General features: G+C 38.5%; 1 protein-coding gene across 4 annotated transcripts; it reads right to left on the bottom strand.

Moving 5' to 3' along the window:
* Positions 1-32,423: 32,423 nt before the first annotated feature.
* P2RY10 (P2Y receptor family member 10) lies at positions 32,424-70,197 on the bottom strand. 4 transcript variants are annotated; one of them, XM_070291886.1, is made up of 4 exons: positions 69,629-70,197; positions 62,238-62,345; positions 53,018-53,116; positions 32,424-33,806 (listed from the first exon to the last, which is right to left on the bottom strand). In XM_070291886.1, exon 4 carries the CDS (start codon positions 33,755-33,757, stop codon positions 32,771-32,773), a length of 987 nt encoding a protein of 328 aa, XP_070147987.1. In that variant the 5' UTR covers positions 33,758-33,806; positions 53,018-53,116; positions 62,238-62,345; positions 69,629-70,197; the 3' UTR covers positions 32,424-32,770. The 4 variants fall into 4 exon arrangements, with proteins under 4 accessions (XP_070147987.1, XP_070147986.1, XP_070147985.1 ...); XM_070291885.1 differs by lacking the exons at positions 62,238-62,345; positions 69,629-70,197 and adding exons at positions 49,897-49,976; positions 51,355-51,437 and having other exon boundaries at positions 53,018-53,082; XM_070291884.1 differs by lacking the exons at positions 62,238-62,345; positions 69,629-70,197 and adding an exon at positions 51,355-51,437.
* Between the last annotated feature and the right edge of the window lie 1,892 nt (positions 70,198-72,089).

Here is a 72,089-nt window from a genome sequence, read left to right as displayed (position 1 = left end):
AGAAAACTAGTCAATCTAATCACACTAGGACCAAAGCCTTGTCTAACTCAGTGAAACCAAGCCATGCCTGTGGGGCAACCCAAGACGGGCTGGTCATGGTGGAGAGATCTGACAGAATGTGGTCCACTGGAGAAGGGAATGTCAAGCCACTTCAATATTCTTGCCTTGAGAACCCCATGAACAGCATGAAAAGGCAAAATGATAGGATACCAAAAGAGGAACTCCCCAGGTGAGTAGGTGCCCAATATGCTACTGGAGATCAGTGGAGAAATAACTCCAGAAAGAATGAAGGGATGGAGCAAAAGCAAAAACAATACCCAGTTGTGGATGTGACTGTTGATAGAAGCAAGATCCGATGCTGTAAAGAGCAATATTGCATAGGAACCTGGAATGTCATGTCCATGAATCAGGGCAAAATTGGCAGTGGTCAAACAAGAGATAGCAAGGGTGAACGTCGACATTCTAGGTATCAGTGAACTAAAATGGACTGGAATGGGTGAATTTAACTCAGATGACCATTATATCGACTACTGTGGGCAGGAATCCCTCAGAAGAAATGGAGTAGCCATCATGGTCAACAAAAGAGTCCAAAATGCAGTACTTGGAAGCAATCTCAAAAATGACAGAATGATCTCTGTTCATCTCCAAGGCAAACCATTCAATATCACAGTTATCCAAATCTATGCCCCAACCAGTAACGCTGAAGAAACTGAATTTGAATGGTTTTATGAAGACCTACAAGACCTTTTAGAACTAACATCCAAAAAAGATGTCCTTTTCATTATAGGGAACTGGAATGCAAAAGTAGGAAGTCAAGAAACACCTGGAGTAACAGGCAAATTTGGCCTTGGAATGCAGAATGAAGCAGGGCAAAGACTAATAAAGTTTTGCCAAGAAAATGCACTGGACATAGCAAACACCCTCTCCCAACAACAGAAGAGAAGACTCTACACATGGACATAACCAGATGGTCAACACTGAAATCAGATTGATTGTATTCTTTGCATCCAAAGATGGAGAAGGTCTATACAGTCAACAAAAACAAGACCAGGAGCTGACTGTGGCTCAGATCATGAACTCCTTATTACCAAATTCAGCCTCAAATTGAGGAAAATAGGGAAAACCGCTAGACCATTCAGGTATGACCTAAATCAAATCCTTATGATTATACAGTGGAAGTGAGAAATAGATTTAAGGGCCTAGATCTGATAGTTAGAGTGCCTGATGAACTATGGAATGAGGTTCGTGACATTGTACAAGAGACAGGGATCAAGAGCACCCCCATGGAAAAGAAATGCAAAAAAGCAAAATGGCTGTCTGAGGAGGCTTTACAAATAGCTGTGAAAAGAAGAGAGGTGAAAAGCAAATGAGAAAAGGAAAGATATAAGCATCTGAATGCAGAGTTCCAAAGAATAGCAAGAAGAGATAAGAAAGCCTTCTTCAGCGATCAATGCAAAGAAATAGAGGAAAAGAACAGAATGGGAAAGACTAGAGATCTCTTCAAGAAAATCAGAGATACCAAGGGAACATTTCATGCAAAGATGGGCTGAATAAAGGACAGAAATGGTATGGACCTAATAGAAGCAGAAGATATTAAGAAGAGGTGGCAAGAATACATGGAAGAACTGTACAAAAAAGATCTTGACGACCCAGATAATCATGATGATGTGATCACTAATCTAGAGCCAGACATCTTGGAATGTGAAGTCAAGTGGGCCTTAAGAAGCATCACTATGAACAAAGCTAGTGGAGGTGATGGAATTCCAGTTGAGCTGTTTCAAATCCTGAAAGATGATGCTGTGATAGTGCTGCACTCAATATGCCAGCAAATTTGGAAAAGTCAGCAGTGGCCATAGGACTGGGAAATGTCGCCTTTCATCCCAATTCCAAAGAACGGCAATGCCAAAGAATGTTCAAACTACTGCACAATTGCACTCATCTCTAAAGTAGTGCTCAAAATTCTCCAAACCAGGCTTCAGCCATACGTAAACCATAAAGTCCCTGATGTTCAAGCTGGTTTTAGAAAAGGCAGAGGGACCAGATATCAAATTGCCAACATCTGCTGGATCATGGAAAAAGCAAGAGAGTTACAGAAAAACATCTATTTCTGCTTTATTGACTATGCCAAAGCCTTTGACTGTGTGGATCACAATAAACTGTGGAAATTTCTGAAAGAGATGGGAATACCAGACCACCTAACCTGCCTCTTGAGAAATCTGTATGCAGGTCAGGTAGTAACCGTTAGAACTGGACATGGAACAACAGACTGGTTCCAAATAGGAAAAGGAGTACGTCAAGGCTGTATATTGTCACCCTGCTTATTTAACTTATATGCAGAGTACATCATGAGAAACGGTGGACTGGAAGAAACACAAGCTGGAATCAAGATTGCCGGGAGGAATATCAGTAACCTCAGATATGCAGATGACACCACCCTTATGTCAGAAAGTGAAGAGGAGCTAAAAAGCCTCTTGATGAAAGTCAAAGAGGAGAGTGGAAAAGTTGGCTTAAAGCTCAACATTCAGAAAATGAAGATCATGGCATCCGGTCCCATCACTTCATGGGAAATAGATGGGGAAACAGTGGAAACAGTGTCAGACTTTATTTTTGGGGGCTCCAAAATCACTGCAGATGGTGACTGCAGCCATGAAATTAAAAGACACTTACTCCTTGGAAGAAAAGTTATGACCAACCTAGATAATATATTCAAAAGCAGAGACATTACTTTGCTGACTAAGGTCCGTCCGTCTAGTCAAGGCTATGTTTTTTCCTGTGGTCATGTATGGATGTGAGAGTTGGACTGTGAAGAAGGCTGAGTGCCAAAGAATTGATGCTTTTGAACTATGGTGTTGGAAAAGACTCTTGCAAGTCCCTTGGACTGCAAGGAGATCCAACCAATCCATTCTTAAAGAGATCAACCCTGGGATTTCTTTGGAAGGAATGATTCTAAAGCTGAAGCTCCAGTACATTGGCCACCTCATGCGAAGAGTTGACTCATTGGAAAAGACCCTGATGCTTTAAGGGATTGGGGGCAGGAGGAGACGGGGATGACGGAGGATGAGATGGCTGGATGGCATCACTGACTCGATGGACGTGAGTCTGAGTGAACTCCGGGAGTTGGTGATGGACATGGAGGCCTGGCATGCTGCAATTCATGGGGTCGCAAAGAGTCGGACATGACTGAGCGACTGAACTGAACTGAATGAGATTTATGGTATCTGGTCTTACATTTATTTAGGTCTTTAATTCATTTTCTGTGTATATTAGTATATGGCATTAAAAGTTATCTAATTTCAATTTTTACATGTAGCTATCCAGTTTTCCCAGCATCATTTGTTGTAGAGACTATCTTTCCAACATTGTGTAGTCTTGCATCCTTTGTCATAGATTAATTAGCCATAGGTGCATGGGTTTATTTCTGGGTTTTCTGTCCTGTTCTATTAATCTATATTTTTAATTTTGTGTTAGTAAAATAGTTTTGATAATTGCAGCTTTGTAGTAATCTGAAGTCAGGGAGCCTGATTCCTCCAGCTCCTTTTTTCTTTGTATTTCTGTGGTATCAGTTGTAACTCTTCCTTCTTCATTTCTTATACTGATTTGAGTCTTCTCCCCCCTTTTTTTTCTTGAATATGGATGAAGGTTTATTGATTTTTTTATCTTTTCAAAGAACAGATTTTTGATTTTACTTGATCTTTGCGTTTGTTTTAGTTCTATTTCATTTATTTCTGCTCTGCTCTTTATGATTTCTTTCCTCCTACTAACTTTAGGTTTTGCTTGTTCTTCTTTCTCTAGTTGTTTTAGGTATTAAGTTGTTTACTTGAGATTTTTCTTGTTTTTGAAAGTAAGATGGTATTACTATAAACTTCCTGTTACAACTGCTTTTGCTCATCGTATAGGTTTTGATCATTGTGCTTTCATTTTCATTTGTTTATAGGTATTTTTTAATTTTTCTGTTTAATTTCTTCAGTGATCCATTGTTTAGTACCATACTGTTAAACTTCCACATATCTGAATTTTTATAGCTTTTCTCTTGTAGTTTACTTCTCATCTCATAATACTATGATAAGAAAAGATGTTTGATGTGATTTCTGTTTTATTGAATTTGCCAAGGCTCACCTTGTGACCCAGCATGTGGTCAATTCTGAAGAATGTTCCATGTGCCCTTGAGAAGAATGTGTATGTAGTCTGCTTCTTTTGGATGGAATGCTCTATAAATATCAATCAAGTTCATCTAGGCTAAAATGTCACTTAAAGCTAGTGTTTCCTCATTAATTTTCTGTCTCAATGACTTGTCCACTGATTAAATTGGGATGTTAACGTCCTCCACTTTTATTATACTACTGTCAGTTTCTACCTTTATGGTTGCTGGTATTTGCCTTACATTTTGAGGTGCTCCTATGTTAGATGCATGTAGATTTATAATTCATATATCTTCTTAGAATGAAACCTTGATCACTGCATAGTGTCCTTTTTCTGTCTTTATAAAAAGACTTTATATAAGAGTCTTTGTTTTAAAGTCTGTTTTGTTTTATATGAGTATTGCTACTCAAGCTTTATTTGATTTTTACTTTCATGGAACAACTTCTCCCATCCCCTTATTTACATTCTGTAAGTGTCCCTAGGTCAGAGGTTGGTTTCTTATAAACAACATATATACAAGTCTTAATTTTGTAACCTCCCAGGAAGTCTATGTCTTTTGGTTGGTGCATTTAATTCATTTACATTAAAGTAATCTTCAATATGTATGATCCAATTGACATCGGTGATGCCATTAAGTTGGCAGTGCCATGGATGGCATCACCATCTCTATGGACATGAGTTTGAGCAAGCTCCTGAAGTTGGTGATGGACAGGGAAGCCTGGTGTGCTACAGCCCATGGGATCACAAAGAGTCAGACATGACTGAACGACTGAACTGAACTGAATTGATGATCTCATTACATTTTATTAATTGTTTTGAGTTTATCTTTCATAAATCGTTTCCTTCTTTTGTGTCTCCTACCTAGAGTAGTTTCTTTAGCATTTGTTGTAGAGCTGGTTTGGTGGTGCTGAATTCTCATAACTTTTGCTTGTTTGTAAAGCTTTTGATTTATCCATCAAATCTGAACAAGAATCTTGATAGTATTCATGGTTACAGATTCTGCCCTTTCATAATGTTAAATATATCATGCCATTCCCTTCTGGCTTGCAGAGTTTCTGTTAAGAAACTAGCTGATATACTTAGGGGAGTTCCCTTGTATGCTATCTCTTGTTTTTAACTTGTTGCTTTTGTTTATCTAATTTTTAACATTTGTCTGTTTGATTTCTATGTGTCTTAGTCTGTTCTTTTTTTGTTTTATCCTGTCTGAGACTCTCTGCACTTCCTAGCCTTGGTTGATTATTTTGTTTCCCATGTTAGGGAAGTTTTCAGCTATTATCTCTTCAAATATTTTCTCTCTCTTCTCCTTCTGGGATCCTTATAATCTAAATATTGGTATATTTAATGCTGTCCCAGAGGGCTCTGAATCAAGGTAAACTGGTCCGTGAACCAAGGTAAATTTGAAGTGGTCAAACAGGAGATGGCAAGAGTGAATATTAACAATTTAGGAATCAGTGAACTAAAATGGACAGAAAAGGGTGAATTTCATTAGGTGACCATTATATCTACTAGCATGGGCAAGAATATGGGCAAGCATTGCTTAGAAGAAATGGAGTAACCCTCATAGCCAAAAAAAAAAAAAAGAATGGGAAATGCAGTATTTGGGTACAATCTCAAAAACGACAGAAAGATTCTGGTTCATTTTCAAGGCAAATCATTCAATATCAGAGTAATCTAAGTTTATTCCCCAACCATTAATATCGAAGAAGCTCAAGTTGAAAATGGTTCTATGAAGGTTTACAAGACCTTCTAGACCTAATATCAAAAAAAAAATGTCCTTTCCATCATAGGGGACTAGAATGAAAAGTAGGAAGTCAAGAGATACCTGGAGTAACAGGAAAATTTGTTCTTAGAGAATAAAATTAAGCAGGACAAAAGCTGACAGAGCTTTGCCAATACACACTGGTCATTGCGAACACCCTCTTCCAAAAACACAACAGACAACTCTACACATGGACATCACCAGATGGTCAATAATGAAATCAGATTGATAGTCTTTGCAGCCAAAGATGGAAAAGTTCTATACAGCCAACAAAAACAAGACAGGGAGTTGACAGTGGCTCAGATCATGAACCCCTTATTGCAAACTTCAGACTTAAATTGAATAAAATAGGAAAACCACTAGGCCATCAAGGTATGACCTAAATCAAATCCCTTACAATTATACAGTGGAAGTAACAAATAGATTCAAGGGATTACATCTGATAGAGTGCTTGAAGAAATATGGACAGCAGTTCTTAACATAGTACAGGAGGTGGTGATCAAAACCATCCCAAGAAAAAGAAATGGAAAAAGCCAAGATGATTGTCTGAGGAGACCTTACAAATAGCTGAGAAAAGAAGAGAAGTGAAAGGCAAAGGAGGAAAGGAAAGGTTTAGCCATCTGAATGCAGTTCCAAAGAATAACAAGGAGAGAATACAAAGCCTTTTGAAGTGAACAATGCAAAGAAATAGAGGAAAACCATAGAATGGGAAAGACTAGAGATCTCTTCAAGAAAATTAGAGATACCAAGGAAAAATTTCATGCAAAGATGGGCACAAAAAAGGACAAAAATCGTATGGACCTAACAGAAGCAGAATATATTAAGAAGAGATGGCAAGAATAAAAAGAACTATACAAAAAAAAAAATCTTAATGGCCCAGACAACCACGATGATGTGATCACTCACCTAGAGTCAGACATCCTTTAGTACAAACACAAGATGACCTTAGGAAGTATCAATATGAACAAAGCTAGTGGAGGTGATGGAATTCCATATCCATCACCTGAGCTATTTCATATCCTAAAAGATGATGCTGTTAAATTTCTTCACTCAATATGCCAGCAAATTTGGAAACCTCAGCAGTGGCCACCAGACTGGAAAATGTCAGTTTTCATTCCAATCCAAAGAAGGGCGGTGGCAAAGAATGCTCAAACTGCTGCACAACTGCACTCATTTCACATGCTACCAAAATAATGCTCCAAATCCTCTAAGCTAGGCTTCCACAGTATGTGAACTGAGATCTTCCAGATGTACAAGCTGGATGTACAAAAGGCAAAGGAAACATCAAATAGCCAACATCCATTGGGTCATAGCAAAAGCTAAAGAATTCTGCTTCATTGACTATGTTAAAGCCTTTGTATGAATCACAACAAACTGTGGAAAAATTCTTAAAGTGATGGGAATACAAGAAGACCTTACCTCCTGAGAAATCTGTATGCAGATCAAGCAGCAACAGTTAGGACTGGACGTGGAACAATGGACTGTTTCAAAACTGGGAAAGGAGTCCTTCAAGGCTGTGTACTATCACCCTACTTATTTAACTTATATGCAGTGTATATCATGTGAAATGCCAGGCTGAATGAAACACAGTCTGGAATCAAGATTGCAGGGAGAAGTAAAGATAACCTCAGATATGCAGATGACACCACCTTTATGGCAAAAAGTAAAGAAGAATTAAAGAGCCTTTTGATGCAAATGAAAGAGTAAAGTGAAAAAGCTGGCTTAAAACTTAACATTCAAAAAGCAAAGATCATGGCGTCTGGACCCATCACTCCATGGCAAATAGATGGAGAAACAATAAAAACAGTGAAAAACTATTTTCTTCGGCTCCAATATCATGGGAGAGTGACTACAGCCATGAAATTAAAAGACATATGCTCATTGGAAGAAAAGCAATGACAAAACTAGACAGTGTATTAAAAAGCAGAGATATTACTTTGCCTACACATGTCTGTATAGTCAAAGCTATGGTTTTTCCATTAGTCATGTATGTATGTGAGAGTTGGACAATAAAAAAGGCTGAGCGCTAAAGAATTGATGATTTCAAACTGTGGTGCTGGAGAAGACTTGAGAGTCCCTTGGACAGCAAGGAGATCAAACCAGTCAATCGCAAAGGAAATCAGCCCTAAATATTCATTGGAAGGACTGATGCTGAAGCTGAAGCTTCAATACTTATGCAGGGAAAGATTGAAGACAGGAGGAGAAGGGGGCAACAGAAGACTAGATGGCTGGATGGCATCACTGACTTAGTGGATATGAGTTTGAGCAAACTCTGGGAGATGGTCAAGGACAGGGAAACCTGTTGTGCTGCAGTCCACGGGGTTGCCAATAGTCTGACACGACTGATTGACTGAACAACAGAGATCTTTTAGGCTGTCCTCTTTTTTTTTTTTTTTAATTCGTTTTTTTCTATATTCTGTTTTGTGCAGTGATTCCTATCATTCTGTCTTCTAGGTCACTTATCCATTCTTCTTCCTCTGTTATTCTGCTATTGATTCCTTCTAGCATATTGTTTATATCCATTTGTTTGTTTTCTAGTTCTTAAAGTGACTTAGCAGTAGCAGTAGCAGTAGCAGTAGCAGCATCAGTAGGTCTTTGGTAAACATTTGTTGTCCGTTCTCCACTCTGTTTCCAAGATTCTGGATCATCTTCATTGTAATTATTCTGAATTCTTTTTCTGAAAGCTTGCCTATCCCTACTTATTTGTTTGTTTTGGCAGGTTTTATCTTGTCCCTTCATCTGGGACAAAACCCTCTGCTTTTTCATCCTGGTTAACTTTCTGCGATGTGGTTTTGTTGCTACCCACTGCAAGATTGTGGTTCTACTTGTTTCTTCTGTCTGCTCTCTGGTGGATGAGGCTAAGAGATTTGTACAAGCTTCCTGATGGGAGAAACTGGCAGTGGGGAAAACTGGATCTTGCTCTGGTGTCCAGGGACATGCTCAGTAAAAAATTTGATCCAATTGTCTTCTGTATCAGGCTGTACTCCCTCCCTGCTGGTTGATTGACCTGTGGCAACCCAGCCCTGGAATCTACAGGTTATATGGTAGGTCTAATACTGGTGGCCTCCAAGAGAGCTTACACCAAGGAGCACCTGCAGGACTGCTGCTGCCAGTGTCCCTGTACCTGTGGTGAAACTTTGATAACCAATTCCTCCACAGGAGACCTTTCAATATTAGCAGATAAGTCTAGTTCAGTCTTCTGTGGGGTCACTGCTCTTTCCCCTGGGTCCTGGTGCACACAAAATTTTGTTTGTACCCTCCAAGAATGGAGTCTCTGTTTTCCCCAGTCCTGTGGAAGTCATGTAATCAAATCCTGCTGGCTTTCAAAGTCAGACTTCCTGGAAATTCTAGTACCTTTGTTGGATCCCCAGTTTGGGAAGCCTGGCATGGGGCTCAGAACCTTCATGGGAGTTGGGACACTTCTTTGTTATTATTAAGCTGGGCTTCCCAGATGGCTCCCATGGTAAAGCATCTGCCTGCAATGCAGAAGACTCAGGTTCGATTCCTGGGTCGGGAAGGTCCCCTGGAGAAGGAAATGGCAATCCACACCAGCACTCTTGCCTGGAAAATCCCATGGATGGAGGAGCCTGACAGGCTACAGTCCATGGGGTCGCAAAGAGTCGGAGACGACTGAGAGATATCACTTTCACTTTCGACATCACTTTGTTATTATTGTTCTCCAGTTTATGAGTTTCCCACCCAACAGATATGAGATTTGACTTGATCTCCATTTTGCCCCTCCTACTGTTTCACTGTAGCTTATCATTTGTCTTTGGATGTAGGATATCTTTTTTGGTGGGTTCCACCATCCTCCTGTCAATGGTTATTCAACTGTTCATTGTGATTCCAGTGCTCTCGCAGAAGGAGATGATCACACATCCTTGTGCTCCACCATATTGAACCAATTTGTACAACATCTTCTTTATCCATATCTCTGTTGATGGACATCTGCATTGCTTCCATGTCTTGGGTATTGTAAATAATGCTGCAATAAATACCCGTGTGCATGATTCTTTCAAATTATGGTTTTCTTCAGATATATGTTTAAAAGTGAGCTTTCTGGGTCATATAGTAGCTATCATTTTAGTTTTATGTAGGAACTCCATACTGTTTACCATGCTTGCTGTACCAATTTACATTCCCATTAACAGTTTAGGAGGATCCTCTTTTCTCCACACCCTCTCTAGCATTAATTGTTTATAAATTATTTTATAATAGCCTTTTTGACCAGTATGAGGTGATATTTCATTGTAGTTTTAATTTTCATTTCTTTTTCCTACATCTACTGATGCAATCAATCATATGGTTTTTATTCTTCAATTTGTTAATATGGTATATCTCACTGTTTGATCTGCCTTTATTGAAGAATCTTTGATGCCTGGGATAAACCCCAGTTGATAACGGTATATGATCCTTCTAATGTGTTGTTTTAATGTGTTTTCTAGTATTTTGTTGATTTTTCCATCTGTCTTCATCAGTGTGATTGGTCTATAATTTTATTTTTTAGTGATATTTTTGTCTGTTTTTGGTATTATGCTAAAAGTGGCCATGTATAATCAGCTTGAAATAGTTCCTTCTTCTGCATCTCTAGAAGTTTTTGAGATGGGTAAGTATTAGCACTTCTCTAAGTATTTGCTAGAAGTCACCTTAGAAGTCATCTTGTCCTGAGCTTTTGTTGGAAGATTTTAAACCACAGTTTTCATTTCATTACTTTAATTGCAGTTTCCTTTTTCACCACTTTACTTCATTACTTCCCATTGCATTACTTGTGACTGGTCTTTGCATATTTTGTTTCTTCCTGGTTCAGTCTTAGAAGGTTGGACCTTTCTACGAAATTAACTGCTTGTTCCAGTTTTATTTGTCTATAGTTTTTTGTAGTATTCTCTGATGATACTTTGTATTTCTGTGTTGTGAGTTGTGAGTTCTCCTTTGTACTTTCTAATTTTATTGATTTCAGTCCTCTCCCTTTTTTCTTGGTATGCCTGGATAAAGGTTTATCGACTTTATCTTTTATAAGAACCAGCTTTTAGTTTCACTGATCTTTTCAATTCTTTTATTTTTCCTCTATTTCATTTATTTCTCCTCAGACCTTTAGGATTTCTTTCCTTCTACTTACACTGATTTATGTATATTTGTATTTCTCTAGTTGAATTATGTATGTCAGGTTGTGTTTGTTTTTTTGATTTTTTTTGTTTGTTTCTTAAGGTAAGATTGTATTGCTACAAATTTCCTTCTTAGAACTGCTTTTGCTGCATTTTCAGTTGTTTCTAGGTGTTTTCTGATTTCCTATTTGATGTTTTTCAGTGATCTACAGGTTATTAAGGTAGCATATTGTTTAACTTTCACAAGTTTCTGCTTTTTACAGTTTTTTTTTTCTGTACTTGATTTTTAATCTCATAGTTCTGTGGCCAAAAAAAAAAAAAAGTCCAATATGATTTCAGTTTTGTTTGTTTTATTGTAGTGTAATTGCTTTATAATGCTGTGCTAGTTTTTGCTATACAATGAAGTGAATCAGTTATATGGATATGTATATCCCTTCCCTCTTGAACCTCTCAACCAACCCACATCCTACCCCTCAGCCATCTCAGAGCATTGAGCTTAGCTCTCTGTGCTATATACAGCAGCTCCCAATTAACTATTTTACAAATGATATGTATATATGCAATTCCTACTCCCCAAATTCATTTCACTGTTCTCTTCCCTTGTCCCTGTATCCATTCTTTACATCTTCATCTCTATTCCTGCTGTGCAAACTATTCGTGCTGACTTTCTAGATCACATATATATGCATTAATATATGATATCGGCTTTTCTCTTTCCAACTCACTTCACTCTTTGCGATAGACTGTACCTCTACCCACATCACTACAAATGAACGAATTTCAATCTCTTTTAAGACTGAGTAATATCCCATTGTATATATGTACCACATCTTCTTTATCTGTTCATCTGTCAATGGACGTTTAGGTTGCTTCCATGTCTAGGCTATTGTAAATAGTGTTGCAATGAATATTGGGGTACATGTGTCTTTTTGAATTATGATTTTCTCAGAGTATATATCCAGCAGTGGAGTTGCTGAATCATATGGTAGTTCTAGTTTTCGATTTTTAATTATTCTCCATATTGTTCTCCATAGTGGTTGTAGCAATTTACACTGCCACTGACAGCTCAAGAGGATTCCCTTTTATCCAGACCCTCTCCAGCATTTATCATTTGTAGGGTTCCTGATGGCTATTCTGACTGATGCGAAGTGACACCTCATTTAGTTTTAATTTTCATTTCTCTAATAATTAGTGATGTTGAACATTTTTTCATGTGTTTGTTGGCCAACTTTGAGTCTCCTTTAGAGAAATGGCTGCTTAAGACTTCCATCCATTTTTGGTTGGCTTTTTTTTTTTTTTGGATACACTAAGCTGCTTGACTTACTTGCATATTTTGGAGATTAATTCTTTGTCAGCTGATTTATTTCCAAGTATTTTCTCCCACTCTGATGGTTGTCTTTATACTTTCATTTGCTATGCAAAAGATAAGCTTAATTAGATCCCATTTGTTTTTTGTTTGTTTATTTTTATTTTCATTAATCTAGCACACAGGTGGAAAATGATCTTCCTGTAGTTTATGTCAGAGTGTTCTGCTTATCTTTTTGCCTTTTCATACTGTTCACAGGGTTCTCAAGGTAAAAATACTGAAGTGGTTTGCCATGTCCTTCTCCAGTGGACCACGTTTTGCCAGAACTCTCCACTATGATCCGTCCATGTTGGAAAAGACTCTTGAGAATCCCTTGGACTGCAAGGAGATCAAACCAGTCAATCCTAAAGGAAATAAGCCCTGACTATTCATTAGAATAGTTGATGCTGAAGCTGAAGCTCCAATACTTTAGCTACCTGATGCGAAGAATTGACTCATTAGAAAAGACCCGGAAGCTGGGAAAGATTGAAGGCAGGAGGAGAAGGGAGTGACAGAGGATGAGATGGTTGGATGTCATCACTTATTTGATGGACATGAGTTTGAACAAGCTCTAGGAGCTGGTGATGGACAGGGAAGCCTGGTGTGATGCAGTACACGGAGTCACAAAGAGTCAGACAGGACTGAGTGACTGAACTGAACTGAACTGTTCTGCCTATGCTTTCCTCTGAGACTTTTATAGTGCCTGACCTTATATTTAACTCATTTTGAGGTTTGTGTGTGTGTGTGTGGTGTTAAGCATAGTTTTAATTTCATTCTTTAAAGTGTAGCTGTTCAGTTTTTCCAGCATCACTTTTGAAGAGACTGTCTTTTTTCAAAGATTAGGTGACCATAAGTGCATAAGTTTTTTCTCTTGATTTTCTATCCTTTTTCATTGATTTATATCTCTGTTTTGGTGTCAGTATCATATGGTCTTGAATACTTTAGCTTTGCAGTATAGTCTGAAGTCAGGGAGCTTGATTCTTTCAGTTCCAGCTTTTTTTTTCTCAAGATTTCTTTTGGTATGTATGATTTTTCGTATTTATATACAAATTATATTAAAAAAAATTTTTGTTCTACCTCTTTGAAAAATTCCATTGATACTTTGATAAGATTTGCACTGAATAGGTAGATTTCTTTGTGTGGTACAGTCATTTTCATAGTATTGATTCTTCTAGTCTAAGAATATGGTATATCTTTCTGTTTGTGTCATCTTTAATTTCTTTTATTATTGTCTTATAGTTTTTTGCTTACAGGTCTTTTGTTTCCTTAAGTAGGTTAATAAACCCAGTATTTTACCTTTTCTGTTGCAATGCCAAATAGAGTTGTTTCTTTAATTATTCTTTCTGATCTTTCATTAACAATGTACAAGATTTCTGTGTATTAATTTTGCATCCTGTGACTGAGGGCTACTCCAATTCTTCTCAGGGATCCTTGTCCGCAGGAGTATTGATATATATAATGGTCATCTGAATTAAATCTTCCCATTCCTGTCCAATTTAGTTCACTAATTCTTAAGATGTAGGTGTTCACTCTTGCCACCCCTGCTTGCCCATGTCCAATTTGCCTTGATTCATGGACCTAACATTCCAGATTCCTATGCAGTATTTTTCTTCACAGATCAAACTCTACTTTCACCACCAGACACATTCACAATGAGTCATTTCCTGTTTGGCCCACCTTCTTCATTCTTTCTGGAGCCATTCTTAATTGTCTTCAATTCTTTCCCTGTAGCATATTGGATAACTTCTAATCTAGGAGGCTCATCTTATGATGTCATATATTTTTGTCTTTTCAAACTGTTCATGGGGTTCTCAAGGCAAGAATATTGGAGTAGTTTGTCATTTTCTCCTCTAGTGAACCACATTATGTCAGAAATCTTCACTATGACCACTCCATCTTGTGTGGTCCTGTATTTCATGGCACACAGTTTTATTGAGTTATGAAAGCCCCTTCAGCAAGAAAATGCTGTGATCCATGAAGAAGGAAGAAGGCTGCACACTGAAGAACTGTTGCTTTTGAATTTTAGTCCTGCAGAAGACTTAAGAGACCCTTCAACTGCAAGGATGTAAAACAAGTCAATTATAAAGGAAACCAACCCTGAGTATTCACTGTAAGGACTGTTGCTAAAGCTGAAGCCCCAATACTTTGGCCACCTGAAGCAAACAGCTGACTCACTGGAAAAGACCTTGATGCTGGGAAAGACTGAAGGCAAAGGAGAAGGTGGTGGCAGAGGACCAGATGGTTAAATAGCATTACCAACTCAATGGACATGAATTTGAGCAAGTTCTGATAAGGAGTAGAGGACAGAGGAACGTGTTGTGCTATAGTCCATGAATTCAAAGAGTCGGACACAACTTACCAAATGAACATCACTGACAACAGACTTTCCAAAACAAACAAACAAAAAAAAAAAAATTGAGAGTTTATCATCACCAGGCCTTCCATACAAGACATGTTATAAGAAGTTTTTCAAGGCTAAATAAACAGTGATAACTAGTACTATGAAAACAAATGAAAATATAAAACCTATTGTTATACATTAATATACACTCAAATTCTGAATATCTTAATAATTTTAAATAATGGTGTTTATCAATTAAATCTTTTGTAAGGTTTTAAAAGAAAATATTAAAAAATATCAACAACACTCATGTGTTAATAGATATAAAATATCAGTTCAGACAGTTCAGTCACTCAACCGTGTCTAACTCCTTGTGACCCCAAGGACTGCAGTGCACCAGGCTTCCCAGTCCATAAGCAATTATCAGAGCTTGCTCAAACTCATATCCCTTAAATCAGTGATGCAGTCCAACCATCTCACCCTCTGTCATCTCCTTCTCCTCCTGCCCTCAATCTTTCCCAACATCAGGGTCTTTTCAAATGAGTCAGCTCTTCTCATCAGGTGGCCAAAGAATTGAAGTTTCAGCTTCAGCGTCAGTCTTTCCAATGAATATTCAGAACTAATTTCCTTTAGGACTGACTAGCATGATCACGTTGTAGTCCAAGGGACTCTCAAGAGTCTTTTCCAACACTACAGTTCAAAAGCATCAATTCGTTGCACTCAGCTTTCTTTATAGTCTAAGTCTAATATCCATACATGGAAATCCATAGCTGCTGGAAAATCCATAGCTTTGACTAAAAGAACATTTGCTGACAAAGTAATGTCTTTGCTTTTTAATATGCTGTCTTTGTTGGTCATAACTTTTATTCCAAGGAGCAAGCGTCTTTTAATTTCATGGCTGCAGTCACCATCTGCAGTGATTTTGGAGCCCAAGAAATAAAGTGTCTCACTGTTTCTATTGTTGCCCCATCTATTTGCCAAGAAGTGGCAAATTGGAAGTGGTCAAACAGGAGATGGCAAGAACTGACGTTCTAAGAATGAGTGAACTAAGATGGACTGGAATGGGTGAATTTAACTCAGATGACTATTATATCTACTACTGTGGGCTGGAATCCCTTAGAAGAAATGGAATAGTCATCATAGTCAACAAAAGATTCTGAAATGCAGTACTTGGATGCAATCTCAAAAATGACAGAATGATCCCTGTTCATTTCCAAGGCAAACCATTCAATATCAAGGTAATCCAAGTCTATGCCCTGACCAGTAATGCTGAAGAGGCTGAAGGTGAACCTACAAGACCTTCTAGAACTAACACCCAAAAAAAGATGTAGGAATGCAAAAGTAGGAAGTCAAGAAACACCTGGAATAACAGACAAAGTTGGCCCTGGAGTACAGATTAAAACAGGGCAAAAGCTAATAGAGTTCTGCCAAGAGAAGGCACAGGTCATAGCAAACACCCTCTTAAAATAGCACGAGAGAAGACTCTACACATGGACATCACAAGATAGTCAACACCAAAATCAGATTGATTATATTCTTTGCAGCCAAAGATGGAGAAGCTCTATGCAGTCAGTAAAAACAAGACTGGGAGCTGACTGTGCATGAACTCATTATTGCCAAATCATGAACTCATTAGTACCAAATTCAGATTGAAATTGAAGAAAGTGGAGAAAACCACTAGACCATTCACGTATGACCCAAATCAAATCCCTTATGACTATACAGTAGAAATGAGAATTAGATTTAAGCGACTAGATTTGAGAGACAGTGTCTGATGAACTATGGGCAGAGGTTCATGGCATTGTACAGGAGACAGGAATCAAGACCATCCCCAAGAAAAGGAAATGCAAAAAAAAAAAAAACAAAATGGCTGTCTGAGGAGGCCTTACAAATAGCTATGAAAAGAAGGGAAGTGAAAAGCAAAGGATAAAAGGAAAGATATACACATTTGAATGCAGAATTCCAAAGAATAGCAAGGCGAGAAAAGAAAGCCTTTCTCAGTGATCAGTGCAAAGAAATAGAGGAAAATAATAGAACGGGAAAGATGAGAGACCTCTTCAAGAAAATTAGAGATAATAAGGGAACATTTTATGTAAAGATGGACTCCATAAAGGACAGAAATGGTAGGGACCTGGTGGCTCAGACAGTAAAGCGTCTGCCTGCAATACAGGAGACTCAGGTTCGATTATTGGGTCGGGAAGATACCCTGAAGAAGGAAATGGCAATCCAATCCAGCACTCTTGCCTGGAAAATCCCATGGACGGAGAAGCCTGGTAGGCTGCTGTCCATGGGGTCACAAAGAGTCGGACACGACTGAGAGACTTCAATCACTCACTCACACACTAGTAAAGTAATGCTCAAAATTCTCCAAGCCAGGCTTCAGCAATACGTGAACCGTGAACTCCCTGATGTTCAAGCTGGTTTTAGAAAAGGCAGAGGAACCGGAGATCAAATTGCCAACATCAGCTGGATCATGGAAAAAGCAAGAGAGTTCCAGAAAAACATCTACTTCTGCTTTATTGACTATGCCAAAGCCTTTGACTGTGTGGATCAAAATAAGCTGGAGAAAATTCTGAAAGAGATGAGAATACCAGATCACCTGACCAGCCTCTTGAGAAACCTGTATGCAGGTCAAGAACCAACAGTTAGAACTGGACACGGAACAACAGACTATCACCCTGCTTATTTAACTTATATGCAGAATACATCATGAGAAATGCTGGGCTGGAAGAAGCACAAGCTGGAATCAAGATTGCTGGGAGAAAAATCAATAAACTCAGATATGCAGATGACACCACCCTTATGGCAGAAAGTGAACAGGAACTAAAAATCCTCTTGATCAAAGTGAAAGTGGAGAGTGAAAAAGTTGGCTTAAAGCTCAACATTCAGAAAACGAAGATCATAGTATCCAGTCCCATCACTTCATGGGAAATAGATTTGGAAACAGTGGAAATGGTGTCAGACTTTATTTTTCTGGACTCCAAAATCACTGCAGATGGTTACTGCAGCCATGAAATTAATAGACGCTTCTTCCTTGGAAGAAAAGTTATGACCAACCTAGATAGCATATTGAAAAGCAGAGACATTACTTTGCCAACAAAGGTCCGTCTAGTCAAGGCTATTGTTTTTCCAGTAGTCATGTATGGATGTGAGAGTTGGTCTGTGAAGAAAGCCTGAGTGCCAAAGAATTGATGCTTTCAAACTGTGGTGTTGTAAAAGACTCTTGAGGATCCCTTGGACTTCAAGGAGATCCAACCAGTACATTCTGAAGGAGATCAGCCCTGGAATTTCTTTGGAGGGAATGATGCTGAAGCTGACACTCCAGTACTTTGGCCACCTCATGCGAAGTGTTGACTCATTGGAAAAGACTCTGATGCTGGGAAGGATTGGAGGCAGAGGGAGAAGGGGAAGACAGAGGATGAGATGGCTGGATGGCATCACTGACTTGATGGACGTGAGTCTAAGTGAACTCCAGGAGTTGGTGATGGACAGGGAGGCCTGGAGTGCTGCGATTCATGGAGTTGCATAGAGTCGGATGTGACTGAGCGAATGGACTGAGCTCAACTGAACTGAAACATAAGCAGAAGACCTCAGACACCTAAAAGGACAAGATAGGTCCCCGCATAACTGGGTAGGACAAAAGAAAAAAGAGAAAAGGAAGAAAAGAAGAAGTAAAATGGGACTGCAACCCTGTGAAGGAACTGAAGTTGAGGAGAGGTTCCCACATCTGGAGAAGCCTGCTAACTGGTGGGGAGATCAGCTGAGAGAGAAGAGGAGCTTCAGAGGCTTGAGAAAGAGCCTAACAACTGGTTAGAGACAGGCAGGGCAGAGTGAGACCTATGCCTATGCTCTGTCACATCCCTGCATGCCCCAGCCTGAGATCGGTGTGTATCAGTACACACAAGTGCCATGTGCTGGAACATAAGGTTAGGAGAGCAGACTCAGGGAGAGGACTGCGGTTGTCTGTGAGTAGATAGCCTGAAAGGAAAGGGAGTGAGTAGCTCCACAACTGAGAATGTTCATGGAGGAAGCCCAAGCTGCCACAGATTCAAAGCACTATTGTTGAGTGATGTGCAAAGGGCAGGGAAACCATTGTAGCCTCTCTCTTCATCTATCACTACGTAGCTTCACAAACACTCAGGAGGGATCCAAATAGCGTTGGCTAATGCACCTCTTCCATCACCTCCTCTGCCTGCCTGAGCAACACACTCACCCTGATCACCACCTTATGGGCACATGAGTTCCAATTGCTCTACCAACACCACTCCACCTGTGCAGCCCATTCCCCCTGCTCAACACCTGAGGGTCTTACACATTTCAATCATTGCCCTAGCACCCTGCCACCTGGGTAGCACACTCGGCCTAATTTCCTGATCTCTGCCTGAAGGGTTCACCCATTCCAAATGCTACTTCAGTATCCTACCACAGAGGTGGCCTACTGGTTCTGATTTCTGCCTTGGTTCCTTCCTGCCTGAGAAGCTTGTGAGCCCCAGGAATCTCTGAAGCAGACTCTGGTTGGAGGAACACATACAGAAGTGGGGCTAAAACTACAGCTGAGCCCCAGGGGCCTTGTGAGTAAGAAAGAAGAGCTGAAATTTCTCCTTGTGACCATGTGAACCATGAAGTTGCATTTAAATTCAATACTAGTGAAACATCTGAAAGGACAAGTTCTGCAGGTAGGATGCATCTGGCTTTAGCAGCTATGGGCTTCATGGGCATGTACACACGGAGTTAGGATGCATCTGGCTTTAGCAGCTATGGGCTTCATGGGCATGTACACACGGAGTTGGACCAGGCCAAAGTCTTACCTGCTTCCATAGTCCCCACAGCAGATCAAGGTGCACAACTACTACAGTCCAGGGGTCTGACTTCAGTGGATCTGTGCTGGTGGCCTGGTGAAAGTAACACTTGGGAGTAACCAGAGCCAACTGCCAGCTATTATAATTACAATTGCTTTTACAATTTTTTATTGTTTTTAATTTTGTAACAACTTAATTATGTGATTTTCAATCCTAACTATATATTTGCCTTTTCTATTGTGATTTTCTATGGATTCTTGCTTCTTTTTTAATTTAGAGAAGATCCTTCGATATTTCTTTTAGGGTAGGCTTAATATTGCTTAATTTTTGTTTGTCTGGGGAATTCTTAATTTCTTCTATTCTAAATGATATTATTGCTGGGTAGAGTGTCCTAGGTTGCAGATTTTATCCTTTTAGCACCTCCAATATATCATGCTACTCCCTCTGGCCTGGAAAGTTTCTGCAGAGAAATCAGCTGATAACCTTATGGGGGTTCCCTTGTTACTGACTATTTTTCTCTTAACTGCCCATAGAATTCTCTTTTTTAAAAGTTTACCATTTTAATTATTATATGTCTTGGTGTGAGTCTGTTTGGGTTCATCTTGTTTGGAACCATCTATGTTTCTAGCATCTGGATATCTGTTTCCTTCTTTAGATCTGGGAAGTTTTCATCCAAAATTTCTTCAAATACATTTTCAATTCCCCTCTCTTTATGTTCCTTCTAGAATCCCTATTTTGTATAGGTTAGAAAATTTTATATTATCCCATCAATTTTGTAGATTACTTTCTTTTGCTTTTTTCATTGTCTTTGTGTCTGCTGTTCTGATTCTGTGATTTCCATTATTGTAAGTTCCGGATCACTTATTCATTCACCCATGTCATTTAGTCTGTATTTATTACTTTCAGATTGGTTTTTATTTTGATAATTGAATTGCCTATTTTTGATTGATTCATCTTTATAGTTTCTAGTTCCTTGTTACAATAATCTTTCTTAATTCAGTTAGAATTTTAATTCCACCTTTTTGAGCTCAGTGTCTGATAGATTGGTAATCTCTATTTCATTATTTATTCTTTCAGGGCAAATTTCTTGCTCTTTTAATTAGAAGTCATTCCTCTACCCTTTTGTTTTACCTAACTTTATCTGTCTCTATGAATTTAGGAGAAATAGTTATTGATTGTGGTCTTGAAGGGATATTTTTATGAGAGAACTTTTCTGTGTAGACTCTGTGTGTCCAGTGTCTTTGGTGTGGGACCTTATTTTGATATGGATGCCAGTCACATCTTTATTCAAAGTATGCTGGCCACTATCACCTTGAAAGGGGCTTTGGTTAGTGTTGCAAGATCTAAAACTTATGCAGTACAGAAGCCACGACTTCCTCCTCCAAGGCTGTTATCACCTTTTCAGGGGTGGGGTCTGCTCTTCTGTCCTTAGATCAGAAACCTCCACGAGCAGGCTTGATCAGGCATTATTCCTCTTTATTGAGAGTCTTACCTCAGAGGAGGGGAGTGCTGAAGCAAGTGAGGCCAGTGCACTTATAGGAGTCTGACACACCATCTTTATAAGCAATCATGGCTCCACTCAGATACAGCTCAAGTTTGTATTTCTTCCCCTGCTGTGGTATTTCCAAATCTAGTGCAAGGCTGTGGTGTAGAATGTGCAAGACTGGGGCAATCATTACATGGGGGTGACCAGGTGTTTGGTGAGCACAGTCACTGTGACATCGCCTCCCCCGTCCATGCCACTAGGTTTTCTGGGTGTACAACCAGCGCACCTTCTCAAGCAGATGTTGACCATCTAGAACCCCAAGAAGTCTTGATTAGCAGCAAAGCCTGCTTGCAGTTTGGCAGATAATGCCTCTCTGGGGCTGCAATTGTCCCCTTCCAGCTCTTGCTGCCCTCGCCTGCCTCTCACTGGAGGAGGATAGGCTGATCTGCAGCCAGCTAGCTCTGCTCAGTCCTTTGTTCTGTGAGTGGGCCTGATGGTGTCTTAGGTTAGGGCTTTTCATGTAGCTGTAGTCAGTCCTTTGTTCTGTGAGGGGGCCTGGCAGTGTCTTAGGTTAGGGCTTTTCACGTGGTAGCTATCGCACAGTCTGGTTTGTTAGCCCAAGTTAGTTCCCTCAGATTGCCCTTGAGGCATTCAGGCCAGATCCTTACTCTAAACAATGCAGCCCGCGCCTCCCTGCCCTCACTTGCTAGTGGCGAATGCAGGTGTCTGCGCTACTTCTCCGTTGGGGGAGTTACCATTGGGCACGTAATCTGTGGGGTTTAATTATTTATTTATTTTTCATCCAGGTTATGTTGCCCTCTGTGATTCCAAGGCTCGCCACAGACTCAGCAGTGAGAGTGTTTCCTGGTGTTTGGAAACTTCTCTTTTTTAAGACTCCCTTCCTGGGATGGAACTCCGTCCCTACCTCTTTTGTCTTTTTGTCTTTTACATTTTTTCCTGTCTCATTTCGAAGACAATGGGCTGCTTTCTGAGTGCCTGATACCCTCTGCTGGCATTCAGAAGTTGTTTTGTGCAATTTACTCAGTTTTCAAATGTTCTTTTGATGAATTTGTGTGACAGAAAGTGGTCTCCCCATGCTATTCCTCCACCATCTTAGGACCGCCCCCTATATTTTACTTTAGAATTGTCCAATAGTCTGTATCAAATGATACATTTTGCTTATTTTACCAGATTTGTAGACTTTAAATTTTACTAATAATATGCATATTAAACTTTGAACACTATGTTGCATCGGGTGGTACGTTTGTTGCACATACATGATTTCTTTTACATGTAAGAAAGTAATTCTGAAAAGGGACTCAAAAACAGAACATCTTAAAAATTAAGGAATCCTGAATGCCATTCCATTATGACCCCTCAATAATGCATATGAGAAAACTAAGACCCTGAGAAATAAAGTATCTTGCACAGGTACATATATCAGACCTAGAAACTCAAATATATTTTTTGAAATTCAGAATGTCAATTACTTTCCATGTGAATTAAGTTACTTACAACTAAATGGTGCCCAGAGAAGCACATATAAATTTCTTAGCTTTCAGGTAAGTTTTACCTTTTCACTAAGTCAACCAGTTCTTATTAAAATTCATTGTTTATATAAACAATTGACAAAGGTCAATCTAGTCAAAGCTATGGCTTTCCCAGTAGTCATATAAGGATGTGAGACTTGGACTACAAAGAGAGCTAAGCACCCAAGAATTGATGCTTTTGAACTGTGGTGTTTGGAGAAGACTCTTGAGAGTCCCTTGGACAGCAGGGAGATCAAACCAGTCAATCCTAAAGGAAATAAATCTGAATGTCCATTCATTGGAAGGACTGATTCTGAGGCTGAAATTCCTAAACTTTGGCCAACTGATGTGAAGAGTCAACTATTTTGGAAAGACCCTGATGCTGGGGAAAAATGAGGGCAAGAGGAGAAAGGGGCAACAGGAGATGTGATGATTAGATGGGATCATGTGTTTGAGCAAACTCTTGGAAACAATGAAGGACAGGGAAATCTGGCATGCCTCAGTTCATGGAGTCACAAAGAGTTGGAAACAACTTTGCAGCCAAACAACAAGTTGAAGGTGTGCCAAGACCTTTGGGACAGTCAGTATCCCTAAGTTGAGGATCTCAGTCAGTAAAAAATTTATGCTGATTGGAAGCCAAACCCTCATGTGCAGCTTTAAAACAGTTCAAATGCATATTGTTCTGTGGAAATGCAAACATAAGCCCCATTGGCCACCAAAGCCAAGTGATCTAGAGGTATCACTTGGGAGGGAGTCGCAAGAATTAGTCTCCAGATAAGTGTATAAACTCAATTTTAGGAGAAAACCTGTGAGTTGTAGTGAGGTTGTAGTGAGATAGGAAGAGGACACAAACATGGCCCCTGGCCTACATGCTCTGATAGGTCTTCAGTCAGTCAGTCAGTTCAGTTGCTTAGTCGTGTACAACTCTTTGCAACTCTATGGACTATAGCACACCAGGGATCCCAGTCCATCACCAACTCCCAGAGCTTGCTCAAATTCATGCCCATCGAGTCAGTGATGCCATCCAACTATCTCATCCTCTGTTGTCCCCTTCTCTTCCTGCCTTCAATCTTTCCCACCATCAGAGTCTTTTCCAATTAGTCAATTCCTCCCAACAGGTGGCCAAAGTATTGGAGCTTCAGCGTCAGTCCTTCCAATGAATAGTCAGAACTGATTTTCCTTGGGATTAACTGGTTTAATCTCGTGGTGGTCAAAGGAACTCTCAAGAGTCTTCTGCAACACCACAATTCAAAAGCATCAATTTTTTGGAGTTCAACTTTCTTTATGGTTCAACTCTCACATCCATACGTGACTACTGGAAAAACCATACTCTTGACTAGACAGACTTTTGCTGGCAAAGTAATGTCTCTGCTTTTTTATATGCTGTCTAGGTGGGTCATAGCTTTTCTTTCAAGGAGCAAGTGTCTTTTATTTCCATGACTGCAGTCACCATCTACAGTGATTTTGGAGCACAAGAAAATAAAGTCTGACACTGCTTCCATTGTTTCCTCATCTACTTGCCATGAAGTAATGGGACCGGATGCCATGTACTTAGTTTTTCGAATTTAAATTTAAGCCAGCTTTTTCACTCTCCTCTTTCACTCTCATCAAGAGGCTCCTTAGTTCCTTTCACTTTCTGCCATAAGGGTGGTATCATCTGCATATCTGAGGTTATTGATATTTCTCCCAGCAATCTTGATTCCAGCTTGTGCTTCATCCAGCCCAGAATTTCGCATGATCTACTCTCCATACAGGTTAAAGAAGCAGGGTGACAATATACAGCCTTGACATACTCCTTTCCCAATTTTGACCAATCTGTTTTTCCATGTCCAATTCTAACTGTTGCTTCTTGACCTGCATACAGATTTCTCAGGAGGCAGGTAAGGTGGTCTGGTATTCCCAACACTTTAAGACTTTTCCATAGTTTATTGTGATCCACACAGTCAAAGGATTGGCATAGTCAATAAAGCAGAAGTAGATGTTTTTTTGGAAGTCTTTTGCTTTTTCAATGATCCACTGAATATCAGAAATTTGATCTCTGGTTCCTCTGCCTTTTCTAAACCCAGCTTGAACATCTGGAAGTTCACAGTTCATGTACTATAGAAGCCTGGCTTGGAGAATTTTGAGCATTATTTTGCTAGTATGTGAAAGGAGTAAAATTGTGCCATAGTTTGAAAATTCAACATTGCCTTTTTTGCCGATTGGAATGAAAACTGACCCCATCGAGTCCTGTGGCCATTGCTGACTTATCCAAATTTGTTGGCGTACGGAGTGCAGCACTTTAACAGTATCTTCTTTTAGGACTTGAAGTAACTCAGCTGGAATTTCATCACCTCCACGAGCTCTTTTTCGAGTGATGTTTCTTAATACTCACTTGACTTCAGACTCGAGGATGCCCGGCTCCTGGTGAGTGATCACACCATCGTGGGTATCTGGGTCATGAAGGTCTTTTCTGTGTAGTTCTTCAGTGTATTCTTGCTACATCTTCTTAGTATCTTCTGCTTCTGTTAGGTCCATACCTTCTGTCCTTTATTATGCCCATCTTTGCATGAAATGTTCCCTTGGTATCTCTAATTCTTTTAAAGAGATCACTAGCCTTCCCGTTCCATTGTTTTCCTCTATTTCTTTGCATTGATCACTGAAGAAGGCTTTCTTATCTCTCCTTGCTATTCTTTGAAACTCTGCATTCAAATGGGCACATCTTTCCTTTTCTCCTTTGCCTTTAGCTTCTCTTTTCTCCATTATTTGTAAGGCCTTCTCAGACAACTATTTTGCCTTTTTGCATTTCTTTTTCTTGGAGATGGTCTTGATCACTGCCTCCTATATAATGTCAAGAATCTCTGTCCATTGTTCTTCAGGCACTCTGTCTATCAGATCTAATCCCTTGAATCTATTTGTCAATTTCAAAGTATAATCATAAGGCATTTGATTTAGGTCATGCTTGAATGGTTTAGTGGTTTTCTCTACTTTCTTCAATGTAAGCCTGAATTTGGCAATATGGAGTTCATGAACTGAGCCACAGTGAGCTCCCAGTCTTGTTTTTGCTCACTGTATAGAGCTTCTCCATCCTTGGGTGCAAAGAATATAATCAATCTGATTTTGGTATTGACTGTCTGGTGATGTCCATGTGTACAGTCTTCTGTTGTGTTGTTGGAAGAGGGTGTTTGCTATGACCAGTGTGTTCTCTTGGAAAACTCTGTTAGACCTTGCCCTGCTTCTTTTTGTACTCCAAGGCCAAACTTGCCTGTTACTCTAGGTATCTCTTGACTTCCTACTTGTGCATTTCAGTCCTTGATGATGAAAAGGACAAGTTTTTTTTTTGGTGTTAGTTCTAAAATTTCTTGTAGATCATCATAGATGTCTTGGAGGTCTTTATAGAACCATTCAACTTCAGCTTCTTCAGCATTAGTGATTAGGCCATAGACTTGAATTACTCTTATATTGAATGGTTTGCCTTGGCAATGAACAAAGATCATTCTGACATTTTTGAGATCACACACAAGTACTGCATTTTGGACTCTTTTGTTGACTATGAGGGCTACTCGATTTCTGCTAAGGGATTCTTGCCCACAGTAGTAGGTAGAATAGTCATCTGAATTAATTTCACCCATTTTGGTCAATTTTAGTTCACTGGAGAAGACTCTTGAGAGTCCCTTGGACTGCAAGGAGATACAACCACTCCATCCTAAAGGAAATCAGTCCTGAATATTCATTGGAAGGACTGATGCTGAAGCTGAAACTCCAATACTTTGGCCACCTAATGGGAAGAGCTGACTCATTTGAAAATACCTTGATACTGGGAAAGATTGAAGGAGGGAGGAGAAGGGGACACCAGAGGATGAGATGGTTGGATGGCATCACCAACTCAATGGACATGAGTTTGAGTAAACTACAGGAGCTGGTGATGGACAGGGAGGCCTGGCGTGCTGCAGTCCATGGGATTGCAGTGGCACATGACTGAGCGACTGAACTGAACTGAACTTATTCCTAAATTGTTGATGTTTACTCTTGCTATCTCCTGTTTGACCACTTCCAATTTACGTTGATTCATGAACCTAACATTCCAGGTTTGTATGCAAAACTGTTCTTTACAGCATCAGACTTTACTTCCATAATCAGTCACATCCACAACTGGGCAGTGTTTTCACTTTGGCTCTCTCTCTTCTTTCTGTCTGTAGTTATTTCTCTACCCTTCTTCATTAGCACATCGGGCACCTACTGACCTGGGAAGTTCATCTTTCAGTGTCATAATTATTTGCGTTTTCATACTATTCATGGAATTTTCAAGGCAAGAATACAGTAGTGGTCTTCATTTATCCCTAAATGTGTACGGACCCTGAATCCTGCCCCTAAAACAGAATCTATAAGACAAGCAAGTAGGCCTTTTTGTATTTTTTTTTAAATCTTTAATTCTTACATGCGTTCCCAAACATGACCCCCCCTCCCACCTCCCTCCCCACAACATCTCTCTGGGTCATCCCCATGCACCAGCCCCAAGCATGCTGCACCCTACGTCAGACATGGATATTGAAGGATAATTGCTTTACAAATTTTGTTTTCTGTCAAACCTCAACATGAATCAACCATAGGTATACATATGTGTCCTCCCTTTTAAACCTCCCTCCCCACCCTACACATCTAGGTTGATACAGAACCCCTGCGTGAGTTTCCTGTACCATACAGCAAATTCCTGTTGGCTATCTATTTTACATATGATAATATAAGTTTCCATGTTAGTTTTTCCATACACCTCACCCTCTCCTCTCCTCTTACATGTTCATAATTCTATTATCTATGTCTGTTTCTCCATTCAGTTCAGTTCAGTCACTCAGTCGTGTCCAACTCTTTGCGACCCCATGAATCTCAGCACGCCAGGCCTCCCTGTCCATCACCAACTCCCGGAGTTCACTCAGATTCACGCCCATCGAGTCCGTGATGCCATCCAGACATCTCATCCTCTCTCATCCCCTTCTCCTCCCGCCCTCAATCCCTCCCAACATCAGAGTCTTTTCCAATGAGTCAACTCTTTGCATGAGGTGGCCAAAGTACTGGAGTTTCAGCTTTAGCATCATTCCTTCCAAAGAAATCCCAGGGCTGATTTGCTGCCCTATAAATAAATTCTTCAGTACCATTTTTCTAGATTCCATATATATGCATTACAATACAATATTTATCTTTCTCCTCTGACTTACTTCACTCTGTATAATAGGTTCTAGGTTCACCCACCTCATTAGAACTGACTCAAATGCTTTCCTTTTTATGGCTGAGACATATTCCTTTGTGTATATGTACCATAATTTCTTTATCCATTCATCTGTCAATGGACATCTAGGTTGATTCCATGTTCTAGCTATTGTAAATAGTGCTGCAATGAACATTGGAATACATGTGTCTTTTTCAATTTTGGTTTCCTTATGGTATACACCTAGGAGTAAGATTGCTGGGCCCTGTAGTGGTTTTATTTATAGTTTTTTAAGGAATGTCCATACCATCTTTCATAGTGGCTGTATCAATTTACATTCCCACCAACACTGCAAGAGCATTCCCTTTCCTCTACACCCTCTCTAGCATTTATTGTTTGTAGACATTTTGATTATGACCATTTTGACCGGTGTGAGGTGATACTGCATTGTAGTTTTAATTTGCATTTCTCCAGTAAGGAGCAATGGTGAGCACCTTTTCATGTGTTTGTTAGCCAATGGCATCTTTGGAGAAGTGTCTGTTTAGTCCTTTTTCCCAGTTTTTTTTTTTTTTCTGGCATTGAGTTGTATGAGCTGATTGTATATTTTGAAAATTAATCCTTTGTTAGTTGTTTCATTTGCTATTATTTCCTCCACTTTTGAGGGTTGTCTTTTCACCCTTGCTTACAGTTTCCTTTGCTGTGCAAAAGCTTTTAAGTTTTATCAGGTCCCACTTGTTTATTTTTGTTTTTATTTCTGTTACTCTAGGAGGTGTGTCATAGAGGATCTTTCTTTCATTTATGTCAGAAAGTGTTCTGCCTATGTTTTCCTCTAAGAGTTTGCTAGTTTCTGATCTTGCATTTAGGTCTCTAATCCATTTTGAGTTTATCTTTGTGTATGATGTTATGAAGATTTAATTATGTTATAAATAGCTGTACAGTTTTCCCAGCATGATTTATTGAAGAGGCTGTCTTTGCCCCATTGTATATCATTGCCTCCTTTGTCAAAAATAAGGTGCATGGATTTATTTCTATGCTTTCTATCTTTTCCATTGGTCTATATTTCTATTTTTGTGCCAGTACCATACTGTCTTGATGACTGTGGCTTTGTAGTACAATATAAAGTCAGGAAAGTGGATTCCACCAGCTCCATTCTTCTTTATCAAGACTGTTTTGGCTATTCGGGTTCTTTTGTGTTTCCATATAAATGGTGAGAATTTTTGTTCTAGTTCTGTGAAAAACACCATTGGTAATTTGACAGGGATCACATTGAATCTGTAGACTGCAATTGATAACATAGTCATTTTCACAATATTAATTCTTCCTACCCAGGAACATGGAATATCTCTCCATCTGTTTATGTCATCTTTGATTTCTTTCATTATTGCCTTATAATTTTCTGTGTACAATCCTTTTGTCTCCTTAGTTGATTTATTCTTAGATATTTGATTATTTTTGTAGCAATGGGGAATGGGATTGATTCCTTAATTCTTCTTTCTGATTTGTCATTGCTAGTATATAGAAATGCAAGTGATTTCTGTGTATTGATTTTGTATCCTTCAACTTTGCTAAACTCACTCATTAGCTCTAGTAATTTTCTGATGCTATCTTTAGGGTTTCCTATGTACAGTATCATGTCATCTGCAAACAGTGAGAGATTTATTTCTTCTTTTCTGATCTGGATTCCTGTTATTTCTTTTTTAATTTTTTTAAATATAAATTTATTTATTTTAATTGGAGGTTAATTACTTTATAATATTGCATTGGTTTTCCCATACATCAACACGAATCTGCCACAGGTATACACGTGTTCCCCATCCTGAACCCCTGAACCCCCCTCCCTCCTCCCTCCATGTACCATCCCTCTGGGTCGTCTCAGTGCACCAGCCCCAAGCATCCAGTATCATGCATCGAACCTGGACTGGCGATTCGTTTCATATATGATATTATACATGTTTCAATGTCATTCTCCCAAATCATCCCACCCTCTCCCTCTCCCACAGAGTCCAAAAGACTGTTCTGTACATCTGTGTCTCTTTTGCTGTCTCGCATACAGAGTTATCATTGCCATCTTTCTAAATTTTATATATATGCATTAGTATACTGTATTGGTGTTTTTCTTTCTGGCTTAAATCATTCTGTATAATCAGCTCCAGTTTCATCTACCTCATTAGAACTAATTCAAATGTATTCTTTTTAATGGCTGAGTAATACTCCATTGTGTATATGTTTCCAATGCAATTCTCTGAGTTCTACTCACAGAGAAGTTTCTTATAAACACAAATTTGTTCAGAGTAATATATAACAATGTTTAGGAATGGGCAAACTAAAAAGAAAATTAATTTTACATAATGCTGATCTTATTTCTTTCATCTATGAATGGAGTTTGTATTACCCAATTAAGACTTAAAATATATTTTGTGCTGAATAATTAACTATTTGGAGTGTCTTATATCTAGTTTGCGGAGAAGACGATGGCAACCCACTCCAGTATTCTTGCCTGGAAAATCCCATGGGCAGAGGAGCCTTATAGGCTGCAGTCCATAGGGTTGCACAGAGTCGGACACGACTGAGCGACTTCACTTTCACTTTTCACTTTCATCCATTGCAGAAGTAAATGGCAACCCACTCCAGTGTTCTTACCTGAAGAATCCCAGGGACGGGGGAGCCTAATGGACTGCCATCTATGGGGTCGCACAGAGTCGAACACGACTGAAGCAACTTAGCAGCAGCATATCTAGTTTGAGACAGTATTAGCTCAAGCTATTTATTATTTGATATCTTGCAACTTGAAGCCTGACACATCATCCCCACAATCTAGCAAATTGTGTACAAACGGTCTTTGTTTTGTGTAGCTTAGGCCTAGTCTGCATTTTCACCATCCAAACAAAGTTTAGTATTCAGTTCGCTTCAGTCACTCAGTCATGTCTGACTCTTTGTGACTCCATGGACTGCTGTACACCAGGCTTTCCTATCCATCATCAATACCCAGAGCTTGCTCAAACTCAAGTCTATCAAGTCGGTGACGCCATGCAACCATTTCATCCTCTGTCATCCCCTTCTCCTTCTGTTTCAATCTCTCCCACCATCAGGGTCTTTTCCAATGAGTCAGTTCTTCACATCAGGTGGCCAAAGTGTTGGAGTTTCAGCTTCAGCATCAGTCCTTCCAATGAATAGTCAGGACTGATTTCCCTTAGGACTGACTGGTTTGATTTCCTTGCAGTCCAAGGGACTTTCAAGAGTCTTCTCCAACACCATAGTTCAAAAGTATTAGTTCTTCAGGGCTCAGATTTTTTAAAAAATTTATTTGTTTTAATTGGAGGTTAATTACTTTACAATATTGTATTGGTTTTACCATACATCAACATGAATCCACCACAGGTATACACCTGTTCCCCATCCTGAACCCCCCTCCCTCCTCCCTCTGTGTACCATCCCTCTGGGTCGTTTCAGTGCACCAGCCCCAAGCATCCAGTATCATGCATCAAACCTGGACTGGCTATTCGTTTCATATATGATATTATACATGTTTCAATGTCATTCTCCCAAATCATCCCACCGTTGCCCTCTCCCACAGAGGAATCGACCTGCTTGACTTCAAGCTCAGATTTTTTCTATGGTCCAATTCTCACATTCATACATGACTACAGGAAAAACCATAGCTTTGACTAGATAGACCTTTGTCGGCAAAGTAATGTCTCTCCTTTTTAATATGCTGTCTAGGTTGATCACAGCTTTTCTTCCTAGGAGAAAACATATTTTAATTTCATGGCTTCAGTGACCATCTGCAGTGATTTTGGAGCCCAAGAAAATAAAGTTTCCATCGTTTTCCCATGCATTTGCCATGAAGTGATGGGACCAGATGCCATGACCTTAGTTTTTTGAATGTTGAGTTTTAAGTCAGCTTTTTCACTCTCCTCTTTCACTTGCACCAAGAGGCTCTTCAGTTCTTCTTTGCTTTCTGTCATAAGGGTGGTGTCATCTGCATATCTGAGGTTACTGATATTTCTCCCAGCAATCTTGATTCAAGCTTGTGCTTCACCCAGCCTGGCATTTCACACAATGTACTCTGCATATAAGTTAAATAGGCAGGGTGACAATATACAGCCTTGAGGTACTCCTTTCCTAATTCAGAACCAGTCTGTTCTTCCATGTCATGTTCCAACTGTTGCTTCTTGACCTGAATACAGATTTCTTAGGAGGCAGGTAAGGTGTTCCGGTATTCCCATCTCTTTAAGAATTTTCCGTACTTTGTTGTGATCCACACAGTCAAAGGTTTTGGCATAGTCAATAAAGCAGTAGTAGATAGTTTAGCATTAACCTAACAAATAACAACAGAAATAGAAGCAATATCCTAAGCATATGTGTTGTATTCAGGGCAAATTTTGCCTTAGCACTGTTTATCCCCAGTGAAGTCGCTTCATCTCTCTGAGGTTTCATTTATTCGTTTGGATTGGAACCTTCCACAAGTTTGTTAGAAAAGCCAGGTGAGATGCTGTAGGTGAAAATACCTGAGAGAATGGCAACCCAGAATACAATAAGCATACAGTATATTTTCAATGAATAAACACATTCCGATGCCTTTTCTTCAGTAAGGGTTTGTATCCTCAAATTTATTCACATGTTGCTTCAATGCTCACAACCCCTTGCCTGTGCACTTATCCCTTATAAATACTGGATAATTTTTTGCTTTCATTTACAGGTAATATTCTTCATATGAAAGAGATTTGCTTTTGCCTTGTGTGAGGGATTCATGCATTTATTGTATCATTAACAGCATCACATTTACTAAAGAAAGGTTTAAGATAAAATATGCAATTTTCATTTGTTTAAAACATCTGTAAAATCTTGATCTAAATCTCTCAAGTAAGAAAGTGTCTTGAATTTCAAAGAGGAAACAGGCAAGTCTCATTTTCCCTTCATCTCCCACATTTCACACTCTGCCTCTATTGTCACACCCCTGTGAGCACAAATATTTCTGTTCTTCCCAAAGTTCAGTTAAAGAAACTGTGTGTCTAGTCATTTTGGTCTTTGGCAAAAGCAATGAGAAACATAGTTAAACAAAGCCATAATCAAGAGCTCTTTTATTTTTAACCAATCATTGATGAACCACTCTCCCTGCTCATTAGGCGGGAACGAGTCACAGAGCTACCATGGCGAGATAGTTGGTCACGAAACTCTGAGGCCATGAAGTAATAGAGAATCGGATCCAAAAGGCAGCAGAGACTTGCAAGGCATAGACAAAAAGGATGGAAATACAGTGTGCTTTGGACAATGGGACAACTGCTAATGATAGCTTCCTTTACCATGGTATAAAAAATAAAGTTAATATGATAGGGAGTGAAGCAGATGAAGAAGACTGCAGCACACATGTAAACCATCCTCAGTGCTTTTTGCTTTTCACTGATTCCTTGGAAAGCCATAGGTGGTTGTCTCAAGGATATAGTCATTTTCCAGGTGCACCATGCAATGATGACTACTGGAATCACAAATCCTGCCAGTTCAGCAGCTGTAATCATCCCAACCAAAGCCACTGCATTCATTTTCTTGTAACCAAGATCAGCAAAGCAGGAGTCAGTGTTGTTGGCTAAGTCTGTGCTTCTCATGATGGGAAATGGCAAACAGGCAGTACCCACGATGACCCATATGGCAGCACTGATGCCTACATCGTACCTACGCTTCCAGTCTCTGGCCCTGAAGGGTTTGAGGAGAAAGAAGCACCTCTGAAGGCTGATGCATGTCAGGAAACAAATGCTGGCATACATGTTGAGATACTTCAGGTAGAAGCATAGCAGACAAGGGATCCTCTGGAAAGGCCAATGGTGGGTGATGTAATAGTAAATCCGGAGGGGTAAGGACAGCACGTGGGCAAGGTCAGCCACAGAGAGGTTTATCATGAAAATAATGGCTTTATTTTTCTTGCTGATAAAGCGGCACAGAACCCACAAGGCTGCACTGTTGGCTAGTAGACCAGGAATGAATATGAGGATGTAGGTGGTTGCATAGAGAGAGTAATGAAATGTCACGTTGGGGTTATTGCAGTAAGTCTCAGCATTGTTGGTACTGTTGCTTCCCATCTTGAATATTTCAGCTTATTTATCAAGGTAAGCCATGAAGTTATAATCCCTGCCCAAAACAAACAAAAAAAAAACAGTATCATGGTTAACCACTTTAGCTGATATCCAGATTTTCTTAAACTGAAGCTTAGTTGATTCACAATGCTTTAGGTGTACAGCAAAGTGATTAGCTATATATATATTTTCAGATTCTTTTCCATTAGAGGTTATTACAAGATATATAGTTCCCTGTGCTACACAGTAGGTCCTTGTTGTGTATCTATTTTATATATAGAAGTGTATATCTCTTAATTTCAAATTTCTAATTTATCCCTCCCTCTTTTTCCCTTATGGTAACTGTTTGTTTTCTATGTCTGTGAGTTTATTTTGGTTTTGTAAATAAGTTCATTTGTATCATTGCTTTAGATTCTAATGTAACTGATATCATATGACACTTGTTTTTATCTGTCTGACCTATTTCACTCAGTATGATAATCTCTAGGTCCATCCATGTTTCTACAAATATCATTATTTCATTATCTTTATTGCTGAGTAATACTCCATACACACACACACACACACACACACACACACACACACACACACTATCTTAATAATCCATTCATTTGTAGATGGAACATTAGGTTGTTTCCATGTCTTGGCTTTTGTACATAGTGCTGATATGAACATTGGGATACATGTAGCTTTTTGAATTAGAGTTTTTGCCTTTTCTGGCTATATGCCCAGAAGTGGGATTGATGGATCATAGGGTAACTATTTCTGTTTTCTTTTTCTTTTAAAGGAGCCTCAATATTGTTCTCCACAGTCACTGTACCAATTTATATTCCCATCTACATTGTGGAAAGGTTCCTTTTTCTCCACAGTCTCTCCAGTATTTATTATTTGTAGACTTTTCTATGATGGTCATTTGACTGGTGTGAGGTGATATTTCATGGAGACAGAGAAAACCCAGAAAAGCCAAAACAATATTGAGATAGAAGAATGGAATTGGAGGAATCATACTCCCTGACCTTAGACTATGCTATGAAGTTACAGTAATCAAAATATTATGGTACTGGCACAGAAACAAACATATAGACCAATGGAACAGTATGGAAAGCACAGAAATAAACCCACACACTTAAGGTCAATTAATCTAATGACAAATGAGGCAAGAATATACAATGGAGAAAAAATAGCCACTTTAATAAGTAGCGCTGGGAAAACTGGACAGCTATATGTAAAATAATGAAATTAGAACATTCTCTTACACCATATACAAAAACAAACTCAAAATAGTTTAAAGATTTAAATGTAAAGACCAGATAGTATAAAACGTCTAGAGGAAAACATAGGCAGAATACTCTTTGTCATAAGTTACCATAATATTTTTTTGAAATTCATCTATTAGAGTAAGGAAACAGAAACAAAAATACACAAATGGGACCTAATTAAACTTAAAAGCTTTTGTACAGCAAAAGAAAACATAAACAAAACACAAAGACAACCTATGGGAGAGAAATTCTTTGCAAATGATGATACTGACAAGGCCTTACTTTCCAAAATTTATAAACAGTTTGCACAGCTCAATTAAAAACAACAACAACAACAACAAAACAACCCAAGAAAAAAGTGGACAGAAGACCTACAAAGAAAACATACAGATGGCCAACAGGCATATGAAAAGATGCTCAACATCAATAATCATTAGAGAAATGCAAATTAAAAATGAGTTATTACTAGATTTGTTTTTATACCTACAAAGTCATAGGATATTAAGATTAGAAGGGGCCTGTTTATAGGTGCTAAAGGAAGGTATACTATTTATTCAAGGTCATCCAGTGAACCAGAGAACCACAGAATTGTCCTCAAACTGCCTTGTCAGATTGTCTAAGCTGTGTCTTGCACACAAAGAAGTCCTGAAATACTGTCTTTTGTTCTAATAGCAGAAAAAAAAAAAAGAATATGATATTTGAGTCTGTTTCTTTTGTGTCAAGATTTATCTTGCCTCTGGTTGGTATGAACACTGTTCACTCATTTCCAATGGCAATGGTAGAAATTCAGTCTTATTGTTCTGATCTGCTTGCCTCTCTTTTGTCCACCACCTTTCCCATTGGGTTCTGACTTCCTAACTTGACACCACAGCACTGGGAAAATAGATTTGCCTCTTTTAGCCTGAAGTACTAGTATCCTAGCTGATTTTTGTGGCATAGGAAAATTACTTCCTTATTATTTTATCACAATAGCTGGTGGTTTTTATGCATTCTCTATCTGTCTCTCTCTAGGCTTAAGTTTCATTCCAAATTTACATTAAACTTTTCAGTAATAATAATATTAAAAAAAACTAAGAGCATGGCATCCATTTCCATCACTTCATAGTAAATAGATGGGGAAAATGCAGAAATATTGACAGATTTTATTTTGTTGGACTCCAAAATCACTGTGGATGGTGACTGCAGCCAAAAAATTAAAAGACACTTGCTCTGTAGAAGAAAGGCTATGATCAAAGTAGACAGCATATTAAAAAGCATAAATATCACTTTGCTGACAAAGGTCTGTATAGTGAAAACTATGGTTTTTCCAGTAGTCATGTACAGATATGAGAGTTGGACCATAAAGAAGGCTGAGAGCTGAAGAATTGATGCTTTTGAATTGTGCTGCTGGAGAAGACTCTTGAGAGTCCCTTGGACAGCAATGAGATCAAACCAGTCAATCCTAAAGGAAATCAATCCTGGATATTCATTAGAAGGACTGCTTTGGCCACCTGATGCGAAGAACAAACTCATTGGAAAAGACCTTGATGCTGGGAAAGACTGAAGGCAGGAGGAGGAGGGAATAACAGAGGATGGGATGGTTAGATAACATCAGTGACTCAATGGACTTGAATTTGAGCAAACTTCAGGAGATAATGAAGGAGAGAGAAGGCTGGTGTGCTGCAGTCCATGGAGTCGCAAAGAGTTGGACATGGCTTAATGACTAAACAACAAGAAATGAATTTAGAAGCTGATAGTTCCCCTTATGTAGTAGGGAAGGAGAGAAACCTATTATCTATCTAAGGGGAATTCTGTACTGGTGCAACATCATCTCATGGCAGATTATCCAAAATCATGGTGAATACTGATTAGGGTATTAGCAAAATAAGCCACTAAAACCTTTTGAAACAATGTAAGGTTTAATTTTCTTATTAAAGTGGTCTTTATAATGGGATTTTTTTTTTACTTAATCTTATTAAGGTAGAATAAGCAAGGCCCAGAGGGGTGTTTATTAAGGCCACAAATATACTAAATGAAAGATCTAGGACTTCAAATAGGAGGACAGAGCAGTTAATCTTTATACAAACCCTTCTGTTCATCATTTGTTTTCCTCCTAAAGACAAATTTTACAAACATAGCTTCTATCCATAGTGCAGGAATGTGTATTGCCTTTAAAGCTAGAAGTAGAGAAAAAAAGTGCTGAGGTTATTCCTCAAATGGAATTTTGTTGTTGGTATGTTTTTATTTTGTTTTCTTTTAAGTATGTTTACAAAAACAGAGTGGCTTCTTTGAGATTCTCCTCGTAAATAGCATAATGACTTTCTATATCATTCTAAGTCTTACTCCAGGAAATAAATGATAAAAGAAAAAAACCCAAGAGATTATTCACAGATAAAAGAGTAAACTTTATCAACTACGAATACTGTAAATAATACTTTCATCTTCCCTCCTCATATACTCCCTAGTTAGTCCATCTGTGATAGATCCTAAAGAGTCACACAGTCATCATTCTTATGTATGTATGATTTAGAACAAAAGTAGAAGGATACTCACAGGTGAAAAGAAAGTAAATAATTACTATGATCTGATCAATGATATATGCCAGAATCTTCAATGGAATTGTTCGTATACATTATGTAATTAAATTCTCACAACCATCCTAAGATGAAGTTCCATTATTATTCTTCTAGTGCAGATGAGGAAACTGAGGTTCAGAGAGATTCAGTAAATTGTCTTGGGTAGCACATTTAAAAATGAGATTTATTATCAAGCTTGATTTGCTCCAAATTCTGTACTGTTTCCATTACAACAATTTACCTCTCCCTACTCAAGAGGGACCTTTTAATAACATGAGAATCATTGTGCTATCCAGAGAGCACATTATGGCAGAATCTTTCTCATCTCATAGAAGGACCTCAGGATCTTATAACCTTAAGATTGCTCTAGCTGTGCCATCAATATATAACTAAACATCTGTCATCACACGTCACCAACCCTTTCTTACCACCCACTTTGACTTCAGTATTGATCTTATTTCTACTATAATCTATTACTTATGCATAGGCTGTGAAAGAACAAGGCAGGCTACAGAAGGTGCAATACAGTACTAAGAACTAAAAACAACTCACACCCACCCATTTACACCTCCACTTCTGCATTTTACAAACATGGATATTTGTTTCTGCTTCATTGGTACAGAAATGTTCACTTATTAAAGAAGCAGATTGTTTTTATACCTCTGTGTGAAATAACGAAGTCCTATTAGTCCAAAACAGCAAGCTAGAGGTCATGATCACAACTTATTTGTTTCTGTGGTTTCTTATGCCTCTGCAATTCAGTTTATTTCAAATTTAGAGATTTATATGGTTTGCTTTCCTAAATGATTTTTCTTCTCCAGACTGAAGGGGAGGCAGAAAGGGTTTTTCCCCAAATATGTTTGGTGACAATTAAATGTAAAATCCCCATGGTGATAGGAGACTGGGGGAATTTGTGTTGGGTAGGGTGAAAATATAAACTCTCTCAGATAGGGAACATTTCGCTTCCTGTTAGCAATCTGTGACGCTTCTGAAATTTTAAAAAGGAGAACAACTTAAGAAGCCACTAACAAAAATAGGTTGAATGGAAGGGCCAAAGTCAAAACATGTTTTTTCTCCCATCCTCTGCCTCTGTTTCTATCTCTTTTGTGTTTCTCCCTTTGGCTTTATTATTGACTATTTTTGGTTGGTTTGTGCCCTCTGTGTAATCAATCCCCCTCTTTAAATCTAGATATATCTTTGGTTCCTCTCTCAGTAAAGATATGAAATTGGTGACTTACTCTTGAATCTAAGCTCTCCTTCTCAGTCTGTGCCATGACCAGCCTCCTAGACATTACAGACAGAAACTGGGAGTTCATCCAACTCCTATCACTACATTTCACCCATATCTAGACAGAAACCAGGTGATTATCTCCCCCTTAAAATTTCTCCAATCTATCTCCAATCCATCTTCTTTTCCACTGTTGCCTTTCTAATCCTCATAGCAGCCAAATAATTATTACCATATTACAAATGAGGAAACTGAGATACAGAGAGATTAAATACATTGTGCCACAGTCACAATACTCACTTAGTGTAGAGGTGGTATATTAGAATTAGAACACATGCTTATCTCCATATTCCCTTACCTTTGCCATGGCAGATGATACTGATGATCCTACCTGCATTCAGGGCAGTAAAAGAGACACAGACATAAAGAAAAGACTTTTGGACTCAGTAGGAGGAGAGGGTGGGATGATTTGAGAGAATAGCATTGAAACATATGCATAATCATACGTAAAATAGATGACCAGTGTGAGTTTGATGCATGAAGCAAGGCACACAAAGCCAGTGTTCTGGGACAACATAGAGGGATAGGGTGGGAATGAAGGTGGGAAGGGGATTCAGGATGGGGGAGACACATGTATCAGTTCAGTTCAGTTCAATCACTCAGTCATGTCCAACTCTTTGTGATCCCATGGACTGCAGCACACCAGGCTTCCCTGTCCATCACCAACTCCCAGAGCTTGCTCAAACTCAGGTCCATCGAGTTGGTGATGCCATCCCACCATCTCATCCTCTGTCATCCCCTTTTCCTCCTGCCTTCAATCTTTCCCAGCATCAGAGTCTTCCAATGAGTCAGTTTTTCACATCAGGTGGCCAAAGTATTGGAGTTTCAGCTTCAGCGTCAGTCTTTCCAGTGAATATTCAGGACTGATTTCCTTTAGGATTGACTGGTTTGATCTCCTTGCAGTCCAAGGGACACATAGGACATGTAGGACACATGTATGCTGCTGCTGCTGCTAAGTCGCTTCAGTCATGTCCGACTCTGTGCGACCCCATAGACAGAAGCCCACCAGATTCCCCCGTCCCTGGGATTCTCCAGGCAAGAACACTGGAGTGGGTTGCCATTTCCTTCTCCAATGCATGAAAGGGAAAAGTGAAAAGGAACTTGCTCAGTCATGTCCGACCCTTCACGACCCCATGGACTGCAGCCTACCAGGCTCCTCCATCCATGGGATTTTCCAGGCAAGAGTACTGGAGTGGGGTGCAATTGCCTTCTCCGGGACACATGTATACCTATGTTCAATTCATGTTGATATATGGCAAAAACCATCAAAATGTTGTAAAGCAATTATCTTCCAATTAAAATAAATTAATTAAAAAGATAACATTACAATCACTGAACTTCACTGCAAGTTGCATCATGTTAGCTTGCACCACACACTCACAGAGACCTTAAACTTCTCTCCATTTCTTATGGCCCAATCTGTCACCCTCCCTCATTTTGCTTCCTTCTCTATGCAGACTAGATTGAATGGTCAAATTAACTATTCTTAGACAAGAATCCTCAACCTTCTTTGCTCACCATTCTTCTGCTGTACCAGCTTGAAAAAGTTAGTGTTAGTCCCTGAGTTGTGTCCGACTCTTTGCAACCCCGTGGACTGTAGCCTGCTAGGCTCCTTTGTCCGTGCAATTCCCCAGGCAAGAATACTGAAGTGAATTGCCATTTCTTTCTCCAGGGGATCTTCCTAACCCAGGGACTGAACCCAGGTCTCCCTCATTGCAAGCTGATATTTTACTGTCTGAGCCACTAGGGAAGCCTGGCAAGGCCTTAATCCCAGATCAAGTCCACAAACCATTTTATTTTCTATTATCCAAACTGATGAATGATCCTATTGAAAATACCAGGATCTATTTGAAGTGCTAAAACTAGGAATCATGAATTTCTAGTTTTAGCACTTTAAGCAGAAGATTTTTTTTTTTTTGCTCCAGCCTCTTTTTCCACACCTCTGATTAGTTTATTCTCCTAAGAAATTAATCAAGGTGCAAAAAAAGAGAGTGCTGGTTATTTCATAACTCTACTAAAATTTCTTCTACTCTTCTCTTCTCCCATCCCCATATTTCTCAGCAGAGGCTCTTACCTCTTAAAGCACAAGAAAATTGAGTCTATTGGGTAAGAAATAATTCAGTTTCAAACATTGTCCCCTCCCAACACACGCAATCTTATCTACAACTGCATCCTTCCCAACACAGCTGTCTTTTCTGTTGTACAAGTTGAATTCCCATGCTCTTAATCCCTTTTAGCTTTCTCAGGATTTTCTTTCATTAATTGTTCCCTTTCACTCCCAGATCATCATGTTGTCCTTCACGCTCAGCTAGATATTTGTCATTAAATCTCTTTGACTCCTATAATAATATTTCTCTTGTCAATGCATCTTATTCTAGCTTTGTGTCATGTTCCTTCTTTTCTTAAACATCTCATAGTATTTTTTGACACTGATTGCTTTCTTTTCCTCACTTTATATCCATCCTTTAATGCACTACAATGTGGCATGCCTATCTTTATAATCTCACTAAAACTACTTTAGTAAAGGTGACAAGTGGCCATCATGTTGCTAAATCAAGCAGGACTTTTCTGCTGAGTTAGACAGTCTGACCACTTCCATGTTTTTGAAATGCTCTCTCCTGTTGGCTTCTAAGCCACAACTCTGTTTTGAGTCTCCTCTTAACTATTGGTCTATTCATACGGAGTCTTCTTTATGTTTTCTTTCATCTCTGCACATCCTTTAAATATTTGTTTTCCCTAGGTCTGCATATTCTCTCCTTATTCAGTGTCTTCATGCTAAGTAACATCACCCACTTTCATGACTTCAATAACCACCCATATCCGAATGGCTCTTATGTCTCTGTGTCCAGGGCTGGTCTCTTCTCAGATATTAAATCTGTATGTCCCATTTTCAGCTGAAATTTCCCTTTTCAGTGTTTTCTAGGCATCTCTAAATAAAAATGCCCAAAACTAAATTCATCATACTCTCTGACCTTTTACTTATCCACCACCATCTATCTAATTACAAGAGCCAGAATACTTAAAATAATTCTAGACTCCTCTCTCATTCAATCAATCAAGTTTTCTCTCTCTTCACTCATTCTCTCTCCTCTCTCTCTGAATTATTAAACCATTCTTTAATTGATCTACCTGCTTCTAGGACTGCTCTCTTAAAAAATATATATTCTATACTCTGTTGCCAAAATGATATATCAAAATAGCAAAGCTGGATTACCATACTGTCACAGGGATTGCTTTAACAATGTACTTACTGTACCATATTGAGTGTTTTCATTTATATCTCTTTATTTCTAACTAAACTATGAGCATTTTGAAGGCAAAGGCTATGACCTTCTTTAAATTTCCAGAACCTAGTAGAATTATCTATACATAATCAGTTAGTAAATATCTTAAGTGGGTAAATATTCTGCCTTATGACAACACATTTGTTGTTCATTTGTTTATGAATCACTCTACACTGGGCTGTGAGCTTTGTGAAGTCAGAGGTTATGTCCTAAATTTTGTTCTCTCTTTCTCTCTAAACCCAAAGCAAGGCTAAACATACAGCACTATTTTAAAAATTGATAACTGGCCCATGTAGGGATTAATCTCCAAAAGTTAGTCTCATTGCTGTTGCATAACCAACTCAGCTAATCAGGACCACCACACAGATAATGCAACCCAGGCAAAATTATAAGCTGTGAAAATATCATATCTTCAGAATATACTTGAACTCCTAGCTATAGTATTGTGAGCCACCCAGATAGATATGAGGATCAAATTCCCAGTGCCTCCAATGCCATTTTTAAAAAAGTAACTGCTTCTTGGTTTCACCAGTGTCAGTGCTCTATCCAGAGTACATTCTGCCTACATCAAAGGCTGGGAACTTCCTAGAGGGATGCCTCTTTCCTCTAAAAAGAGTTCTGGTAACAGGAGCCAAACTCTAAAGAGAATGATCAGCATAGACTTCTAATCTAATAATCAAAGAAAGAGAATTAGCTACCTTCACTGAACTAACAAGATTCACTTCCAGTGTGTGGCTGTAAGAATATTTCTGATAATGAAGATTGGTATAAGGTTATGACTGAAACTTCATCAAACTCCTTTCTCCCTGGATCCCATCTCAGAAGTCAATATTTTACTCCTCTCTTGAGATCCTATCTCAACTCTCATCTTTTCCTTGCATGGGGCAATCTATTCATACCTTTTCCTTTGTACTTTCGCTAGACTTTTAGGCTACACTATAAAAATGTAGTCTCTATGAGGGACGACTGTATCTTGCACTTTTATATCTCTCATTTTGCTTAGCAGAGGGTTAAGCATACAGTAGCAACACAGCTCATACACATTGGTTTATAAAGGGAAGAGTTAGGAGAATAAGTACATATTAGCAGAGTCTTAGTCTGTTTTACTTGTAATGTCTCTTCCATAAGCTGCTCTCCCAAGCACTAGTCATAGTTTTTCTCCCGTTGTTACTGAGGAAACTATGGTCAAGGCAAGGACAATAAGGTTGGAATCTAACATATCTGGATACCTAACAGCTCCAAAGCCTATAATCTAAACATTTTATTATAAAATCAGTAGCAATTTCATAACGTTGAGTGAGAATTCTGTCATTAAACACTTGACTTTATCAGTTCAGTTAAGTTCAGTCACTCAGTCGTGTCTGACTCTTTGTGACCCATGAACCACAGAACACCAGGCCTCCCTGTCCATCACCAACTCCCGGAGGCCACCCAAGCCCATGTCCATTGAGTCGGTGATGCCATCCAACCATCTTATCCTCTGTCATTCCCTTCTCCTCCTGCCCTCAATCTTTCCCAGCATCAGGGTCTTTTCAAATGAGTCAGCTCTTCCCATCAGCTGACCAAAGTATTGGTGTTTCTGCTTCAACATCAATCCTTCCAATGAACACTCAGGACCGATTTCCTTTAGGATGGACTGGTTAGATCTCCTTGCAGTCCAAGGGACTCTCAAGAGTCTTCTCCAACACCATAGTTCAAAAGCATCAGTTCTTCTGCACTCAGCTTTCTTTATAATCCAACTCTCACATCCATACATGACCACTGGAAAAGCCATAGCCTTGACTAGACGGACCTTTGTTGACAAAGTAATGTATCTGCTTTTCAATATGCTGTAGGTTGGTCATAACTTTCCTTCCAAGGAATAAGCGTCTTTTAATTTCATGGCTGCAGTCACCATCTGCAGTGATTTTGGAGCCCAGAAAAATAAAGTCAGCCACTGTTTCCCCATCTATTTGCCATGAAGTGATGGCACGGGATGCCATGATCTTCGTTTTCTGAATGTTGAGCTTTAAGCCAGTTTTTTCACTCTCCTCTTTCACTTTCATCAAGAGGCTCTTTAGTTCTTTTTCACTTTCTGCCCTAAGGGTGGTGTCATCTGCATATCTCAGTTTATTGATATTTCTCCCAGTAATCTTGATTCCAGCTTCTGCTTCATCCAGCCCAGCATTTCTCATGATGTACTCTGCATAGAAGTTAAATAATCAGGGTGTCAATATATAGCCTTGATGTACTCCTTTTCCTATTTGGAACCAGTCTGTTGTTCCATGACCAGTTCTAACTGTTGCTTCCTGACCTGCATACAGGTTTCTCAAGAGGCAGGTCAGGTGGTCTGATATTCCCATCTCTTTCAGAATTTTCCACAGTTTATTGGGATCCACACAATCAAATGCTTTGGCATAGTCAATAAAGCAGAAATAGATGTTTGTCTGGAACTCTCTTGCTTTTTCCATGATCCAGCGGATGTTGGCAATTTGATCTCTGGTTCCTCTGCCTTTTCTAAAACCAGCTTGAACATCTGGAAGTTCACGGTTCACGTATTGCTGAATCCTGGCTTGGAGAATTTGGAGCATTACTTTACCAGCACGTGAGATGAGTGCAATTGTGCAGTAGTTTGAGCATTCTTTGGCATTGCCTTTCTTTGGAATTGGAATGAAAACTGACTTTTTCCAGTCTTGTGGCCGCTGCTGACTGGCATATTGAGTGCAGCACTTTCACAGCATCATCTTTCAGGATTTGAAATAGCTCAACTGGAATTCCATTACCTCCACTAGCTTTGTTCATAGTGATGCTTTCAAAGGCCCACTTGCCTTCACATTCCAGGATGTCTGGCTCTAGGTGAGTGATCACAATAACTAAATTTTGTTTTAGAACACAAAGTTAGGTCAGGCCTCTAAATATGAATCAGTGATTCTGAATACAAGAACATCGTAGGTACTAATAATGTGTATGTAAAGGCAGCTTCACTTCCCAACCAACTAGCTCAATGCTGTGTTTTTGCAAAGCACATAGTGAACTTATATTATGATGGCATCAGAATTTGTTTCAGACTCCTAAGTTTTAGTGAAATACTAAGTACGAGAGGATTCCACTTGCATCCTGCCACTAGCTAAGTGCTATTACTATTGATATATTACCTTTGACCTTTGAGAGAACCCTGAGTTAATTATTATTGTACCGGTTTTAGGGCTTCCCTGCTGGCTCAGACAGTAAAGAATCTTCCTGCAGTACAGGAGACCTTGGCTCGAATCCTGGGTCTGGAAGATTTCCTGGAGAAGGGAATGGCAACCCACTCCAGTGTTCTTGCCTGGAGAATTCCATAGACAGAGCAACCTGGATGGGCTACAGTCCATGGGGTTGCAAAGAGTCAGATGCAACTGAACAACTAACACTTTCATACCCCTTTATGGATCAGAAAATGAAGACTCAGAATTATTGCTTCTTCCTCAAAGTCTCAGTTATTACAATTTCAGTCATAATGAGGCTCTTCATGAGCAGAGAAAACTAAAGATTTTCCTTTGTAAGCAATTAGTTGCACCAAAATATGTTAAAGTCACATTTAGATGGATAAAACATTCTTCAGAGATGAAGATGCTAATAATCTCAATTGTATGTCTTGCACTTTTATGACTATGTTTTTGTTGTTGTTCAGTCGCCAAGTCGTATCTGACTCTGTGATCCCATGGACTGTACCATGCCAGGCTTCCCTGTCCCTCACCATCTCTGGGAGTTTGCTCAATTTCATGTCTATTGAATTGGTGATTCCATCCAACCATCTCATCCTCTGTTGTCCTTGTCTCCTTCTGCCTTCAATCTTTCCCAGAATCAGGGTTCTTTCTAATTAGTCAGCTGTTCACATCCAGAGGCCCAAGTATTGGAACTTCAGCTTCAGCATCAGTCCTTTCAAAGAGTATTCAGGGTTGATTTCTTTTAAGATCTTTGGTTTGGTCTCCTCGCTTTCCAAAGGACTATCCAGCACCACAGTTCGAAAGCATCAGTTCTTCAGTGCTCTGCCTTCTTTATTGTCCAGCTCCCACATGTGAATATGACTACTGGAAAGACCATAGCCTTGACTATGCAGACCTTTGTCCACAGAGTAATGTCTCTGCTTTTCAAAACACTGTCTAGGTTTGTCATAGCTTTCCTGCTAAGAAGCAGTTGTCTTCTAATTTCGTGGCTGCAGTCACCATCCAGAGTGATTTTAGAGCTTAAGAAGAGATTTTCACTGTTTCCACCTTTTCCCCTTCTACTTCTCATGAAGTGATGTATCACTGCACATATATGGCAAATGATTGCCACCAGGTGGTCTGGGTAGGGTACTATCAAAACCAGGAATCTTTAACAAGTTTTGCTTATGAACCCAAACCGCAATAGATCTATGGATAAAGTACTGGAATGATGGATTTATATGAGTATTGTATGCTCATTTGCTCAATCATCTCCAACTCTTTTCGACCCCATGGACTGTAGCTCTCCATGTTCCTCTGTCCATGTGATCTTCCAGGCAATAATACAAAGTGGATTGCCATTTCCTTCTCTAGATCTTTCTGATCCAGGGATTGAACCATGTGTCCTGAGTCTCCTGCATTGGCAGGCAGAGTCTTTACCACTGAGCCACCTGGAAAGCCCTAATAGTAGTGAGCCAAATGTAACAAGGCATATAAGATGGGGAAGACTCAGAAGCTGTAAAATATATTATAAAGAATACTGGATTTGGAGCTATAGCACTTGGATTCTAGCAATTATTCAAATACTATCTCTTTGTTTTGTTTTGCTAAGCCCCTTCCTTTATGCGAGTTTCATTTCCCTCGTTATTAAGATAAGATAATATGAACTGTATGATCTTAACTACCTTCTGCTCTAACTTGCCATAACTTTATGGGTCTGGACTCTCTAAACCCCTGCCTCTAACTAATACCATCAGCACTGCCACTTCCAACATTAATGCAACTGTCACCATCTCAACGTTCCTGCACTTTTCAAAGCATTATTACAACTATAATTACTATTAATTATTATTTAAAGTTCATATATACATATTATATATATCTCATATATTATATATATATATCATATATATATATATATATATGATATATATATAACAAACTAAGTCATTACCATTCTACAGATCAGGAAAGTGGGACTCAAATAAGTCATCACATTTATCACATTTACCTGAATGCTATACAAGTGGCAGAGTGAAGAGTGTGGAATATAGGCTTCTGGCATCGAGATAACTACTCAGTTCTACAAAGCTTTAACTTCTCAGTCCTCTCCCTCTCTTCACCTCTCGTCATTAAGTCAGTAATACCATTAAGTGAACAAATTTATCAAATAAATCGAATATGTGTCTCCTATTTTCTTTGATAATAGGACCAGCATGTGGGCTTGTTATCTTGGGAAGAAAAGAGAAAATTAGAGAAAGGTTGCTGATATATGACCTCCCCACTTTCCAGGGGAGAATATTCACAGGCCATTTGGGAATGTAACTTGCTTTTTTTTTTTTTTTTTTTTTTTTTTAGCATTTTTCTTCTTATTTGAATCACGAAAGTCTCATATTATCTACCCAAGCCAGTCAGATACCCATGCCCCAGTGTCCTTCATTCAGTCATTCATAACCACAGCCAAAGAAGAGCAACTTGAATTTGGAGCTCTACCATTTCCTGAGTTAATTAAAATCAACTGTAAATAACCTGGCTTGATTTCAGAAATATAGAAGTTTGGATATGTTCTTCAAGTCTAGACATTTCCCCTATAAATTAAAAGTGAAACATTTTTATCCTTAAAATGAGTTAAAATTTGAATTGAACTGCCATGCATGTATCTTTATTGGATTTTTAATCAGATAAGAAGGAGGCCTAATTATTCATCATTTTTTCATTTGGGGCAGTATTTTGGAGTGCAAAGAATCATCTTCTTTGGACAGACCCGGGGTCATGTCTTGACTCACTTATTAGCTCTCCAGCCTGAAATGACTGACTTCATATTTAGTGGCTTCAGTTTCCTCATTTATAACACTAGGATCATAGTACCTGTAATATATATCATTGTGAAGATTAAATAGGAAATGTACATGATTAAGGAGTCTGGTGGCTCAGGTGGTAAAGCGTCTGTCTACAGTGCAGGAGACCTTGGTTCAATCCCTGGGTTGGGAAGATTCCCTGGAGAAGGAAATGGCAACCCACTCCAGTATTCTTGCCTAGAGAATCCCATGGATGGAGGAGCCTGGTGCAAGCTACTGTCCATGGGGTCGCAAAGAGTCGGACACAACTGAGGGACTTCACTTTCACTTTCAAGGAAATCAAATCAGTCAACCCTAAAGGAAATCAACCCTGAATATTCATTGGAAGGATTGATGCTTTGACTACCTGATACAAAGAGCCGGCTCATTGGAAAAGACTGGTGCTGGGAAAGATTGAGGGCAGGAGGAGAAGGGGCATCATTGACCGAATGGACATGAGTTTAAGCAAACTCCAGGAGATAGTGAAAGAGAGGGAAGCCTTGTGTGCTGCAGTCCATTCCACAAATAATCAGACAGGACTGAGTGAACAACAATGACAAAAAAGTAGAAAACCTATCTATAATCCTGTCTGGTACACAGTATACATTAAATAAATGTTAGTTCATTTCTACTTTACTTGTACTGAGAGTAACCTCCATGAGATTTTGGTTGGATTGTGTACTTTTCTGAGTTTAGAAAATCTCCCCAAAAGCATAGGTGTGAGAAATATTAAGTAGGATTAATGAAATAATTCTTAATGTAAAAGAGTGGGAAACACGTATTACTTGAAAAAAAATCCTTATTATAGTAAACACATTTGAAAATAAAAATTATTTTCCACATAATGCAAATTAAAAGTACAGATCTGCAAAAATATTTTTGATTATTTTTCCCACAGTACTTGGAAAATGGCAATGTGATGGGATGTTTTATTTTAGGAATCCAGGATCAGGATCTAGTTCTTAACTAGGCAAGTCCACAATAACTTTGCAGTGAGATTTTTGTTTTTCAAATGGAACTTTTCATTTAAAAGATTAAGAAATACTGATTAAGTGACACTGTCAGTGTGGAAATCAGATTTCAGAATTCTTTCCCTTGTATGTTTCCATTTTATCATTTAAAAAAAAGGAAATTATTTGCAAAACACTGCCTGTGGTCTAAAAGTTGAAACTGTCATGATGACATTACTCTGAAAGAAGTATAGTGGCCCTTAGCATAGATTACTGAGTTCCCTTTGAAAACTAGACTGTATTTCCAGAAGGTTCTAACTATAGTTAGATTTCCCTACTGTCTCCTTATTTACCACTTCATGATATACTCTTCTCAGGCACCAGGAGCCTAGAGTCAAACCACTGTACTAGAAAGGAAATTAAAAGACTATCTATTTCAAGCCCCCACCTTATTATAGATGAGACTACTGAGACTCAGAAAAATAAAATAACTTGCCCAAAGCCAAAAGTGAATCTTTGACAGAACTTGAACTAAAATCAAGATTTCTTTCTGCATTTTGGTCCATATACTTCATCACTCTGCCTATGATGCATGTGAACCAATACTAGATGAAAATTTAAATGCAAAATATCCTGACCTGAAATATAAGTAGACATTTTTAGCAAGAGTTTTTAAATAAAGCATAGACTTCCCGCAGTCATTACCCTGATTGTAGGAACACTTAGAAAAGGTGGATTCACAAGACAGTTCTGTCCTCTTTACTTGGGCCATAGACCGTCCTGCTTCTTAGTACATAAATTGACTTACCTCAAACACAACAAGCTGTGAAAAGTCACCCAAAACCATCCAGAAGTATATTCACTCATTTGAAGTCTTGTGTTCCACAACTGCCAGGATTTGCACAGTTTGTACAATTTAAATTCAACAATTTTTCCAGTTGACCCCCCCCAAAAAAAAAGAACTGCTTTTGACTAAAGAAGGACCTTTGTTCAACAGGAACTGTTGCAAACATAATTACACCAAATGCATGACTTTATTCTGGTTCAGGCCATTTTCCACCTCAATATATCAGCATATCACATATTTTTTAACCGTGAATAATTTTACTGGGTTGCAATTGCTAAGGGATAACCTCCTCAAATAATAGAAAGGGCAATGAGTCCCACATCCATTTGAAAAACAAAAATAAAAACTATTCCCACTTGCAGGATTCTTGGGACTGAGACAACTCCATCCAAAATGCACCACAAAGCTTGTTATCATTATATCCAAAATTATCCTGGTACCAACTGTTGTGGCACAGTTCACCTTGAAGGATTCCTCAACTGGAAGTTTTCTTTAGATTCGGCCATCTTAGCTCAGAACCAGAAGGGTTGCTAGCACTCAACACAATGAGAATGATAATTGCTGAAAAGATAGGTACCACTTCTGTGAGCTCTGCTATCTAGTAGGTCTGAAGTTGGGTCAAAATACAGCTTTCAAAGGATCAAGAAATGCCTTTGAACAGATTGAAATAATTTTAACAGAGTTTGTCATCTGGGATATTTTCTTCTTTCCTAACTTAAAATCCAACATAGTTATAAATATATTTACAGTATTCTCTGGGAGATACAGGCTTCTGTAGGAAAAAGAGACCATGATTTAGAAGACATATTCTAGTTCCAGCTCTGCCACTAACCAGCTGGGTGATCTCAAATGTCTTCACTTCATATCCTCTCAGTTTTCCCATCTGTATTGTGAGGGATTTGGATCCCTAGGAGCTCCTTCATCTCCAAAACCTATGATCTGACTTTCTTTCTTTCTGTCTTATCTGTGACAGTTAAACTTACCAAAGCAAGGAGCTTATACATAAAAAAAATGTTCCTTCATTAAGCAACTACAGAGCAGAAATCCAAATCCTCTTTTTCTGGCTGAATAGGTTAAGCTATCCCAATAAATTTCACTGAATGTACTCTTTTCTTATACTTTGTGCTGTCTTCCCTGGATGATAAGGAAACAAAGAGTCCTCAGCAAAGAGTGAGCTGCATCACAGACTCCTTGATCCTGTAATAATGGTGGGAACTAATGGCATCAACTTTAACTTTGTATTCTAATCAGAACCAAGGAAAATCACCATTGCTCCTGCTGTAATAAGTCTGAAAGAGGCCAGGGACCATTTTAAAATTGGACACTGGTCTTATGTCTGCCCTTGTCTTGGATCTTCATGACCCACCAACCTTCCCACATGAAATTTTACCAGTTCCCATATATTAAGCTGTAACTTACCTTGGAGCCTTGCTGGGCTTGTTTCTTTGCAGGGAGTTGGTGGTGAAAAAGCTAACTCTTGGTGGCTCGGAGCCTACTGATAACTGACAAATTTGTTATTGAAAGAGGAAGTTAAGTGCATCTGGTGTCTCACCACAAAAACCTAAAGGTAAGTCCCTTGAGTAGAAGATATTACTTGTTTTGTTTAGTTTTTATTTCACTGGTGCAAAGAAGTTCAAAAAGCTGAGAGCCAAAGTGTGCAAAATCAAATGATGACTACATACAAGCTTTCCTCATTGTCTCTTACCCTATCTCCTTCCAGCACAACCCAAATGCCTATTCATCTCACTATATTCCAGTAAGCTCTATTTTAAGATAGGATTCTGAGGCAAAATCTGAATACAGTTTACCTAAGAACAAGAAAACAGCAACTTTTTCAAATCTGAGAGGTAAAGAGTGAGAAAACCTCAAGAATATGTGTCAGAACTAATAGCAGTGGGACTACATTTGCTTAAGCTATTCCTTCCAACTGTAGTACCCTTCCCTCAGCCTTTCATCTCAAGGCTTTTATAATTTAATGTGCAGTTTATTTTTGTACATTTCTTAGTGTATTGCAAACTGCTTAGGGGCAAAAATCATATCTGACTTGTTCTTGTATTTCTAACTAGTCTAGCACAAGGCACTTTCATAAATGATTGTTTAATGAAAAATTGAAGGAATGAATGAAAAAAATTCAAATAATGAATAAATAAATGAACCATATATCCTACAGTCTCCCTCCAATGTACCAATGCACCAAGGTTTCAGTTTCTGTAATGTCTCTGAGGCCTTTAAAAGTATGCAAGTGAAGAAAGATCATACACTTGGGGACTATAGAGTAGTTCTGAAAAACAAGTCTTGCAAAGCAACACAAACATCTGTGGGCATGTGAGGAAATTACATTTAGAACCCAGGGCCTAGAACTGCAAAGAGACTTCTGGGTAATAATAATAACAAAGGAGAAAAAAATAATACTGTGAGTTAGATCAAACACTAGCATTCTGATTTACTGATAGGGCTGATTAAAGAAGGAAGTGGATGACAAAATTTTTGTAAAAGGCAACCTGGATCTCCCTGTAAACTAGAATCATTCAAGAACAAGATGGAGCCATGCCCAACACTCAGAGATCACCAATATAAATTTCAAGGGCATAGAGAGACAGAAAATAAACACTTTTATCACTAGAAACTAGGAACTTGAACTGATTGATGAAAAGGCCATGGCTTGTAAGAACTGGTAAAGGAAGAGGATACCCATCCTGGCTGAGGTATATCAAATGAAACATGCCTGACCTCACAATCCCCTTCTTAATTCTTATTTTATATATTTATACAGCTTCGATCTGTTGTTAGTTTAGTTTGCTGACTTGGCATACCTACTGAAAGGAAAATGCATGGATAGGCCAACACATGTTTCATTCCATTTGTTAGTTCTAATCTTCACTATAAATTATTAATATTAAACTGTCTTTATGTTACAAATTCATCTTTTCTGAGCTTGGGAAACATGAGCCAGTTTTCCTAAGCTATGATCCTTCCCGGGCCAAAGAAAATTTCAGACCTGTTGATCTTTAAAGCCAAACCTTAGGACAAAAGGATAAAAAGAAACCTTTCCTGACAATTAGCTATAGTCACTACCACCTACCTTCATTTCCCAGACAACATCTTAACATTGCTAAGAAAATGGCTTGCCAGCTTGCTTCATTGCTCTCTTGCACACAAGTATCTTCTCCTTTCATTAGTTCTAAAAAGGGAAACAAAAGTAGCTCAGAAATAAGTGACCCAGTTTCGGCAAAGGATATTTCAACTCAGCTAAAATTTTGAGTGTTAGTTAAAAGGAGCAAAACTGTACACAAACCAAAAAAATGATAATTTAACAATCATCTCCAATTAACTTTTAGAAGAATATCTTTTAACTATTGAATATGACTGATAATCTAAGACTTATTATCATTTCAAACCAAGTAGTAAAAATATCCAGTCATAAGAGTCTGAAAAAATAGTTCAGCTACCCCATTTTGCTCATAGTTCTGAATTCTTCCCTTCTCTCATACGTAGACTTTCAAAGTTTAACTGGGGCATAATATCTTTCCTAGATCTGGGAAAGTTTATGAGTTGTTGCTTCAAAGGCTCTTATGTCTTCTCTAACCACAACAGTGTATTAGGTGTGATAGCTATTGTTGAGGATATCATTTGTTACAATACATTATGTTTTCTAAAAGGGATATTGGGAAGAGCTAGATTTTTCCTAATTGGTTTGATTAAACTCCTAATGGATAGTGATAATTGTGACATATGTCCTTTTTATAGAGTCTGCTGAAAACCATGGGACTAATTTAGAGTCTGCTGATTGCAAGTTTGGAGATATTTTTATGGTGTACTTTTCTTTCATGGCTTTAATTTTATGACCTTTTATATTTTTTCTTTGTTATTTCCACCTATTATTCATTTCTATACCTTACTATAGTATGCATCCTTTTAAACTATCTTCAATTCTTTCTGGAACAATAGTATAACAAAAAGTGAAAAAAAGAGGAAAGAGTGAGTTGTGATTTCAATTCCTTTTCCATTAGAACTGCTTCTGCTGCTGCTAAGTCACTTCACTCGTGTTCAACTCCGTGTGACCCCATAGACAGAAGCCCACCAGGCTCCCCTATCCCTGGGATTCTCTAAGCAAGAACACTGGAGTGGGTTGCCATTTCCTTCTCCAATGCATGAAAGTGAAAAGGGAAAGTGAAGTCGCTCAGTCGTGTCCAACTCTTCGCGACCCCATGGACTGCAGCCTACAGGCTTCTCTATCCATGGGATTTTCCAGGCAAGAGTACTGGAGTGGGGTGCCATCACCTTCTCCATTCCATTAAAACTAGTGAGTATTAATTGCTTTAGATAAACTGTCTTTAAGAGTTTCTTTTATCTGAGTCTGCAAACACATATTATTCCTGCACTTTTCCAAAAATAATCATTCAATAGATACTTATGGAGCTACAACAATGATTGATTTGGGATACTTAGTGGGAAGAGTGGGATTCAGAAGCATAAAATATGTTCTCTAGCTTCCAAGAATACATAGTTTAAGTAACAGATTAATCACTCATAAACAAAATGGAAACCATAAATAGTATGATTTACTATTAAATTTTATGGAAGTTAAGATGAGTTCAGTACAGGCTAAATCTGGGAAGATTGACTGATCTTTGCTCAATAAACAAATTTGGTTTCACTAGTATTCCCAATGGGTGAAACATGTCCCACTGAAGACATGCAAGTTTATTTTGGGTGGTGCAAGGAATGCCTTTTTAAACATTTTCAAGTTATACAGTTTGTTTTTAAGGCTCTAAAACGTAATAAAATTGTACATCACATCTATGATTTCATGCATAATACTACTTAAGATGAAGCTAAAGTATGTAGCTAAGTTTTAAAAAGTTTGAATAAGCAACATACACACAAATAAAAGTATAGAGGGTAAGTCAGTCAATTCAGTTCCTCAGTCGTGTCTGACTCTTTGCAACCTCATGGACTGCAGCACACCAGGCTTCCTTGTCCTTCTCTATAGAGGGTAAGTAGATATGACAAAAATAATAGAGAGATATATTTGCATATCTGAAATTTAACAAATATCAGCTTAAAAAGAGAAGGGAAGTCAAAGACTCCAGGAGAGAGAAGAAATATTGCCAAAGATGTGAAAGAAAAGTAAGCATACTATTTGTGTGATAGTGAGGACAAAATTTTGACTACTGCAAGGGCATGCTAAGGAATAGAAGGAAAGAATTTTGGAGGGTGAACCCATACAAAGAAAAACTTAAGAGCATAGAAGCCATAGGATAAAAGAAATCATTGAATGCATTTAAAGAGAGCTGAGAGGGGGAGATTAAAAAGTCTTATTTAGTGTGTGTACTTTCTATGTACTGGTCACCATTCTAAGCAATTTGCATGCATCATTTTACTTAATCCTCAGAATAATCCTAAGGAATAGGAACTAATATTATGTCCTGTCTTAGCCATAAATAAATTGAAGCACAGAGAAGTTAACTTCCCTAATATCATACAACAAATAAGTGGGAGAGATGAGATTCAGATCCAAGTATGTCTGACTTCAAAGCCCAACCTCTTTATAACCACTCCCTGAAGGATTACTGAGACAAAGGTGCACAGAATGCATTGGGGAAAAGATGAAACAGGAGGTGGAGAGCCCTAATGGAGGAAACACCAATAATTTAAATTTAAGGTATTAACAACAAGAGCATTAATTAAGAAAACATATTTTTAAAAAACAACGCTCTTAAGTTAGAATGAAGATAAAGAGTAATTTCAAAAGAACTAGTTTTATTAAAATAACACAAAACTGTAATCAATAAAAATGAAAGAGGAAATTAATCTTCACAAGTAGGAATAAATTAGTCTTTGAAGGGGTTTAGTTTTTGCATATTTTTCACTAAAACTTTTTGATTCATACACTAAAATATTTCTCTCCAGTGGGAAGACCTTACTTTGCAACTGGAAGAGGAATTAATTTCCTTGGACCCCAGAAGCTTGTTTTGAAGACAAATATAAGCATAAGGCAACTTCTTGAGACCCCCCCCTCCGAGGAAGCTACAATCCTGAAAAGGGAAGTGGTTAGTCTCACAGATTGTGAATTTCTAAAGAAATGTATTTCAGAAAATTTCCATAAGAAGGAGGTTCCTTCAGCTAAATGGCTGATTGTATATACATGTTGTGAAATAACATAAATTAGCTTTTCTGAAATTCTTGTTTATCTATATTGTTTTTATATAGTCAAAGTTATGAACAATTGGCAAAAAGCCAAAGGATGAGGAAAAGTATTTCTTCTCTAGGTTTCTTTTTTTTTTTTTTTAGTTTTTTTTTTTTTTAAATTTTAAAATCTTTAATTCTTACATGCATTCCCAAACATGAACCCCCCTCCCACCTCCCTCCCCATAACATCTTTCTGGGTCATCCCCATGCACCAGCCCCAAGCATGCTGCATCCTGCGTCAGACATAGACTGGCGATTCAATTCACATGATAGTATACATGTTTCTTATTTTGGATTCCTTGTTATGAGGCTTACTAACTTTATATATTTCACTAGGAAAGTGGTGGAATAGGTGAAGGCTATATTTGTGTCCTACCTTCTTTTTCTGGCCTTTTTGTTCAGCTTTCTCTCCAAAGATATGGTGCCTTTCTAGACACTCTGGGATCCTTCTGTCACAAAAGAATTTGATGTGACTAGGTCTTTAACAGTAAAATGGGAATTTTTTTTTAGGATTTGGACACTGCAAACACATGGGAATGAATTGCAAGTGTCTGAAATTTTAGGCATTGACAAGTGGCAAAGATTCTTCAAATCAGCAACTAAATCAAATTCCCCAAATAAGCAATTCTCAAGCTTTTTCTCTCAACCCCTTTACACTCTTAAAAATCATTTAGAATCCCCAAAAAGTTTTTACTTATATGGGATGTATCTATTGTAAGTAATAAACAAAAACCTAGATTAGAGTTGGGAGTCCAGAAGGTGGAGCTCTCAAGCTCTACAACTATGACTGAGCCCAGAAAGACTCCTCTTCTTTCCTAGCAAGTATTCAGTGAATGAAAAGCCACAGACTCTTTGTTTATTGTCACCCTCCCGGCTTCCTTTTCCTCCCTATAAAGCACTCTCCTTCCCTTTCTGTGTAGGGACTTACACTTGGCTCATCACGTTTATAGACCCCAAATTGCAATTCTCGGTTGATCCTGATAAATCCATGTTTGCTGGAAAAAAATCTGGCTATTTTGTTTCAACAAACAAAATTTGTCTACTTGTTTCAACACTATCAATATTTCCCATACTAGACATTAAAAATTGATAGCATAGAAAACAAACCTATGATTATCAAAGGGGAGATGATGTGGGTAGGAACAAATAAGGAGTATAGGACTGTGCACATGTTAAGTCGCTTCAGTTCAGTTCAGTTCAGTACAGTCGCTCAGTCGTGTCCGACTCTTTGTGACCCCATGAATCGCAGCACGCCAGGCCTCCTTGTCCATCACCAACTCCCGGAGTTCACTTAGACTCATGCACATCGAGTCAGTGATGCCATCCAGCCATCTCATCCTCTGTCGTCCCCTTCTCTTCCTGCCCCCAATCTCTCCCAGCATCAAAGTCTTTTCCAATGAGTTAACTCTTCACATGAGGTGACCAAAGTACTGAAGTTTCAGCTTTAGCATCGTTCCTTCCAAAGAAATCCCAGGGCTGATCTCCTTCAGAATGGACTGGTTGGATCTCCTTACAGTCCAAGGGACTCTCAAGAGTCTTCTCCAACACCACAGCTCAAAAGCATCAATTCTTCAGTGCTCAGCCTTCTTCACAGTCCAACTCTCATATCCATACATGACCACTGGAAAAACCATAGCCTTGACTAGACGGACTTTAATCGGCAAAGTAATGTCTCTGCTTTTGAACATTCTGTCTAGGTTGGTCATAACTTTTCTTCCAAGGAGTAAGTGTCTTTTAATTTCATGGCTGCAGTCACCATCTGCGGTGATTTTGGAGCCCCAAAAATAAAGTCTGACACTGTTTCCACTGTTTCCCTGTCTATTTCCCATAAAGTGATGGGACCAAATGCCATGATCTTCGTTTTCTGAATGTTGAGCCAACTTTTTCACTCTCCTCTTACTTTCATCAAGAGGTGTTTTAGTTCCTCTTCACTTTCTGCCATAAGGGTGGTGTCATCTGCATATCTGAGATAATTGATATTTCTCCTGGCAATCTTGATTCCAGCTTGTGTTTCTTCCTTCAGTCATGTCCAACTCTTTGCAACCACATGAACTGTAGCCCACCAGGCTGCTCTGTCCATGGGATTCTCCAGGCAAGAATACTAAAGTGAGTTGCCATGCCCTTCTCCAGGGGATCTTCCTGACCCAGAGATTGAACCTGTGTCTCTTGTGTCTCTGTCACTGGCAGACAGGTTCTTTGTCACTAGCACCACCTGGGAATCTTTAGGGGTATGGGACTAACAGATACAAACTACTATATGTAAAATAGATGAGAAACAGGATTTTCTGCATATCACAGGGAAATATATTCAATATCTTGCAATAACCTATAATGGAATATAAGCTAAATATAATTGCTTTGTGTACATTTAAAACCAATACAATGTTGTAAGTCAACTATACTTTAATAAAAACTTTAGTTTATTAATCCACTTAAAATAATAAAAATTGTATGTTAACACAAATAACACCTATTTTGTGAGACAGAATTAATATGCAAAAAAAAATTATAATGAGAAAAGTGACAACGTTTTACATTTTTGCAAACCTCCTTAACAGAAAATATTTGGACTCTAATATCTTTATTCTTTCATTCAATCTGTTGTGATATATTGTTTTGGTTGTAATTTAGGAGAAAATATATGATTTTATATGAATGAGATGAAAAAGGGTGAGCATTTTAATAATATTTTCATTGAATAATACATATTCTTTGTAAGAGGGTTTTCTCAGTGGCTCAGCAGTAATGAATCTGCTTGCCAATGCAGGAGCCTGATGGGCTAAGGTCCATATGGTTGCAAAGATTCAGACATGACTGAAACAAGTTAGCACAAGAACTATTCTTTGTAACAACACCAAAAATAAACTAGTAGTAGTCTTTTACAGGATAACTGCAATTTGAATTCTGAAAGCCCACCAAGGAATTTTTCCTATTCTATTTTAATAAAATTAATTGATATAGCTTGTATTTTGAATGGATCATTTAGCCATGCATTATTTGTAACAACTTGCATTGGAACATATTGGTTCACTGAGTTATGCTACTGTTGATATCATTCACTATACAGAATCAAAAATTCATCACATTTGTTACTATCACGACTGATTTCATCAGAAAGTCTGTAAGTAATAGGAAACCATCAAGGATAGCATGATGGGTGCAAGTTGTCCAAATTTCTAATTTACTTGAAAATTCAAGTTTTAACATTGGCAACAAACAGTTGTCAGTTGTTTTTCCTTGAAGTGACAGGTTTACTTTGATCATTTCTAGGAAATGTCTGGCAAATACTCAAATTTAAATAACCATAATCTTCTTTCCATCCTTCTTTCAAGTAAAAAGGATGTTCTGTGCAAGAGTGTCTAGTTCAGCACAAACCTTAAATAATTTACAAGTGTTTTTCTTTGAGACAACCATTATACTTTGATGTGTGGCAGAAGTACATTGCATATACTCCCTAATTTTTTTTTTACACAAAACATTAAAAAGACTTTTATCCATCCAGCGATCCCACCCCTAAGCATATACCCAGAGAAAACCATAACTCAAAAGGACACATACATCCCAATGTTCATTGCAACACTATTTACAGTAGCTAGGACATGGAAGCAACCTAAATACCCAGAAACAGAGGAATGAATAAAGAAGATGTGGTACATATATACAACAGAATATTACTCAACCATGTAAAGGAATGTAATTGTGTCATTTACAGAGTCATGGATGGATCTAGAGACTGTCATACAAAGTAAAGCAAGTCAGAAAGAGAAAGACAAATATTGCATGTTAACTCATATATGTGGAATTGAGGAAAAGGGTAAAGATAATCTTATTTGCAAAGCAGAAATAGAAACACAGACATAGAGAACAAATGTATGGATACCAAGAGGTAAGGGGAGGTGGAATGAACTGGGAGATTGGGAGTGACACATATACACTATTATGTATAAAATAGATGACTAATGAGAACCTACAGTTTAGCACAGGGAATTCTACTTGGTGCTCTGTGGAGACCTACCTGGGAGAGAAATAAATTTAAAAAAAAGTGGGGGGGGGATATATGTACACCTATGGCTGATTCATTTTGCTGTATAGCAGAAGCTGACACAGCAGTGTAAAGCAAATATACTCTAATAAAATATTAAAAGATTTGTACTCAATGGTCAAGATTTAATAAAATTAGTTTTAATGCTGCATTAAGGACATTCTTAAGAGAAGCTCCTTTTTTTTACACAAGAATACTTGTATACTTTGATACAACTGCCTTGATTGATATTAAGACATCAGAAGTTTTACCCTCCATAGCTTTTGTACCATCAGTGCAAACATCAATACAACGGAAAAAAAAATTGTTTTAGTATTATTATAAAAATAGTTTTGATCTTGAGGGCTCACTAAAAGTCTTAATACCTTCAAGGATCCGCAGAGCACACCTTATGAATCCATGTCTCAAATCATGTTTCATAGGTAATCATACAGGGCACTGTTTAAAAATTTAGTCAAAATATCATGATTAAATAACTATAGATATAAACAACATTTAATGCTGCGAATAATGGTATATTATATTATTCTAACATTAATGTAAAAGTGATATATTCCCTGTAGATCCTTTTTGGCTGCCTTCAAATGTACCTTTGGTATACTCTTTGCTTTCTCCCCTGTCTTTATTTTCCTTTATTCATTTGAAGTCAAGATCTTGTTCTAGGATATGTTTGGGTGGATTCAGTGATAAATAAGACAAGTCCTTGCTCTTAAGTAATTTGAAACCTAATTTAGAAGGTTTAGAGATGCGTACACATAGTGCTAGAATACAATGCAGACTGTGATCAGATTTACTCAACTTTGCTCTTTCAGAGGCAATCACCATATTTAGGTCCTTATCTATGCTTTCACAGATACTCTATGCACATACAAGCACACACATATGTTTGCTCTCTTGTTTTTTATACTAGAAAGTAGTACATACATCCGTCTGCATTTTGATTTTCCACTTAGTAAATTATCTTAGATATAATTGTTTACCTGTAAAAATAGAGGTACCAATAATTTTTGACAACTTGACTATTTAATAGTTTATTTAATTCTTTTCCACTGGTTATTTAGTGGTCTATAATTTCTTACTATTGAAAATTGTTCTGCAAATAATATCATTTTACCTGTGGCATTTCAGCATATGAATTTATAAAGTAACATAATAGAGTGGTTTGGGTTTGATTCCTAGCCCTCCTACTTACTAGTTGTGTGCCTTAAGCAACTTTCTTAACCTGTATGAACCTATTTCTTCATTTTAAAAAGAGCAGAGGTTCATGTATATGAAGAACTGATAGTAGTATCTGACATATATTAAACATTCAATACATGTAAATTATTGTTTTTAACCTTCATGCGACCAGTGAAGCCACTGAAATTACTTGTAAAAGTTTGTGCACACATGAAATTTTCTAGAAGAGAATTCAAAGCTTTCATCAAATTCTGAAAGAAATATGGAATTCCCCTAAAAATGTAAGGACCATTCCTGGGGGTAATATTAATAGCTACTGGGTCAAATAATTTCGACTATCCTCTCTTACAGCAGTAGCTTTTTCTGAATCATAACTCTTATCTCAATTCCTTTAAAGAATAAATGCCTAATATTGATATACAAAATGCTTTACATCCATTATATGTAATCCTCACAACAATACTGCAAGACAGGAGTTGACATTTTACCCCTGAGGAAATTAACATTCAAAGAAGTCAGTTAATAGGCCCAGTATTAATAGACTGTATTTGAGCTCAGTATAGTCTTTCTTCAAAGTTTGAAAGGTTAACTATATACTAACCTTTTACCTTCCTCACTTGAATAATTGCATTTTCTTTATGCCAATAACCTTCTCTATGCTCGTTCTACAAATCCAATCCCTGATGCCTGGCTTCCACTACCTCTCCTGTACTAGAATTGGTTTATTAAAGGTTGTCAAATCCATCATAATCACACATTCTGATGGATCTTTCTTCAATACCTTCTTGAACTCTCTGATATTTGACATGGTTAGCCAGTATGAAGACATCATGTACAAGAAATTAGGTCTAGGTTTGGCTGAGATATCCACAATGGTGTGATCACTCACCTAGAGCCAGACATCCTGGAATGCAAAGTCAAGTGGGCCTTAGGAAGCATCATTACAAAGAAAGCCAGTGTAGGTGATGAAATTCCAGTTAAATTCCAGATGAAATTCCTGTTGAATTTTAACATATATAGATATATATTAAATATACCTATTAAATATATATTAAGTTTATAATAAATAAATAATTTTCCACTAAATGTCATGTAGCAACCTGGGGGAGAGGTAAGTTTGGGAGAGAATAGATGCATGTATATGTATGACTGAGTCCCTTGGCTGTTAACCTGACACTCTCACATTATGAATCACCTGTACCCCAATAAAAAATAAAATGTTTAAATAAATAAATAAGTAAATTTCCATTAAGAAAAGTCCAGACACAGATGACTTACTGATGAATTCTACCAATTATTATTTTTTAATAAACTAATAAAAGTTCTTCACAAACATTTCAAAAAATAAAAGATGAGAGAGTACTTATCTAACTTTACAAGGTCAGATTATATGGAAAGAAATGAGAATAAATTTGCAAGAAAATGAAACTATAGATCAATATCCATTATGAACACAGATACAGAAACTCTGAAGAATATTAGAATGGCTAATCCAGGAATATACAAAATAGACTATTTCAGCAACATCAAGTGAGATTTATCCCAAGAATACAAAATTGATTCAAAATATGAAAAAAAAAAGTCAATAAAACACATGATAGAATAAAACACACCAAAAAAACACATGATCTTAATATATGCAGAAAAAACATTTGACAAAATCCCATACATGTTCATTATTAAAATTCTCAGTGACCTAAGAATATATGAGTACTTCCTCAATCTGATAAAAGGCACCTACAAAAATTTTCTGCACTTAACATTATACTAAATGGTAAACGATTGAATGTTTCTCATGTAACATCACCAAAACATAAGGCTATACACAATTGTCCCTTTTATTCAACACTATACTATAATTTCTAAACAATTTATTATACAAGGAGAATATATTAAAGGTATACAGATTGTAAAGGAAGAGGTGAAACTATCTTTATTTGCATATAACCTAATATCACATACAAATAATCCTAAAGAATTCACTAGCGGATTTCATGAACCAATAAATAAGTTCAGCAAAGTTGTATGATAAAAGTTCAATATTTTAAAAAATCTCAATTTTTATTTCTATACAAGAGCAATTAAAAAAAAATTAGAAAGCTATTTCTTTTCCAATTGGTGAGAAAAATACTTAAAATATTTGAGTAAATGGAAGATATTTACACTGAAAACTACAAAATATTGTTGACAAAAGTTAAAGAACATATAAATAAGTGGAAAGGCAATTTATGTCCATGGGTCAGAAGACCTAATATGGTTCGCATAGCAATACTCCCCAAACTGAGCTTCAAGTTTAATTCAATCACTAAAAATCTCCACAAAGAGTCCAACACAACTGAACAACTGAACTGAACTGAACAATCTCCAGAGTGTTGTTTTGTTTTATTTCTTGCACAAAGGCTTTTAGTTCCTCTTCACTTTCTGCCATAAGGATGGTGTCATCTGCATATCTGAGCTTATTGATATTTCTCCTGGCAATCTTGATTCCAACTTGTGCTTCCTCCAGCCCAGCGTTTCTCATGATGTACTCTGCATATAAGTTAAATAAGCAAGGTGACAATATACAGCCTTGACGTACTCCTTTTCCTATTTGGAACCAGTCTGTCGTTCCATGTCCAGTTCTAACTGTTGCTTCCTGACCTGCATATAGGTTTCTCAAGAGGCAGATCAAGTGATCTGGTATTCCCATCTCTTTCAGAATTTTCCTCTGCGGGCTGCATCAAAAGATCCCACATGCCACAACTAAGACCCAGCACAGCTAAATACATATTTTTTTTAAATCATTTGCCAATGCATATGAGGGTTTATTTGTGATCTCTACTCCATTTGTCTGAATGTTTGTCTTTATGCTAATAAATACTGTTTTAATTGTTATGGATTTTACCAATAATAAGATTGATTATCAGCAAGTGTGAGATTTCCTACTTAAAAAAAATTCGAGTATGCACTCAGAATGTTGGGTCCCTCGAGACTGAGAAGATAGCAAGCAGGAAGGCCAGAGATCCCCAAGTGGCAGGAGGAAATAAACTGCAAGTGGCAGATATTTTTTCCTTCTCTACACAGATTTAAGAGACTTCTTTAATTCTGTGTTAAGGACACCTGATCCTGCCTTGAGCCAACCAATACGTTTTTCTTATGGAAATGTTTTTTCTTAAGCTATGTTAATGAAGCTGTGTATTTGCACCGGAATCTGCCTTTCTTCAAAATGGTCCTCAAATCGTTAACTTTTTTCTTTTCTCAAACCGTGGGCTGATAGTGGCTTAACAAACCTGTATTCCTGTCAATTATTTTATGGCCTGGGGATGACACACCTCATGCTATCCTATCCTAAAAGTGAATATTGTGGGAGAGGTGTCTGGTGAAACTCCCTCAGCCTTAAGGTGTCTCTCTTATCTGATTATTGGTAAAGAATCCGCCTGCAATGCAGGAGACCCAGGTTCGATTGCTGGGTCGAGATCTGCTGGAGAAGGGAAAGGCTACCCACTCCAGTATTCTAGCCTGCAGAATTCCATGGACTGTATAATCCACGGATCACAAAGAATCTGACACAACTGAGCAGCTTTCACTTTCACTTCAACAGACATAAAACACCTTGCTAAAAATTAACAAGGGGGCACTCTTTCTGTCTCCTCCTGATGTCTATGTCAGAAGCTTTCTCTATTACAATTATACTTTAATATAACTTTGTTACACAAAGTCTCCAAGTAGTCAAACCTTGTCTCTGACCCCAGATGGAAATCATCTCCTCTGGAGTTTACAAATCCAAGAGTAATACAGGGCTCACAACAGCAACCTTTCAAGGTCCCACATGAATTTTAGAATGGGTTTTTCTGTTTCTGGAAAAATATTATTAGGATTTTGATAGTGATTGCACTAAATTTGTAGACTGCATTGGGTGATATTGATATCTCAACATATAAAGTCTTTCAACCCCTGAACATTAGAATGTCTTTCCATTTTGTTGGGGTCCAGCCCCGGTGGATCCAGGGTAACTCAAAGGTGGGGACAGAATCGGCGTCCTAGGAAAAAACTTATTTAATTACAGATAGAGAGAGATTAGAAAATTAGGGGAGAAAAAGAGGCTGAATAACTTGGTTTACGTAGAATACCAATCACCACCTATGTAGGCCACAGGCATCTTTCTGTTCTCTGGAAGGAGAGGAGGCATGGAGGCCTCCCCGGTCCGACCTTAGAAGTCCAAGCAAAATTAGCAGGCTTGGTGAGTACCCACATACCAGATGGGAATTCAGCCAGAAAAACGGGAGCAAGAAAGAACAACATGGGGGAACCAGTCTTGCCAGAAACTGATCCCATTTCTTGCAATATGTGAACCATGAACTCCCTGATGTTCAAGCTGGTTTTAGAAAAGGCAGAGGAACCAGAATTCAAATTGCCAACATCCGCTGGATCATGGAAAAAGCAAGACAATTCCAGAAAAACATCTACTTCTGCTTTATTGACTATGCCAAAGCCTTTGACTGTGTGGATCCCAATAAACTGTGGAAAATTCTGAAAGAGATGGGAATACCAGACCACCTAACCAGCCTCTTGAGAAATCTGTATGCAGGTCAGGAAGCAACAGTTAGAACTGGTCATGGAACAACAGACTGGTTCCAAATAGGAAAAGGAGTACATCAAGGCTGTATATTGTCACCCTGCTTATTTAACTTCTATGCAGAGTACATCATGAGAAACGCTGGAATGGAAGAAACACAAGCTGGAATCAAGATTGCCAGAAGAAATATCAATAACCTCAGATATGCAGATGGCACCACCCTTATGGCAGAAAGTGAAGAGGAACTAAAAAGCCTCTTGATGAAAGTGAAAGTGGAGAGCGAAAAAGTTGGCTTAAAGCTCAACATTCAGAAAACGAAGATCATGGCATCTGGTCCCATCATTTCATGGGAAATAGATGGGGAAACAGTGGAAACAGTGTCAGACTTTATTTTTGGGGCTCCAAAATCACCCCAGATGGTGACTGCAGCCATGAAATTAAAAGACACTTACTCCTTGGAAGAAAAGTTATGATCAACCTAGATAGCATATTCAAAAGCAGAGACATTACTTTGCCGACTGAGGTCCGTATTGTCAAGGCTATGGTTTTTCCTGTGGTCATGTATGGATGTGAGAGTTGGACTGTGAACAAGGCTGAGCACTGAAGAACTGATGCCTTTGAACTATGGTGTTGGAGAAGACTCTTGAGAGGCCCTTGGACTGCAAGGAGATCCAACCAGTCCATTCTGAAGGAGATCAGCCCTGGGATTTCTTTGGAAGGAATGATGCTAAAGCTGAAGCTCCAGTCCTTTGGCCACCTCATGTGAAGAGCTGACTCATTGGAAAAGATTCTGATGCTGGGAGGGATTGGGGGCAGGAGGCGAAGGGGACGACAGAGGATGAGATGGCTTGATGGCATCACGGACTCAGACGTGAGTCTGAGTGAACTCCGGGAGATGGTGATGTACAGGGAGGCCTGGTGTGCTGTAATTCATGGGGTCACAAAGATTCGGACACGACTGAGAGACTGAACTGAAGTGAACTGAACTGATATACCTTTTGTTGTACATAGGGATGAATACAGAGTCACGTAGGGATCAGCAGTCCTGACCTTTATCAAAATCAGGTGCTTCACATAAATAAAAAAGGTCTATAAAAAAAAGGTATAAAAAAAGGTCTTAGGGGTTTTCCATCATCTTCTGGCTATGAGGCCTGCTTACATTTTATGATCCTTTCTTTCTGATAACCAAATAACTTATTTTTTCCAAGGGTGTTTTTCCTTAAACCAGGCACCACCTTCCAAATAAAGTTGCATTCCTATAGGGTGAGGGTGTAATGAGTTACAATCAAGAAAGTAATTTATTTAACCCAAGGTTAACATGATTAATCTTAAAGGTTAATACTTACTTCTCCTATATGCTAGTTATATTCATTATAAGGGCAGGGAATATGGAGATTAAGCAGCAAAACATCAGCCCAACAAATGAAAATCCTTTCACCAATGTTCCCCTTAAGATCTATTTAGTCTTAAGATAGTGATAAAGTTACAGTTTTGCATAGCAAGGACACAGTGATTTATAACAAAGTACAGTGATCTATTACAAAAGAGAAAATTATTTCACTCATAAAGTCTAGTATTGCTAACATCAAAAACTACTATATTTCCTTTTCTATATTCCAAATACATTGATTAATATATTGCCAGGTGCCTAAGGATATGAAGGCCTGGTGGCAATCATTGACTCAACAATGAGAAAAGCCCTATGCTAATTAAGACTTTGTTTATTGTTGAGAGGTAGTAAACAGTCATGTGCTTGGCAGGAGTATGGATAATCCTGTCACACAAGCTAGTCTGCCAGCAGAAAGGTTTGACCTGTGACACCCTTGTCACACCCAGGGTAGGGAATTAGCAGCAATTATTGGCACAACAAATGAAAAACCCTTTACCAATATAATTCCTAACCAACCCACTATACCAATAATTTCTAACTTCCCGAAAGAATCTGCCTTTAGTAAGTCTAAAACATCTCGTGCCACTCACGATTGGGAGGCTGTAAACAATCACATGTGGTTGGACGAACCTGTACAGGCAGGCTAGATAATCTTCAGAGGAGTTCGTAAGTTGAAACACTCTTGTCACACCCAGGAATTTTTATTGACTTGGAGCTGTAAGTTAACTCCTTTTCTGAGAGAGGTAATGGGGGTCAGCCCCCCATAAAGTCGGAGGTATAGGTGAGAGCATAAAACAGTAAAGTAGGCAGACTCTGGTTTGGGGGGTAGATGCTCGGGAACAGGGGGTTTCCTGAGGCTTGATCACGCCTTTGCCTATGGCGAAGCCTCCTTCCTCATGACCTTTGCCATGGGCGGAGTTCCTAACACTGGCTCCTGGCACCAGTTAGTTGTTGGTGTTTTCCTAATTTTTAAAGCAAGAATTTGTGGCTTCCAGGGCTTCCCAGGTGGTAGTAGTGGTAAAGAATCTGCCTGCCAATGCAGGAGACATAAGAGATGTGGGTTCAGTCCCTTGGTCAGGAAGATCCTCTGGAAAAAGGCATGCAACCCACTCCAGTATTCTTACCCAGAAAATCCCCAGGAACAGAGGAGCCTGGCTGGCTGCAGTCCATAGGGTCGCATAGAGTCAGACACGTATGAAATGAGTTAGCACACACAGTGGCTTCCAATATACAAGGTTTTAAGTCCAATAATTAAACTCACTCCCAAGTATTTTATTCTTTTTGATGATATTGTGAATTGAATTGTTTTAAAATTTTCCTCTCATAGTGTTCATTGTTAGTGTCTAGAAATGCAATTAACTTTAGTATTTGACTTTATACTATGCAACTTTACTGAAATCATTTATTAGTTCTAAAAGTTCATGTGTGTGTGTATGTGTGTGCATGTGTGAAATATTTAGGTGATCTACATATAAAATTTATTTTCTGTGAATAGAGATAACTTTTTTTTTAATTTGAATCTCTTGTATTTCTTTGTCTTGCCTAATAGCTCTGGTTAAGAATTTGAGTACTGTGTTAAATAGTGGAGGCAGCCATCCTTGTCTTATTCCTGAACTGAGAGGAAACTAGCCAGTATTTCACCATTGAGTATAATGTTAGTTGTGGACTTTTTGCATATGGCCTTTATTATATTGTAGTAGTTTCCTTCTATTCCTAGTTTGTTGAATTTATATCAAGAAAGAGTGTCATGCATGCATGACTGCATGTATCATATCAAATTGTTTATCTCCAGATATCGCCCAGGAATGGGACTGCTGGATCATATGGTAGTTCTAGTTTTAGTTTTTTAAGGAACCTCCATACGGTTCTCCATAGGAGCTGTACCAATTTACATTACCACCAACAGTTTAGGAGGATTCCCTTTTCCCCACACCCTCTCCAGCATTTATTGTTCATAGATATTTTTTGATAATGACCATTCTAACCAATGTGGAATGATACCACATTGTAGTTTTGATTTACATTTATTTTACAATTAGTGATGTTGACCATGTTTTCATGTACTATTAAGCTATCTTTATGTCTTCTTTGGAGAAATGCCTATTTAGAGCTTTTGTAACATTCATAGCAGCACTATTTACAAGAGCCAGGAAAAGAAAGCAACCTGTATGTTTATCAACAGAGGAATGCATAAAGACCATGTGGTAGATATATAAAATGGAATATTCAGTTCAGTTCAGTCGCTCAGTCATGTCCGACTCTTTGCGACCCCATGAATCACAGCATGCCAGGCCTCCTTGTCCATCACCAACTCCCGGAGTTCACTCAGACTCACCTTCATCGAGTCATTGATGCCATCCAGCCATTTCATCCTTGGTCGTCCCCTTCTCCTCCTGTCCCCAATCCCTCCGAGCATCAAAGTCTTTTCCAGTGAGTCAACTCTTCACATGAGGTGGCCAAAGTACTGGAGTTTCCTTCCAAAGAAATCCCGGGGCTGATCTCCTTCAGAACGGACTGGATGGATCTCCTTGCAGTCCAAGGGACTCTCAAGAGTCTTCTCCAATATCACAGTTCAAAAGCATCAATTCTTCAGCGCTCAGCTTTCTTCACAGTCCAACTCTCACATCCAGACATGACCACAGGAAAAACCATAGCCTTGACTAGACAGACCTTAGTCGGCAAAGTAATGTCTCTGCTTTTCAACATGCTATCTGGGTTGGTCATAACTTTTCTTCCAAGGAGTAAGCAGCTTTTAATTTCATGGCTGCAATCACCATCTGCAGTGATTTTGGAGCCCCCCAAAATAAAGTCTGACACTGATTCCCCGTCTATTTCCCATGAAGTGATGGGACCAGATGCCATGATCTTCGTTTTCTGAACGTTGAGCTTTAAGCCAGCTTTTTCACTATCCACTTTCACTTTCATCAAGAGGTGTTTTAGTTCCTCTTCACTTTCTGCCATAAGGGTGGTGTCATCTGCATATCTGAGGTTATTGATATTTCTCCCAGCAATCTTGATTCCAGCTTGTGCTTCTTCCAGTCCAGCATTCTCATGATGTACTCTGCATATGTACTCATGGCCAGTCCCTGGTGGCTCAGAGGTTAAAACCTCTGCCTGCAATGCAGGAGACCTGGGTTCAATCCCTGGGTCGGGAAGATGCCCTGGAGAAGGAAATGGCAACCCACTCCAGTATTCTTGCCTGGAGAATCCCATGGATGGAGGAGCCTAGAGGGCTACAGTCCATGAGGTCGCAAAGAGTCGGACATGACTGAGCGACTTCACTTTCACTTTCAAGCAGGATGACAATATACAGCCTTGATGTGCTCCTTTTTCTATTTGGAAGCAGCCTGTTGTTCCATGTCCAGTTCTAAGTGTTACTACCTGACCTGCATACAGGTTTCTCAAGAGGCAGGTCAGGTGGCCTGGTATTCCCATCTCTTTCAGAATTTTCCATGGTTTATTGTGATCCACAGAGTCAAAGGCTTTGGCATAGGCAATAAAGCAGAAGTAGATGTTTTTCTGGAACTCTCTTGCTTTTTCCATGATCCAGCGGATGTTGGCAATTTGATCTCTGGTTCCTCTGCCTTTTCTAAAACCAGCTTGAACATCTGGAAGTTCACGGTTCACGTATTGCTGAAGCCTGGCTTGGAGAATTTTGAGCATTACTTTACTAGCATGTGAGATGAGTGCAATTGTGTGGTAGTTTGAGCATTCTTTGGCATTGCCTTTCTTTGGGATTGGAATGAAAACTGACCAATCGCCAGTCTATGTCTGACGCAGGATGCAGCATGCTTGGGGCTGGTGCATGGGGATGACCAGGAGAGTTGTTGTGGGGAGGGAGGTGGGAGGGGGGTTCATGTTTGGGAATGCATGTAAGAATTAAAGATTTTAAAATTTAAAAAATAAAAAACTAAAATTAAAAAAAAAAAAAAAAACTGACCTTTTCCAGTCCTGTAGCCACTGCTGAATTTTCCCAATTTGCTGGCATTTTCACAGCATCATCTTTCAGGATTTGAAATACCTCAATTGGAATTCCATCACCTCCACTCGCTTTGTACATAGTGATGCTTTCTAAGGCCCACTTGACTTCACATTCCAGGATGTCTGGCTTTAGGTGAGTGATCACACCATCATGATCATCTAGGTTGTGAAGATCTTTTTTGTACAGTTCTTCTCTGTATTCTTGCCACCTCTTCTAAATATTTTCTGCTTCTGTTAGGTCCATACCATTTCTGTCCTTTATCAAGCCCATCTTTGCATGAAATGTTCCCATGGTATCTCTAATTTTCCTGAAGAGATCTCTAGTCTTTCCCATTCTTTTGTTTGCCTCTATTTATTTGCATTGATCACTGAGGAAGGCTTTGTTATCTTATCTTATCTCTTCTTGCTATTCTTTGGAACTCTGCATTCAGATACTTATATTTGTCCTTTTCTCCTTGTATGCACTTGTCTTGCATACAGGGTCGTCATTGCCATCTTTCTAAATTTCATATATATGTGTTAGTATACTGTATTGGTGTTTTTCTTTCTGGCTTACTTCACTCTGTATAATCGGCTCCAGTTTCATCCATCTCATCAGAACTGATTCAAATGAATTCTTTTTAACGGCTGAGTAATACTCCATTGTGTATATGTACCACAACTTTCTTATCCATTCATCTGCTGATGGACATCTAGGTTGTTTCCATGTCTTGGCTATTATACACAGTTCTGCGATGAACATTGGGGTACATGTGTCTCTTTCAATTCTGGATTCCTCGGTGTGTATGCCCAGCAGTGGGATTGCTGGTCATAAG

Source organism: Ovis canadensis, chromosome X (assembly GCF_042477335.2).
Source record: "Ovis canadensis isolate MfBH-ARS-UI-01 breed Bighorn chromosome X, ARS-UI_OviCan_v2, whole genome shotgun sequence".
NCBI lineage: Eukaryota > Metazoa > Chordata > Mammalia > Artiodactyla > Bovidae > Ovis > Ovis canadensis.
The sequence above is the reverse complement of the archived record's forward strand: the minus strand, read 5'-3'. Positions and strand labels throughout refer to the sequence as shown.

Coding starts and splice junctions, on each gene's coding strand:
- P2RY10 (XM_070291886.1), bottom strand. CDS start 33,757: ATGGGAAGCAACAGTACCAACAATGCTGAGACTTACTGCAATAACCCC.